General features: G+C 39.6%; 1 long non-coding RNA gene across 1 annotated transcript; it reads right to left on the bottom strand.

The window, feature by feature from the left end:
• Positions 1 to 36,983: 36,983 nt before the first annotated feature.
• LOC308059368 lies at positions 36,984 to 62,578 on the bottom strand. The gene is made up of 2 exons (XR_013926222.1): positions 56,473 to 62,578; positions 36,984 to 55,511 (listed from the first exon to the last, which is right to left on the bottom strand). It is a non-coding gene; the product is annotated as an uncharacterized lncRNA (long non-coding RNA).
• Positions 62,579 to 72,089: the final 9,511 nt, after the last annotated feature.

Genomic DNA, 72,089 nt, shown 5'->3' with positions numbered 1-72,089 from the left:
CAAACCTGAAAAATAATTTCCTGCATAGAGCAAAGAGGAAATAAAAATCCCCCAAATCATACCAGCCCAAAAAGGGAATAATGCAGTCTCATAGGCTGTAGAATCCAAATAATAATATTTAAATACAACGCTATCATCCTATTTCTAGGAAAGCACAGTTTCTGTAATTCATTCCAACTACAAACTTTAATTCTCAATACAAAGATAAAACCTAAAGAGGAAAAGCAAATCTTACAGAATCCTCCCAGAATTAATACTGGATTTCTCCAAGTTCAAATTACAATAATACCATCATCAAGAGGGTCCTCAATTAACCTCATCTGGGTTTCCAAGCAGAATATTTTAATGGTTGTGAAGCATGCAAATAGAAACTTCAATTAAAGGCTGACTTCATCCATCGGGCAGCCTGCGAGAATAATGTGAAAAATTATGTAACCAGCACAGTACTTCAGTAAACACCCACAGATGATGGAGAGGAGACTGACAAAATTGAGGATCAGCATCCTAATTCCTTTCTCAGGTAGAGCCTAGAAAGATTAAGAACTTGTTTACACAGAGGAGCAGGGGCTCCCTGCACATTCACTCGGCGCTCAGTTTCTGCACGTTCGGATGACCTGCATCCACACAGCGCAAATCTTACCGCGCGTTAGCTGCTGAGATAAATTTTTTTCTGTGTTCCTTCTGAAACCGCAGAAGATTTGGAGTGCATTCACTGCGAGTGTGCTCATATGTATCGGGAGCTCATATGTAGCTGGAGCACAGGTTCTCCCGGAGGGCTTCCAAGCCCCCCCTGCCTGGGCCAGCCCTGCCTGCCCCTCCTGCCCTTGCTTCCCTCCATCAGGTGCTGCTGCCTGGTTAGATGCTGGCAAGCAGCTGTGGCCAGCCCTTTGCTGGAGGCAAACACAGCCCCGAGGTTGCAGGTCGCACTGGTGATGCACCCTAATTCATATAACCATGCCCTGGTGTAAGGCATCACCTGCTGAGTGTGGGACAGGCAGCCTGCAAGAGGAAAGGTGACGATGGGGGCTGCTGGGCGATGAAATGTGGCAACAAGGATGCCTCTGCGGGTGACTGGTTTGCTGATGGGTCGGTGCTGGGGTTTTCTGCTCTTCTGGACTGAAGCAAGGGGCCAGCATGAATCTTTTTACACTGCTGGTGTAAACCTTTTCAGAACTTTGCATAGGCAGCTTGTTATTACCATGGAAAGTGATCTGGGCTCATGATTATCATTTTCCTTGACTTTTCTGGTTTTACCTTTTCTTTTGCTTCCATTAGTTGCTACCAATATTATATATTTTGATACACCTCCAGGACCTGTTTTTTCCACGTATCTGCTGGAGACTTGTAGCTGTTTGAATTTTTCATCTTTCCTCATGTGCTGAATGCTGCGACTATGGCAGAGAAAAAGCTCCATCGACCCACTGCTTGTTGAGTACATTTAAAATTCCCTGCTCCCGATCTGACTGTCAAACAGGTATTTGTATGTATTTGCACAAGACCCATTTTATTTCCATCATGCTGATAACCCTTTCCCCTAGATGTTCAGAAGGGTAACTGTCGCAGCACTCTCCAAACTATCAAGCTGCAACAAGGTCTTTTACCATCTCATACTAACATACTCATCATGCCAGTCCCTCTGCTGCCTTCTCCTTGTCTCTCCTCACCCAGGGCATGTATTCTCTCTCTCTCTTCTCTCTGCTTCTTCCTCCTCTCTCTTTCTCGGCTGCCCAACCCCTTAACAGAACCAGCCACAGCTGCACCTTGTCTACATCAGCCAACCCACCGCCCCTGAAGCCAGCCCACAGCTGTATGTTACCAATGTTAATTAACCTGCCTTCATTCCTCTACAGGTAACGATTTTCCCTGTTGAACCCCAGAAATACTGGTTTAAAAAAAGATGTCGTGAGAAGGTAGTAGTTCACTGCATCTCAGCGATCCATTCTTAACAGTTCCCCCTTTCACTTCTGCCATATATTTTTTTCTTCCACTCTTCTTTGGCTTCTCCTGGCAGCAAAGCTCCTCTTCCCATGGCACTCTCAGAATGGTGACTGCTGGCTCCTGCCTTTGGATGCAAAAAAAACAAACAAAAAAACCCCCCAAACCCCATATAAACACTGTCTCTCTCTATTCCCCCCCCCCCCCCCCCAAAGACTATTAATAGAATTGTACTTACTGTGAATAGTGCAAACCAAGAGTAGTGTTAACTACTATATCCTAATTAACAGGGTACAGTAATGCTCTCATTTTATTCAATGGGGTTTGAAGTTCCAGCTTTCATGGTACATAATGAAGCACGTTTCAAAGTGCTGTATCATAGAGCCCTATAGCGTATTTTATAGTTGTTTTCTCCCCCAATTACAGAATTCCTGTAGCAGAAACATATTTTTGAGGCTTTTTCCCAGGATAAAACTTAGCAGTGCAGCTGTAAATCAGCTCTGTATAAGAAATGCATAGACTTAGTGTGCAGTGAGGCAGGAGGCTGTGGACATCGTTAACCCCTGATGTTCTGGAGAGTTGTTTCAAAACACTGTTGCTGCCTCTGTGTACTTTGTGCCTGTCCTGAAGAGATGTGATGGGGAATTTACGGCATGGCAAATCCAAGGTGGGAAGCAGCAGGAAAAGAATTCATGGCAACATGAAGCTGAAGGGCTGCACGCTTTTCTTTCTTTTTGTGAACGAACAATGTCAAACCGTCCCACCCTTATGGCCCTTGCTGTTTCTTTCCTACCTTCAACTTGGCTGGTTTTCTGCAGAAATGAAGTTTATACAAGCAAGCCTTCTGTGTGCCTGTATGCCTGCCTTTCCTCCTTCCCTTGCAATAACTTGAACTGACAGGAGCGTTTCAGCTACGTTTGACCAAGAACATCAGGTTTTAAATACACGGTGCTCCAAGAAACTTTGGGAAAATGCAGGCTGGGTGGAAGACAGAAGTGCGCTAAAGGCCAGGGAGGGCTGGCACAGCCCACAGCCTGGCTGGGCAGGCTCCTCTTGCCTAGCTCCAAGCCGCTGGTGGCATGTGCTGCTGCTTGCGTACCGTGTGTGTGCAGAGGAGATGGCTGACTGCAGTCAGGAATACTGGGGGAACAGAGGGAAAGTTAGAATGCAGTGTGTGAGTATAGACGGGTATAGCTGTGATGTGCTATGTGCGGGAGGGGTAATTGTAGGAGGAGATACGGGGTTCTTGCATGTGCGGGGGCTGCAAGGGAAAGGGATGTAGGGCACAAATCTGTGGGAAACCTGGCTTCATTTCCACCCATGGATATGAAACAACATGTTGGCTGCAACATGTGTACTTTCGCACAGTTTCTTCAAGAAGTATTTAAATAGTTATATCTTCTTACTTGTATTTTGCAAAAATAAAGATTTGCTTTGTTCATCTGAGATATGTTTTTTTATGAAGCTTATAATACTAGCTACATAAAAGAAAAGCACATTTCTCATGCTTAAGATTATTTCATGGTTCAATGGACTAAGTTTAAAATAAAATGGGATAACAGTAGGAATATAACCACACCACATACACAATGAAAGCAGTGTTTCCCCACTTTAAAAGGTTTTTGTTCAATACCACTGCAACATTCACAACATAGTCTGTGAGCTCCCTAAGAAATAATGTACTAAATGTTCTTGAAATACACAAGAAAATGATGCACACCAAAAAAAGGGGGAAAATTATATAGCCCCTAAACTCTGAATTTTAAACCATCACTGTTTACCCTCCATATAGAACACAAAAGCCCTCTCTGATAAAGTGTCCAGGGCAAATGTGATTTTGGGGAGGGAGTTTCTCTTCATTTGGCTGCTCTCTTAGCTGCACAAATTGTCGCATGCCATTATGTGAGAGGAGTAGGTACTGCCCAGCAGCTGGTAGCCTGCTTACAGTGTAATGTCATCTGCCCTCCGTGCCCAAAACCTTCTATCATCTTCTAGTAGCCTAAGTGATAGTCAAACTGCTCTTTCTTGTAATTTTTATTATTTAGAAAAAGGCAGGAGAGAGTTAGCGGAGTCTCCTAGGATAAATGTTCTGTCATCTCTATTAATGTGATCAAGGTGGCGGGAACAGCGCTATCTGTTTCACTAAAGAAAATAGGTATGGCTTACCAGCGAGCAGTGCATCTTGTGCTTTTGCTAATCATGCTACAGTGATATTGATAAAGTTGCCATAATAATGTATAAGGCCAAAAGTGTTACAGAAACCGGTCTGACTCAGAGCAGTGAATTGCAGAGCTGAGCCCCACAGACAACAAGAGGTTGAATACATCCCACCTCCCAACCTGATACATGCTGGTAAAGACCAGCAATGCAACACCGAGCGCTTTTTATTCAAAGCAGTTTGCAAAGGTTCCAGCCTGTCAAAAGTGGCCAGATCTAGGAATGGGTATGTGTGAAATTGGTCCCAGAATTGCAGTTGCAGAGAGGTAAGGTCCACAGCACACCAAAAGAAAAATAAATAAATAAATTCACAATGCTTATTGCCTACACACACAAAAAATAGAGCAGAGTGGGTAGGGGAGAGGAAGCAAGCTCACTGGGAGAGATATAGTGCCGTACTGAATAAGCAACTGCTAAAGGAGTCATGCTTTTGTGCAAACCGAACAGGTCACATATGCAGGTCTGGGAGAAGCTATTTCTGCTGATGTTCAAAGCCAGCTGTCCCTTTCAGAGCACCTTTCTCTTGCTCTTCCTTACAGCCATTTGTAGAGTGACTCTTCTCCCCATAATCTGTACTTGCAAATGTTTGTTGTTTGATATCATCACCTACTCACTAGAAATAATGATAAATAGAACACAGAGATTAAAAAAAAAAAAAAGTCAGACTCTTAAGCCTGCCAATGTAAATTAGTTTAAGAAAAAATGTTCAGGATAAGCTAAAAGCAAATTAGATGAAAGCCAAGCTCTGCCCAAGAGATTGCCTCTACATGCTAGAGAAAGGAGAGCCAATTCGCCTCCTCAAATGAGAAATCAGACCTTATGCAGTGGCCAATACCACAAAACTTCTTTTTTTCTGTCTGCTTGTTAGGAAGATCCTCACCACATCCCACCAGGCACAGATATAATCAGAGAAGTTTTAATCTCTTCTCATAAGCCAGTCCCTTCAGCAAACACTAGCATTGCAGTTCTTTGAATTCCCTTCCAGCTGCTCTGCAACATTATGGTAAGGGGTTGTCCAGCCCCGAGCGCTGCCTTCCGAGGGCCAGCTCCCTTCTGCGCCAGAGGCACCCAAGGGTATTCGGTAGGAAACATTAAGCACCTTGTGGGATCAACCAAGATTTTACATCTCACTATTTCCAAGCAGAATGGGATTATTGTTCCTTCCTGAATAAGGGTATGATGGTTCTTCATCCTCAGACTGAAAAACGAAAAAGAAAATACAATTTTAAAATGGCTCTTTTGCTGTGATACTGCATTGCAGATTCGCATCTAGTTTTCTGCCAATATTATCCACTCAGTCTCTTTCAACATTGCTGTTTTCCAAATTTTTCCTCCCACTGAATCTGTATGTTTGATTAATGTTTTCCCAGATGTCTGAACTTGGGGGAAAAAAAGCATTTTCAGTCTCATTTTGTTAAGTGCTAGGAATCTCTTTGATGATCCATAACTAATTTTACTGTACTTGTCACAAAGCAGATGTGTGGCAACAGCCCCCTAAGCAGGCTGCATTCAATCATTGCAAACTCCAGAGTTCTCTCTCCTCTCTTCACCCCCTAACAGCCTCCGTTTTTGTGTTTATTTTTCATCAGTAATTAACCTTCACAGTTTATCATATTCTCTTCCGCTGGTCACATTTGACACATGAGTTACACAGTTGGTCCAACCACATTTTATCCCTCTCTTTTTAGTTTCATCCCTTTGTAGAATATCCGCTTAGGATGCAGTTTCAGGAATACAGCAAGTCTTCATTTGTCTCAATCACTTAGTGCATTAACTCTCCTTATTTCTAATTTACCTGAAAGATTTTTGCATTCAAAGAATGGGGAGTCTTTGAACATTAAAAAGAGGAACTATTAAAATTAAAGACTGTAAATAATTCCGACTTAAATGAGGTGTACTCTGTTATCTCTAACTCAGCATCCATAATTTGCAATAGCTTTAAAGCTCACCTTTGTTTCAGCACTCTCTTTGGGAAAGGTAGAAATCGCCTCGGAATTGTCCCTCATTTCTGATAAACTTCAGCTATTACAAAAACAGAGAGATGACTGATGCTATTGAATCTGACAACGGGAAGAATTCATGGAACTATCTAAAAAGAAACAACCCCTTTGTGACTGTACAGAAAGCACAACTATTTAGAATCACAGAGCAGCTGAAGCTGGAAGGCATCTCTGGAAGTGGTGTAGTCCAACCCTTCTGTTTCAAAGCAGTGTAACCTACAGCGGGTTGCTCAGGGCCATGCGCAGTCGGGGTCCGAATAGCTCAGGGACTTTACAGCCTCTCTGGGCAACCTGTGCCAGTGTTTAATCACCTTCACAGTAAAAACAGATTTCCCATTTTTTCCTTCTGTTTAAAAAGAATTTTTTATATTTCATTTCTGCCCATTTACTACTTTTGAAAGTCACATCTCATTACACTGACAAAACAGGTTCCTTGGCAAGGTATTTTCTGCAGAAAAAATAAATCAGCTACAAATGTGCATCTATTTTTCTGCAGAAGTTGTCAAAGTGCAATTGTAATATCAACCTAGATATTTGTGCTACTAGATATATGGAAGTCTTTATGAAACAAAAGTAATGTCTTATTCACTGTAATGCATATGACAAATATGCTGGCACTATACAAAAGTAAAGATTTTTTTCCCAGTGGATGTTGGAATAGAAGTCATAGAATAATTCTTGTTATAATAATATCAGTAGGTATGAAGACAGAAATTATAATTTTGTTCTTGTCCCCTCTTTAAAACTATAGGAGAATTAGCTTGTTTGGTTTTTACTATTAGGTTCTGTTTTGGTGTATGTGAGAGGTGTGCACGTACATGTGTGTGGGTGCACGCACATTAGGTCTCTGAAGAAAACATGAAGTGCAAACTTAGATGTATTTTGTGTTTGAATCTCAAAACTGGATGTTGGATAATCCATTAGGAGTCTTTGGTATAGAGTTTCAGCAGAAGCACCATGGTGACTATCAAAAATATTATCTGGATGACTCTTGAGCAATTTCAAAATCAAAAATTCATAAACTTCAGTGCTATAATAGCCATTTCTTCTGGTTCCCTCCTCAGAAAGTCATTAGTGCCCAGCTTGCCACTTACAGAACTTGTATTCAAACTGATTTATGTAGGGGGGGTATCTCCTTCCTTTAAGGGAGATGAAACACAGAACACTGACCATCTGTCTGATGAAGTGAATTAAACCTGAATTTTTGTCAAGGATCATTCTGCTGAACTTCTGCCGGTGGGTTGCACTGGGCAGAACTTTTGCAACAAATGCCCACAGATCCTCCCTGGTCAGTACCAAGTAACGTTTTTCTGTTTCAAGTCCACATGAGCTAATAACTCACTGGCCTCCCTGGGACCGAATACTAATTATATTCACTTTTATTGTCTACAAAATTTTCCTTACTATGGAAACTTGTAAAGCTATGTCTAACTTGGGGAGCACTGCAGTGTTCCAGCCCTTGGATGTGACTAGCCGTAGCCCCATGTCTGGGTAGCCCAGCAGCCTCATCCTCTACACAACAATACTTTGTAGGAAGGGAGTAAAGGAGTACGGACTGTGTTCCTCCATCTGGATAACAGGGCAGGAGCTGGACTTCAAAATATACTATCATGTATACATGTTACTCAGCCCAGACATGGCAAATAGCTGGAGATGAGCAATTGGTATAATGGGCGATTAAATTTTGGCAAATAAAGTTGGTGCTCTGAAAGGGACCCAGGTATCATCTTCAGTTTTGAGGCTTGTCAGGTGCAGGGTGAAATTTCTCTTCCCAACAGGAAAGGCAAGCCCAGGAAGAGGCAAGGGGCTGGCTAGAAGATGCCACCTTTTGCTAGAGAGAGGCTTGAGTTTTAGGTTTCTCAAACCACAAATCAGTTCCTTGACTCGGCTGTTCGTAGCCATGTTTATCCTTATTTCTGCCCCGGTTAATACCCTTTAACCTCCTGAGAGAAAATGGAATTCTTCATGGTATTTCATAAACTATGGTCCTGACGTGCGGAATTAGACTCTATAACTCGAAAGTTATAAAGTAGGTATGTTTATTGCGCGCAGATGCACAGGGGATCGCTCCTCCACAAGCGTGCATACCCAAAGTGATGAACCATCCCACATTTATACAATGAAACAAATGAATATTCAATTAAGGCCTATACATATTTGTTACCTAAACCCCGCTTCGTATGTTAATTAGCTTATCAGTCCGTTTCCTGGAATGTGGTGGTCTTGCAGGTTTGTAGGTGATTCATGTCCTTGTGACCATCCGATCTTCTCCAGCAAGGAGACTTAGCACTCCCTCCCTCTAGATAGCATTTGAATGTCTCTCATCTTCTCTCATTCTCTTTTAAATAGCCCCTTTTGTTAGAGGAAGAAGGGCAGGCGTCTCCTCAAAAACTGTAGTTGTCTCCTCAGAGCTGTGTGGCTGTGACCAGACACCGCACCCATGACCAGTCACCATACCCACATTCCTTGAGCAGACATATACAATCACAGTCGGTGTTCCATCGTCCCCATTTCACACTATTTCTCCATATCAGTCCAGGGTGCAAAACAACTGTTTCCTGCACAGTTATGCTCTGAACCTTTTTGACAAAAAGCTTGAGAGGCCATGATACAAAAGGAAAGCATTACCACTTTTGGCTGGGTTTTTTTGTTTGTTTGTTTTGTTTTGTTTTTTTTAAACATTGGGTTTGACAGTGGGTGGAAAGTGGTGGCTTAGACATTGTCACAATGTTGAAACTCATAAAGCTGGATGGGTGTTCTGCCGAGTGCTGTGGGAGAAGGGAATGGCATGAGGGAGGGAAAAGGAGAGAACAAGGTGCCATTTCTTGGATTAGAGCTTTTGTAAGCTTCCAGGAGAGAGGAAATTCAGATGTTTAGCTGGCAGCAGTTGGTGGTGAGGAAAGAGCCCTGGCTCAGTTCCCTGTCAGGCGCAGGGAGCAGTTTCCCTCCATCTGTTAGGAGCTTCTGATTAGATGAGGTAGGTTAAATCTTTTTTCCCTCTGCTCCCCCTTCCCAACGGTTGTAAAATCACTTATTTGTGTTGCTGGGAGCAAAGCGAAGAGAAATGAAACCACAAAGCCAGTGCAGGGCTTTTTATGCTCTTTGCAGGCTGCAGAGGCTGGAAGGAGATGATTAGAGTGATTGAAGATTGATGGAAGTGATAAGATGGGTGAAAGGGTACTGAAGGGAGCAAGGAATGATGCATTTACTTAATAGGATATCTTACATTTCTCTGTCAGGCTGCCTTGTTTGCGATCTGTTTAATACTTGCTCTTACCTTATAAAGAATAACCGTGGCTTATTGTACGTTTTCTAAAATTGTTTTCAGAAAGGACAAATTCATATCTGCAAGATATGTACCAGGTTGGTACAGGGGAGGAGGAGTTACTGGCTTGTCTCAAGGCCATGCCGAAGTAAAATCAACTGCACCATGTTATAGTGATGTTTTCCACCTATAAGCACTTCTTAGCTGACTGCCATAGTGATTAAACTGAGATTGTACAGGATTGGAAATAGACGTCAGTACAAGCTCTTCAGGCAGCAACTCACCGACATCAAGCTCTGGCAGGTTTTAGGGCAACAAAACAGACATAATTGCAAAAATAATAATAATAAAAAAAGTAATTAAAAAAAAAACAAAACAGAAATAGGCCCTAGGAAAAGTCTTCCAGCAAACCCCAAATACATATAGGAACACATACCAAATCTGAAAGAAAAAAAAAAAAAAAAAAAAAAAGAATATTAATTTATTAATTCTGGAAGAGAGGAAGAAACTTTCTTCTTCTTGTAGCCTCCTCTCTCTCTTCAGTCTTCACTTTCTGTGACTAATCTCCTTGGATTCCTTAGCTCTCCTGCTGTGATATTGATCCAGCTCCTCTTAGGGCATTTAATTGCATAACACACCAACGTAACAGGCTGCTCTCTTTGTGCAGCAGCCCCCTGTTAATTCTCAATAGCTGGCTGGCCTGGCACAACCTAGTACAAAAAAGCAGCCACAAGCATTCCACAGCCTAGGGCAGCATCATTTCGCTGGTTGTTGCCTAACTGCTTCCCTCTGCTTTGCCAGCCCAGCAGTTCGTGTTGCTGGGTCTGCCTGCTTTACCCAGGCGTTATCGCAGGAGTGGAAATGACAGCAGTCTCTTTTCAGTAAGAGGGAAAATGAATTTTGTGAAGTGGATTTTACATCAACTACTAAAGCAGCAGCTTTCCCTTCAGGGTTTGACCAGAGGATTAGGCTGAGATTATACAAGGCCCAGTTAAAGGTGGTTGCTTTTGCTAAATTCAGATTTGGAAGGTTATTACAGAAAGTCACAAGTTTGCTTAACCAGAAATCAAAAGGCACATATTTTTTTCCCTGTCTTGATGAGTGGAAAGAGGCACTTCTGCAAAGCCAGACACTGTTTTCATACAATCAGAGAATCACAGAATGGTTTGGGTTGGAAGGGACCTTAAAGAACATCTCATTCCAGCCCCCTGCCAGGGGCAGGGACACCTCCCACCAGCCCAGGTTGCTCCAAGCCCCATCCAACCTGACCTTGAACCCTTCCAGGGATGGGGCAGCCACAGCTGCTCTGGGCAACCTGTGCCAGTGCCTTGCCAACCTCACACTAAAGAAATTCTTCCTAATATCTAATCTAAATCTATCTTCTTTCAGTTTAAAATGGTTACCCTTCATGCTATCACTACACTCCCGCATAAAACATCCCTCCCCATCTTTTCTCTAGTTCCCTTTTAAGTACTGGAAGGCCACTGTAAAGTCTCATAAGGTTTTCATAGTTAAACACGCTTCTCCCCCCAGGACTGGAAGAGCAAGATGGCCAAAAAAGCTCCCATGAAGCATTTTTCAAACATGCTCATTTATAACCCAAACTAGCTAATTTACATCTCAATTTACATATATCCCACAGTACTTTATTCCATTGATTAGACACCAGTGCATTTCCATTTCCATCACTTCCACATTAACAGCAGCGGTAGGTCACAGTGACCTTACAAACATCTTGTCACAGCCTTTTGTGTCAAAACAGCCCAACCTCAGAAAAGCACCATCAAAACATCCCCATCATCCAATGTCAAAACAGCTTCATCACAGAGTCTAAGCACATTCAGATCCAACAAATTAACATATCAAGGCTTTATTGCTTTAATATCCAAGTAAAAAACAAAAACCTAATACCTTCCCTGTGAAAAGAAAATTGTTCTTACTCCCATTTCCCATTGCTAATTAACAACGTTCCTATCTACTAGGGTGTCTCAGGAGTGATTTTTTTTTTTTTCTGACAGTGTCACTACAGTGACCGACATTTTAATTTAGTCAAAGTTGCAAAAGTGGCTGGAAGATGCTTCTGGGGACTTCGCTTCGGTGACGGTCAAGTCAGTAAAATTTCCAGCTAGATACAAGACTATTCCAGAAAGTGAACAGCACAACTGAAGAAAAATGTAAACAAAACCAATACAAGGTTTTGGACCATCCCCCATTGCATTTTAATGATCTCGTCGTTCGATTTTCAGGCCAAACCTAGCTTAGTGCTTGTCTTCACTGCAAGTGACTAAATGAATGGGGAAGGGGAAAGCACACACTACACTTTCTTTTTTAATTTTTCTTATTTTTTTTTCCCAGTTTAAAGGAAGTAAGGGAAATAATCCCCAAAGATGAAATCTAACTGTTTATAAATCACAGTCTCAGTGGTTCCCTTGCCCTCCTGCCCATCTGCATACCAGGCATGAAAAGTACCCAACTCATACACATAATTGCACAGTTTCACACCACTGCAACTGAATCCACATGAATCCCACAATCTGAACTGTAATGCCTCTCATTTCTGCCTTGTGAATGGGGTGTTTGTAAGGGAGGTTTTCCGGGACAGACCCCATCACCAGACAGCCTACTTGATTGTAAGTGTATGGACATCCAAAGGCAGTCAGGACAGCAATCCTTGAATTAGGACATAAGCAATAAACCATCACCTGAAACCACAAAAATCTAGTAAACTATTCTGGAACATCAGCACTGCAAATATTCACGTTCAGGTAACACTCACAATTTCAGGCAATGACTTTCTTAATAGGTAAATATTAAATTATTAAATAATAACTTTCAAATATAGAATACATAAATATAAATCAGCTTGTTACTTTATTTCCTTTTCTTTTTTTTTTCCCAGGATATTAGCTAACAACCAAAGCAATTAAATTTACAAGCAAGAAGAAGGTCATAGGCAGCCTGCTTTTAACTGACCTTGTAGTAATGACATTGTGTCACACCTGTTTGTACTAGGGCAGGATCCCTTTCATTTTGCTCTGTTTCCCACGAGTCATTTCTGTGGCAGCACAGGGTGATACCATGAATTCAGATTGATTGCATCAAGGTGGAACAAATCAGAAGCAGCAGTTGCAAATTTGTAGAAACAGACCTGACTAGTTCATTACTGTTATCCCCAGGAAAAGCAAGTGGGGACATGACCACATACCTTGATCCTGTGTAAACGCTTTCTACTTAATTTTTCAGATTCAGTTCACTCTGAAACTCATTCTTTTAAAATTCCTTATTTTTTTTCTAAAAGACATATAGCGGCTTCCATGTAAACTTTCTTCTTAAAATGGTGTCTTAATATAGAGGATATTCCTTCTATTTTAAATGAAGTCTATTGCAGAATTAATTAACTTCTTAAGTATGACTGATGTTAAGAGATAGAAAAACAATTCACTTTGCTATAATTGTAGCCTTTAGTTTATACTTAGCTATGCTTTAATGGGTTGTTACATTTACTCGTACTTTTCTTTCATTTTCTAAAAAATAAAACACTGTTTTCCATTCTGCAGTCTGAGAACTAATCTCAAGATTTCAATGACCATCTTTGCAGTAGTGAAGTCTCTTAATGTTAGAGCTTCTTATTTTCATCTGCTTCTTCAAGTTCTTCACTGAAAACAAGATGAACAAACCCAGTTTAAAGTCAAGGGGGGAAGTACTTTAGATCCCTCTGGTAGAAACCGCTGCTGCCTGAGAGCTGGAAAGAGGAGATGTTCTCATATGCTGATTAGGGGATTTAGATGAAGTTATACACACATGAAACAAAAATGCATGGAGAGAGAAGAGCACCGTGGGGCTACGATTATAGAAGGGAATAGAAAAAAAAAAAAAAAAAAAAAGAAAAAAAAAAAAAAGGGGTAAGGTAACGAGTCAGAAGAGAGACATATTATGAAGGAATAAAAAGACCTCATGAAATGGACAGTGGGGCAAATTTGTTCCTGCATGTATTTGATTCCACCTGATTTCTGCTATCCAAAGCAAAAGGATGGCTGAGGGACCTGAGCAGGCTTGACATGAAGGACAAGAGGAGGGGCTGCTGCTGCTGTAGGGCTCCATCTGTAGAGGGACTCCCAGTGAAGGCAGCTGAAATGGTGGTTGATGGAGAAATGGTAAAAAGCTGCTGATCCTGTGGGATGTCCCAGAGGAGTACTGAGAGAAAGGCTGCTTCAACTGGACAAAAGCTTAATTATTAACAGGGCCAAGGGAGCAAGAACATTAGGGATGGCAGAGGAAGAAACCTGCTTAAAATTTACTCGAGCACCTAATTTCTTGGAACATTTACAGTAGGAGTGCCAGTTCTCCTCTATGGCTGCAGCCCTCGGGCCGAAGGTTTCAGCACTGGAGGAGTCATTCTGAAATAGCCTGGAGGCACCTGTAGAAACTCCAGCCTCACCTGATGTGCCAGAGTGGAGAACCAGCCCTTGACATAAGAAACCTCCTTGGCAGCAAGGAGCCTGGCTAGTTGAAGAGACTTTTCCAACATTCTTGTAATTTGTGGTACAAATGACTTCTACCAGAATTTATTCCAAGTGGTTGAGGGGACCTATATGCAGGGCACCTGCGTGTCACCCGGTGCTTGTATTAACGCTGGCACAAAACACCTTAAGATTCACTTTGCAACCAGAGACCAGCTGCCTCTGGAGCCCAGTAATCATTATGGCCAAGAAAGTGGGAAATGACTCTCAGAATAAATGAGCTTTCAAGATCCAGTTTAGGTATGTCACTGCAAATTACAATTGCTTCTTGATTTGATTATTAAACTGATAACTGAACAACTTAGTGTCATCTTTCTGACTAGTTCCTCTGGATTGCCAATGAAGTGAAGCAGCAGCCAAAACCTTCTCAGTAATATAATCCTGTACCAAAGACTTCTCTGTCACGGGAAATAATTCCAGGGTTTTTTGGAAAAAAAAAACCACAGGCAGTGTTTCAGACGATCAGCCTTATGGTAGGAAAATACAGTCCTCTTGCTTAAAGGTGTGGAGGGTCACACTTTATGTAGCTGTTTGCTACTGCTGCTAGTGAAACTCAGTTTGAAGCAGCAGGGGTATGACGTTATTTCCACACAGCAGTCCCAAGCAGAGGGAGCCATGCCCCTGCATGCCACTCTGACAGCCAGCCACGCTGCCACCTCTTCACGGAGCCAGGTTATCCCTCAGCGCTGGCAGTGACAGTGAGGCACAGGGATAAACGGTTCGGACTGAAGTAGCAAGAAGCAAAGAACTCCACAAAAACTTAAATACAGAATATGTTTCAGTAACATTCAGCCATCATAGCTTTTGCAGGCAATTTCTCTTTTTTAGTTCGACATTTTAGCTCAACCTGCTGAAGTCTTCAGAGGCTGCACTGACAAGCAAAAAGTCTAATTACCATGTTTAGTTTGCTCTTTTTAGCGTGCTCTGCAGGCCTTGTCATCATTTCACTGAGAAAAGAAGTCCTTTTTTTTTTTTTTTTCCTTTTAGCAAATTCTTCACCAGTATTCTTGTTAAAGTAGTACTGCAGCAGAGATTCCTTTGATTGTTTGGTTGTGTTAAAATTGCCATTAATGCTGTTCTCCTTTGAAACTTCTTCCTATGGGTTCACTTTTATACATCTGGTGAAGAACTTTATTTGCTCTTTGGTTTGTTTACTATCACAAACAGGAAAACATACATAAATCAAAATCTTTGTCCCTCCGGCTTCATTTGTCTTTATGCTGTATCAAAAATTTCAATAAAACTTGTTAAGTAATAATCCTATAAAGACATGAAAGCAGAATGTGGCACACCGACAAATTGCTGGGGGTTGGATATACAAATAATCTCTCTGAAAAAGAGATGAATTCTCATTATAGTTAATTTCTTCCTTCTTTATTTTTCTAACTTGAAGTTTAAATAGTTTTTATTTACAGAATCATATACTCGTGGAGCAAAATCTCTCAAACCACAGTAAAGATGAATAAAATCTGTGAGGAATATAAAAGCATCAGTTGTACTAACACACCCTTGGTTTTAATCTGATTTCAGTAATAATTTCTTCTTGTTACAAAAAACGTATCTTGGCAAACACTGACACTTGCACTGGCAGCAGACAAAGATCATCACAAGACAGATGCCTTACTATAAAACATCACTTAATTGTATATTATTGCAGGTTGCACATCAGCGGGGTACAGAACTGCAGTATGCAAAAATATTGCTCATGGAGAAAGGTATGTTAAAGAGCATTGTGAAGGGAGGGAAGAAAAAAAAATAATCCTAAACTTTTAAAGATATGGAGTGAGAGAGGTGGGAAATAAGAAGCATTGAAATAACTTTGCATTTTCTTCTGTGAAATCAAAAGACCAAAAGTCTAATCATGTTGTCAGGCATTAACCAGCCTAGTGCAACAAGGGAAAAGCTGAGATGAGAATGGAAATTGCAAACGTGGCACAATGTCTTATAATTTCATGGGTCCTTTCAATCCACCCAGCCTTCACCTGACTCTTTTCTTTTCAGACTCTACTTTTTTTGGGTGTTTTGTGTGTGTATGTGTGGCTTTTTCTCATCCTGAGCCTGTTTGCCTGAAATGCAACATCACTTTTCTGCTCCTGTTGCCTCCTCCATCCACTGCGTGTTCCCTGGCTGTACGGTCCCCAATTAATTCAGTATCAACATTCTTGCCGTGCTGAGGCGGTGGCAGCAAATGACCCTCAAATCGCAGGGCAGATATGGCAATAGTGACTCTACTGTTGCCATTTGGGATAACAGTAACAAACCTTGCAGAGTTGCTACAGCTAAAATAGGCTGTTTTCTGTAATATTAAACCCACACATGGTTGATCACCTAGTTTCTCTGTGCCTCCACGGCCGAAGATTAAGAACCGGTGCAATTGCATTAAACCCTATACTGGAAATTATGGGACCAATTGCTTCTTTTCAGTTGAGCCATGCCTTTGATCAAAACACTTACATTTGCCCCATTGTAAAAGCTGATTACAGGCCACCACATCTCTTGCTTCACTGCCATGCTATACACTTTGTGAAAAGGGCTGGGATATCCAACCAAAAAACAGAAGTTTTGCATGAAAATATGTTGCTATGAATACATAAACAAGTCAAACGCAACGAGAAGCTTCTAATGGAAGTCAAAGCACTGAGTAAGCAGCATCCATAGCCAAAAAATTCTTGCAAAGTTTCACTCAGATATTCACAATGAGTTTTCACTGCTTCGTGTGTGCTTCTTTTTTCTTCTTAATAACAGGCAGACGATGTCTTGTTTGTTTGTTTGTTTGTTTTTAAACTAGTGGGGATGCCTGCAGGTAAGAGAAGTCCCAGTTCGTCTCTGCACTGTTTGGCACAGTTATTTATTGATATGCTGATACGGATGTTTGCGCTTGGGGCACTTGATTGGTCATCCAGTTGTCACCATCAGCACAGTATGAATAAGAACTGTCAAATTCTCAGAACGACTCATGCACATGTGTATTTATTTTTAAATGGCTGAAATCTTATTTGAAAACACTCAGCTTCAAAGATTCACTTACCATTCAATGGTTGCATTCATGTGAGCACAGTTTTAAGCAAAAGAGCTCATTCCTTATTTTGATGTAGGATCAGTCCTGCCGTTTCCTCTAAACCTTATCCCTTGTCATGTAGTAAAGCTGACAGGATGACAAAAAAGACTTTAGTGCTAACAAATTTTGTCTGTTCCCCCTTTTGAATTCCCAGAAAACATCTGGCAAGTGTCAGTGGTATTTATTGAAATGTGGAAGGAACCAAGCACATATAGGACATTTAAAAATAACAAGCACTTAGAAAAAAAAAAAAAAAAAAAAAAAGAACAGAAAAACCACAAAACCCCAAAAGTAGTATTTACAGCACTGTTAAAGGACAGGGATTCAGTTGCAGTGACCCTGTGCTGTTTGCAAACACTTTTACTCCATGAGCTGTACAAGACATAGCCTCAAAGGGAGCAGGAAATCATATTTTTGTAAACCATTTCACTCTCTGCCTTTGAGAAATGGAAAATTAAATGTTAAAGAAGCCAACAAAGAAAAGCAATATGGAGAATGCTTCCCAGATCTTGTCCTTTTCTCCCTTCCCTTTCTGCTAGCTTGGACCCAGCAGAAGTAGCACTTGTGCACGGTGTACTGCTGTGGCTGCAGCCCTGGCTTTGGCTGCGGTGATCCCACCCGCTCAGCCAGAGAGCAGCCCCCAGCAGCCCCGGGGGTCCTTTGAAAAGCTCTTTCCCTTGGAAAGGAGACACAAAAGTCAGGAGGCAGAGCGGCGTGGTCTGCCATAGAGAGCAGTGCAGACTCGCTGAGCCGAATGCCTGATCCTTGCTCTCAGGAGACTGGAGCTCAGAGGATGGTTGTGGAAAATTTAAAGGTGTTTTACACTGTCCACGTAGACCAAGATAGTGAAATGGGAAAGTCATAATACTGATCACATCAATTGTGTATTACATCTGCTGGATAGCTGTAAGCTCAGTGAAATGCAGTGCATCCCTCTAAAGCCGTGATGGCAAGTGTCCCCTGTATTTATTCACCAAGGAAAACAGGGAAAAAAGCTTCAAAATGTGACTGATAAAGTGCAAGGAGAAATTTCCTTCCCAGCACAAAGTATGGTGATGGTGACATATATGAAAAGAATTAATCCCTATTTCGCCTCATCACTGGAAACTGGTGGGTGACTTTGGGAGCATTCGCTTTACTCCATTGTAGGTTGTTTCTAGCTGCGCAGGCAGAGAGTACCAAGGCAGATGGTTTTAACAGAAGTACAGCATCGTTTGTAATGTCACCTGAGATCCTAGGTGCTGCTTTCAAAGAGGAAGGTTGAAGTCGGGAGCTAACGGACCCAAGCAACTGCCCTCTATACAGGAATGGGGGATATCCCAGCTGCTGGCTTGCTGTGTCTGGCTGGTGGAGCAGTTTCTCAGGCTCCATTTTTCTACACACAACACTATTTGAAAATAGAATAGAAATACTGGCTTCTCCAAAGTTAGCAGAAGTTTTGCTGCTGTTGACTTCAAGAGGGCCAAGATTTTCCTAAATATATTTTAGTTTGGTGTTTTGTGGGTTTTTGTGATTTTTTTTTTCTTTTGACTGAAGTGTTAGTATTGCTTTCAACACGGCACCTTAAGGTTGATGCCTGCACCCCATAAGATTAAATGGATCTTTGCACCGCACGGAGTGTAACTTCTCTTTGCTTGCCATATCTGCTAGCCACTTCTGCTCTTTCTCATGTAGAGTAATCAGAGGAGTAAGTCCTGCTGTAGCAAGTTATTTTGCCCAGAATACAAATGCATTCAACACGGCAGGATCTTACGGGAGAGGGAACATGTTTTACTGGGCACACTGCCATGGGTGAAAAGTGACCAGCTTTTGAAGCATGCAAGCTCTTCTTGAAGCAGACACTTCTCATGTTCTTAGACTAACATCACAGGTGTGTATGAAATCATACCATGTAAGACCACGCTCAGGAAGGAGATGTTCCTATTAAAAAGTAACAAAATCAAATCAATGTAAATCTGTTGGAAGAACAGAGTGCAAAATAAGCTTAAGATTGCGCAATAGCTTTGCAGCCAAAGAAGTTTGAGACTTCGATCTGGGAGCTGAAATTTGGTGATCAACTGAGAGTGGCAACAGATGAGGGAGATTAACCATTAAATTATTGCTTTGTGGGAGGAGCAGCCTGCAAATCAAAGACTTCAAGTCATTGGAAAAGAACTTTCTTTTACGAACAGTCAGAGAATGAGACAGAGGTGAGCTGCTACTGGCCCTAGTTAGCTCCAATCCCCCAAGAAAATTGCCCGGAGTCCTAAGGACTGAGAGGCACTTGGCAGCAGCAATCAATATGATGCAGTGGTTCTTTGATTGCTAGACAAAAGTTCACCGATTAAACTTTAATGTGGAATCTCAGAGCAAATGTTTTAGAAATTTTGATCGCATTAAAAAGGATTAACTAGAAATACTGTGTTACATTTAAAAAGCACATGGATATAGAAGTGGGCTGGAATGCTAAGTCAATTTTATTAAAACTGCACTTACAGGGAACCCATTTACTTGCAAAGACTTTTGTGGGGGGACTGTTTTAAGAACCACAATTTAATTACTAAGCCACAATATGAGTTAAGTGTTCACTTTACTATATTACTCACATTGGATGCAGAACATGAATCCATTTGGCATCAGTATCAATTCCTGGAAAGGCTCAGATTCCCAAAAGCATTCAAATTTGTTTAGTGGACAATTTATTTAAACATTAATACTGTATTTGTACATTTCTGTCTAGGAAAGGATGTCTTTCATTCCTTGTACTTCACTGGAGTCTCAATTATTTTAATGTACATTCTTAACTTTTAATAAATCAAAAAGAATTGTCTACAACCAATAAACCCAGAACAAAGTAATTTAACTTGGCAGATTCATCACCTATACTGCACATTTCAGTTCCATTTACTTCACATTTGTTTCCCTGGAACTCTCCCCTAAGAAGAATGAAAATTTCAAGGAAGCAATAAAGTAATAATCTTATCAATAGTAAAAATTAAAATTTCCATCTGTAACACTGTGCATGTCATAGATGCATTATAATCCCCAATAGTATGATTTGATTATATTGTAAAGTAATTATACTTAAAGTTTTTCCTCTTTTTTACCATGCTAACACGCTGCTGGTATCTGTTCTCTTCATGACAAGGCATATATAATGAGATAAACGATGGCAGTGGTAACTGATAATGATTCCAGTACAAAATCAAACACAATTCCCTGCAAACTCAGGCTGAAGTCCACAACTGGACCTGGGCAAGTGCTTTTGCTGGCAGTTGATAGGAACTTCTTAGAATATACATAACCAAGGGCAGAGTTTAGCCCTGCTATCAGTAGCCGTGTTGTTTTCACTATCTAGAACCTAATTACAAGTCCGGCTTTTATTTTCAGCCAATCTTAAAGCTGCACCACACTTCGCATTTTAGTATTTTGTTCTCATACTCATCTACTTTAAAGCTTCCAGGCTTTTGTCACTTAATGTGAAATTTTCCAAGCTGCTTGTCTCTCTTTTGGACTAATTTTTGAGGCATGTCAGGGTCTTTGGTATCAGATTAATGATTTTAGCTGTTTCTGGGGGCAGGATAAGGTTTTCTTACCATTACATTGAGAATCTCTAACGTTCACTTGCTCTGCAGAAAACATTTAGCAAAGTGGCAGTAGCAGCAGATGGTATGGAGTGGGACAAGGGAGTCACCCTCATGTCACAGACATTTCTATGCTGTTCCCATAAAAAAGACTTATAACCAGGCAAGTTTTAATATCTGGCAAAACTTAATTTTATATGCTCAAGGAGCATTTTTTAAGGGGATACAAGGAACAGAGGTGGGCAAGGAAAAGAAGACAGCAATAGGGTTAGAAAGCCCAAAAAACCTTCAGAGGGGACAGCAGCTGAAGAGAGTGGAAGAGGCTAGCAGCATGCTACCCTGACATAACAAAACACACAGAAGCATATTGGGGCAATCTAATAATTTCTGTTAAATTCTTAATTTCCTTTATTAGATTAGGTATATATATGTAATATTTAATATATAAATATATAAATAATAGTTTCCCTTAAAATCTCCTTCACAGATAATGAGAAAGAGGAAACCAGAAGGACAAGTCCTGAGAGGATCTGCTGGGTAAACTCTCTGATGGAGGGAGGCATGAGTGAGATCACGTTTTATGGTCAAAACCATTTTGTCCTTGACTGATAAACTAAGTGATGCGGAAGTTCCCAGCATGGCAAAAGTAATGATGCTAAACATTGCACAACATCTTATAAAAAAGCAATCTGACTGGTCTGAGTGGAAGGGAGTGTGTGCCTGACGACTGGCCTTGGCACACTCGATGAATCCTTATGCCTCCTGAAGCATGAGCCCATCTTTACTGATGCACAGAGGGGCTGCGAGCTCCTGAAAAGGAGCTGGGGGCCAGCTCAGATGTCTCTTTCTGGGCTGTGACCTTCCATCCAGTGAGCTCTCATCAGGAGCCCACACATCTTACCTGGGTTGAACACTCTCAGGAAGCGATCACTGATACAGGGGTCAGTCACTCTGGCCCCTTGTGTCAAAAATATTGGAAACTAAAAAGGTTTTCCCAGTTTCCACAAGCAATGCAAGCTCTTGGTCATATGTTACCGAAAGCCATGGTGCAGGGACCTACCACGGCTGCCTGATAACGTGCTGTACAGCAGTGGAGTGTAGAGGAGTGAAGGCAGTGGGTTAACATTGATAATATGCCGCTGTGGCCTTGCTGAGAAGGCAGTGGGTTGATTGATGGGGATGATGTGCAACTGTAGCTCGTTCCTGCAAAGTGGTTAAATACCCCTGAGGAGTATGGGAAGAGAGGCTGGATGGATGAGGAGCAGTGTTGTCTGGCCTCTGGAGGAAGGAGAAACAGCACAGACAGTAGAATCTGAGTCTCAGTAAAAGCCTTGTTGGAGCTTGCTAGCTTGCTTGTGCTGCAACAATTGGTGCCCCGTGTGAGGAAAACTGTTCTGGACCCCAACTACAACAGTGGAGAACTAACTATTGCCTGGGAAAATGGAACAACTCCTGCCAACATCTCATCAGCTTCTCTCTAAGCTGTCTGTGGCACTGGAAACCAAGCCTCTGAAAGACAGGCAGCAATGGAATGCTTTTTCTACTTCTTTTTTTCTCACTACTTCAGAAGACACCCTAGGATGTTCTCATGTGCCCAGACGCCTGTGTCTCCCGAAGAAAGCTTGCTGAAGACACAGATGTAGCTACATGAGATCCAATGGCAGGGATGCTTGAAATCAGGTCCAAGGTTCTCCTGTAACTCTCCTTCTTGAAGGAAGAACTGTTAGTTCTGTTGGCAAGAGTACCTGGTGCACATTCATTATTGTATAGTCTTGAATGATATGATAACATTTGTTTTCCATCAGTTGTTGATGTGAGGGGTTTTTGGTTATGTAAATTACTAAGGTCAAGATAAAACTGGATATGTGACTAAAAATAATTTCTCTGTTGTCCCTTGAACTTGAGGTTTTCCAGTGTTAATTTTTGCTGTTTCTTTTCTCTGATTTGTTAATATCTCCAAAAGCCAGTTCCCTGTGAATTCTTTGAAAATGTAGTTCTTTGAAGTTATTGGAGTGGGACTCGCCATTAGCAATATTACAGTTACAGGCCTTACAATAACTTCCAATATTATGGTTGTCACACTGACTCAGGTAGACTGAAAAGGCTCCGAAAGAGCCTAATTGGCTATCAAAAGGAGTTTAAACTATGCTTTAAAAAAATTATTTGTCATTTTATTTGTAGAACATAGCAATAAAACCCTACAATAAAAAAAGACAAACATTAAAATGGCATCATTTAATTGTGATATATGTCTAAAACATACCTCTCTGCAATTCTTTAAATACACAAGAGGTCTGAGTCCCCATAGACTAGGATGGTCTACAATGAACTAAGGCAGTTTTTAAGATCATTGCACTAAATTTCTACCTTACTTTGAGCCCCAAACATGTCTCAGTGTCATAACTTTGATAACATATATCCATGATTTGACTGTCATTTTTTGATAAAATGTTAGCGCTGTATTGTCATTACTGCTCTGTGGCAAGCAATTACATATTGAAAGAAAGACTGAAATGGCATTATCAGGAGCCGCTATCTCAGAATCTGTTTCAAATTTGTATACAAAGCCATTTTGATACCCTGCTCTGACTGATGTGGTAACATTTTACAGTACAATTTCATCTACAGATGTTGCCAAAGGACAATATTCCACTACATTGACTAATGCATTTCTCTGGAAACAACCTCATTTTAGTGGGACTTGATGCTGCATAAGATGCTATTCAGCATGAATAAAGGTGTCAAAATATGGCCCGGAGTTATTTTCCGTGTAACCTAAACCTCAGTAAAGCAATGAGATACCCAGATTAATGGCTAATGCCTGGGATGACATTCCTAATCTTAACCCATGCTGTCTGACCGAGGTTAATAATAACATGTGCATAGTATGTCATCAGCCTCTGAAATACAGTCACAGTAGTATGAAATTTCAGAATAAATATCTGCCTTCATTCTCTTTTATTCCCCTTGTGGATTTAAGTCAGTTCCTTAAAATATTGTTTAATATGATTTTAGAGCTTTAATAACTATCTATTGACCAAGAGAGGACAAATGTCAGTCCTCTCCCCAGATTGTTCTCTGTGGCATGAGTTTGTTTGTGAATTTTTTTTTCTTTTTAATCCTACATTAAGAAACATATTCTCAATTATCTTTGAAGTCATCAAACAGCTTTTCCCAGTTAATGGGCGGTCTTTTATAATGCCTAACAACAACATGTTCTGTAAAGCATTTTGGGAAGCCTTGAATAAAAGCATTACGTCAAGCTGAATTCTATTTTTATGCTGTCTGGTATCATTTTGCACACTAGCTGAATCGCTAATAACAGTGCAGTCTCACTCACTTATGCAGAACCTGAAAAAAGTTACATAATAAATGATAATTATGTTATTATGTAACTTTGAATGCTATTTGGACATCAAATAAGACTGTGGTTTACTGATTCCATAAGGTACTCCAACACTATGTACTTTCACTTACAGCAGATTTATGAATATTTTAATGAAAAAGAGAATGAAATTAGTGATAATTCCTTTGGTAATTCCAAGTCTTTCACCATTGTCTCTATTGCAAATTTTCCATGCCTGCACCATTACTTAATACAATGCAAGGAAGTCTGATAGAAATGATGGTCATCTCCATAGTTCAGAAATCTGGACTTAGTATATTTCCAGTAAATGTGTACAAATAAAAGGCCAGAGCAACCTAGTGCTAAATTTTGTGTTAATAAATCCAGATTAGGTCCAAAATTTTCTCCTAAGTGGAGAGACACAACAAGATTTCCAGTTAAGAGTGAGCTTCATAACAACTCAAACAGCACAAATGTTCCCCAAAGAAATGCAAATTTGAAATGATGTCTTCGACTCAGGGCTATAATCTATATATGTCTGGGGTATATTTCCAGGAAATGTATTCCTGCATTTAGCACAAACTGAGTTTTTGAGGACCATAACTGGACTTTAGGAGAGTAGGACAAGAAGGGGGCATATCAACGTTATCCTACAGTTACACCAAGATAAATTACCTGAGATTAGAAGTACAATTTTTGACCTTCCTTAGCCAGAAGTAGTTTAAATCCATAGCTTTGACCTTCCTGTCTGATGTCCTAAGCATATGGCCATCCACTAGATTCAGGAAGAGAAACACTTCATTGCCACCATACTGAAAAAAACCCCAAAACCTAATAATCCAGGATTCAGAAGACCAAACAGATAATAGAGGGAAATGAACAAAATTTTAATTCTAATCATTAATGAGAATGCTCAGCTGGTAGGAAAGTAATATAGGTTTGAACCTTCTGATACTTAAGAAGGCAAGTCTTCCATTTCCCAGAGGGGAGCCCATGTTATTAACTTGTTCAAAAATTAGAGAATGGCATCATCCTCTCCAGCTGCAGTTTTGATGGAAGTGCCCATCACTGCTGTGACTGCAAAGGCAATACACTGAGTTTGCCCACCAGAACAGACTTCTCAAAGCATAGAAAATGGTCTTAAGGTGTGAAATTGTTGCCATTAGCTCAGGCATGGTGGCTGTGCTACTAGGAATATACATTAGCAGAACTTGAACAGCTTAGAAAGTAAAAGTTTAGGTGCCAAGGGGATCTCACAGACCAAAACAGACATTTGGGGATTTATGGTTCAGGCTGTAGCTTGCAAGTGTCATTCTTACATTGTAGATGAGGGTGTCCAGCTGGGTACATGTCACACAGCTAAATATATTTTAAAAAATTGTGAAGAACTTAAGAGAGAAAAAATAAAATTAATTCAGCTTTGAAGAAACAGACATTGACACGTTTTCTTCTGCCATAACTTTATCACAGGGGCGTAGATCCTGAAAATACACTGAGATGTTTCCTTTACAGTGGCTTCAACTCTGGGACAGTTGCACTCAAGAACCAAAGGTCATCCTCCTTTAAATGTGTCAAAATACGCACAGCAATGAACCAAGGTGTATCTTAATAAACACTTGGTTTTTATATATGTGCATGTATGCGCTTTACTATTCTTATACATACATTGTACGTGTACTGACACACAGTTAAAACCAAAATACAGTAAGCAAATCTGTATATCTAGTAAACAGATGTGTTGGCAGTAGTATTGCAAACCTCACAGATAAATAAATGTCCTCCATAATTACAACATATAAGCAACTCCATAAAAAGGAGTTTAATTCCTGCTAAGCTATCTTTGAAATGAGATGTGAGTGTAATTTGCTGAATGCTTTTGATGTTGACAACAAACAATTGAAATCGCTCTTCAATTGAACATTGCAGTAGAAAAGAAACAAATCTCTTACGTTGCAGATTTCAGCTGCATCAGATATGATCTATAAAGCCTGAGGTATATTGACAACTTAATACCCTTAATTTGGTGGGAAAGTAACTGAAGGCAGTCCTCATTGACTTTTGCTGTAGCACATTAGTCACAGTAGTCACAGAAGGGAGTATTTTGGATATCTGGGATCAAGCCTGATGACTAGTCCAACTACCTGGGATCACTGGTTTGTCAGGGTATATTTCAAGGTTTTGGCTTCTTTTTGTTTTGGATTTTTGATGTTCTTTTCAATTGACTGACTGATTGACAGGCTATTTCATACACTTGAGATACAGAATGAGCTTTTGATGTGCAGAACATGATCATGAAGCTCTAAGGTCTTGTTTTAAAAGTAATTATTTTGCTTTTCCTTGAATGGCACTCTGTGAGGGATTATGGAAGAAAATCATTATAAGGTTGCACATCAGCCAGGATAATTTTGCCCCTTCTCTTTGATTTAGACATACACTGCCAAACAAATCAAAGATAACACTTGGGAACTGTGTTGCTGTGATGGATCTCTGAAGAGGAAGAGAGAAAAATTAAATTTTTTTTAAAAAAAAGGAGTGAGAAACACAAGGAGCCAGAAAAAGTTTCAGCCAGTGTTTGCTCTGCTGTCAGTCAAATGAAAGAGAAGGGACAATCTGATCTATTGCAAGCTTATAGTCAAGGACGAAGAAATAGAAGTTCTCCCTGACAGAAACAAACACACACACATTAATTTTGATTCACTCAATTGTTTGGCTGTTATTGTTCTTTTATCAGCAACAGCTTTCTCCCTGTTCTGGTGATTTGCCAATGCACCAGCATAGCCTCTTGATCACACGTAATGCACACATTCCCTGACAACAAACTGTGTCCTGAAATTGATAAAGCTAAGAAATGAGAAGGAAATAAGGATGTTTTCCATTCATTTCAGAGCTATTAAAGGATATAATCTCTTAGTGCCTCAAAAGACCCGACTACTGAACTTTGACTACAACTACCACTAATTAGAGGTCTGCAATGCTTGATATGCCTTCAGAGAAAAAACTTTTCCACACACCACCTTATTACAACTGTGATGCTAGCTCACTGCAACAGCTGCCAGCACAGGCAATTTGGGAGTACATGTGGAATGAGAGGGGAAAAGTCGCTGTAAATGCAGTCAAAGGAATGGGATGCATCAAAGCCAAGCACACTGATTTATGAGAGGGTGAGTTTATGGCAGAGTTTCTGAAACTTCCATAGCTGGAAATGTTAGAAGTAGGTAAGACACCTTGTTTTAGGAGTCACCTCTGATAATTACATGACATTTTCCCCTTGTGTAAAGTTCTCTAGAGTGGCAGGACAAGCATTACTTCAAGCTGTGCTCTTGGAATTAGCTGACTTAATTGCATAACGCTATTTATACTTGTGACTGTACACAGCCTACTTTGTACAAGCTTCATCACAAAATGTTTGATCTGTCCCAGTATGTGGGACAGACACACGTACAAGTCATTACAATAGAGTGCAGATCGAAAGCAAGATACCAAAATAAACTTTACAAGATCAAAAAATTGTCATCCAATTGCCCTCCAAAACCAATGCAAAACTAGAAGCGATGCTAAAAAAAGATATCTCAAACTTTACTTTGCCCTAGTAGAGCTGTAATGTTCTAGCATGCTCAGATTGATGGTGGAAGCATCTGAAATTCATTTTTAACAGGCTGCCTTATGGAAATCTGTATTTAAGTGAGAGAACTCATTAAAAAGTGTAGCAGAGAAAAGTGTTGAATTACTCTATGAACTTTTATTCATGACTATATGGCCTTAGAAAATTATTTGACACTGTGTATGGATGTCAAATACTGGCAGACTGAACTCTATTGCATATAACTATCGCTCCCAGCTTGCAGCTATGACAGGCTTACACTTGAATACTTTCCTAACTATACATATAACTTAAGCGTACCCTTATATGTGTAGACCCTGCATGTCAAAGTAGCACGATGACACCTCTACAAAAGTGCATGTAAACTTTAATTGAGTACATTCTTTTCTGCATTTGAACATGTATCTCCTAAAAAGCAGAATATATGCTTTGAAGTTGAAAGTGGTGTTCTCCATGTGTCCAGTGATAGAATACATAAAATGCTAGCATTTTGTGTATGGGTGGAAGAAAGGAACCTAAGCTGATTTTTAGGTAAGATTATTAGAGCTGTCCTAATAAAATCCCAGATTTGTATTCAGTACAACAGTCCCTGGTAACTGCATAGTGCAAGTGCCTTTTTTTAAACCTATGAACCAAACGTGAGTATTAGATTCATCTCTCCTGACTGAAGCAAGATTAAAACTGATTGCACTGGTGTGGCCTGTTGAACTTTGAGGATTTTTTCATCTAATAATATTCATCTAATTTCCCTGAACAAGAATATATATATGCTCAAAACAATGTGTCTGCAAATCAAACCTTACCTGTAAGTGCTTTCCTTAACCTGGGAATTTCAGTCCTTTAAGTGAGACCAGGGATCCGTAGGATCCCTGTACATGCATCTGCAGGATTCTGTCCCTGTAAAACCGAGAAAGTAGAGAAGGATAAGCCCACCAGAGCTTATGAGACCTTCTGCACGGCTGCCTTCTTGTTCCTGCTCACTCAGGAAGTCTCCCACCACCTGTATGTAGTCCCTGACCAGTGGTGGGAACTCCTGCTGTTGTACCTCCTTGGAGATATGCATGAAGTGATGTTCTTACTAGTGTCATTATCACCCTAGAGCTGGATGCCTACTTAAATTTGACCAAACTTTATTTTCATGGACACAGAAATTTTATTTCTCCTTTTAAACTTAAAGTGAAATATTTTTTTTAAAGTTTCCCTTAACAAATATCAACTTGCAACAGTTTCCCATAAATTCTTTTTTTTTAGTTTAGAAAAGTTAAGATTTCAAGAAGAAATTAGGAACTTAGATGAATGTGCATTTTTGTCAGAAGAAAAAAAAAAGTAAAACAACATTTTCTTCGATCTAGTCTGTGTTTCTTGTCTCCTGAGAAGCACTATATAGCAAAAGCACAAATCCACATCCTTCTTACATTATAATGATTTACAAAACTGAAACAAGGCTCTTAGGAGGCTTCTAGGAATTTGTCTGGGATTTTCAAAGGTGGTTTTTTTTTTAATGGTTGGTGTTTTATTTACATTTTTGAAAAGTAGGGGGGGGGGGATGCAACTCAAGGATTTTTCCTGCATCTAAAACATCGAGCTTTTTGGTACACGTGGACTTAACATTCTATTTGTTCCAACTATATGTTAGTAATGTACAACCTGGGAATAACGTTTATTTATACATATGTAGTCTTATCTCTTAGAATATGTCTTTGTGTGAATGATCAGTCTTTTTTTTTAAATCTAACTTGCATGAAATAAAAAAGGGCATAAGCTAACGATAAATAGAGATTCAATTCACATAAAGACTTCCTCTAAAAAAGCAGACATCTGGGAGCATTTTATTTACCTAACATCCCTATATGGCTTCACCAACAAAAGAAAACATATTTTTCTAAAGATATCGACATTGATTTTAATTATATGAGATCACCATAAACCAGCGCATTTTCAATAGAAACTGACATTCCAATATTCCACAACCTATTGATTCTAAATTGCTGTTTGAGCAGTTATAAAGAGAAAAGAAAATGCAACAGAGGCATGCAATACAGTCTGCTCTACGGAACCAGGTAAATCACAGTTTGCAAAATCATTTTCCCCTCTAACAGAGTCAAAAAATGGTTATTATGCTTTAAGGTTGCTGCTCTTTATCTAATTTATTCTTCCATTCCTTAACTGCCTAAGCAGTTTTTTCAAACGTAGCACAGTCCATCATAAGTTGCATCTGTTTTCTGTATGAGAGAAATTGTCTTGATTTCCATAACAAAATATTAACACTTTGTGCTATTGTGATAATAATACTGCAACAATCAGATCTCCACCAGCATTTCCATCTCTGCCTTTGTGCCCCATAAACTGAGATTTCATCAGCACCACGCTAATCCAGTAAACGAGGGCCGAAAAACTGGTCAAACAGTATTTTACATATTTAAAATGCTATTCATATGCTAATAACTCCTCTGTGTAGAAGGACCTCTTCTCGCATCAATATTTTAGATCAGAAAGATCTGACAATTGATCTTGTAGAATGTGGCTACTGGTCTCCTAGCCATGAATTTGTTCAGATAGAAAGTTCAGGTGTCTTTCTCAGTATTGCAAAGAGGTCAGTACTGAGAGGAGTTAGTGGGCTAGCAAAGTATATTTCTAGTTTTAGTATTGCATTAAAGCTTGAGCTTTTTGTTGGGAGCTGTATCGCCTAAAATGGCCATCTCTGTCTGTCTGCCCACCCAGACCTTTCCTTTGTACGCTGCCTGCCAACCAGACTTTTTCCCTCTTCTACTTTTATTTCTTTCTACTAAAACTTCCAGCCTCCAAAACTTCAGTACCTTCTTAGGAACATCAAGTCACTCGGCAGGCTAATTGCTTTTCTGCTAGAAGAAGTTATCAAGTGAATACACTATTTTCTATAGTAATTACAGTATGACCCTGGGGCAGAATGTGTACAATAAACCTCAGTAAGAAGGCAGATCCCTGCTATTGTAAATGGATAAAACGCCTCCAATGTCAATGGGGTCGTATCTATTTCTATGGGCAGATAATTTGGCTGGTATTAGTAGGCTGTTTGCGGATACTTCCCTTGTCTTTTTAGGAAGTATTCCTATATGAACTCCACCTGTCATTGCAGGAAGGCAATTACACCTTTCCTACCTCCAAGGTTACAATGACCAATACTCTCTTAGAACTAACAGTAGCAAATTTATTTCAAATCGTTCTCTTCTTTTCCAACACATGGATCAGTCTGCTCACTTTCATTCTGAGAATATTTCAAACTGATGCTCGATAAAATCCCCAGATGGCAGAGCATTTAGCTTTCCTCCCTCAGTCAATAACAAATGCATGCTCCTTTTATTATCTCTATTAAAAAGCTCAGGTGCAATTACATTACAGAAAATTTTGTTCTCTTTTTTTCACATATTCATTTAAAGATGAAATTTCTCTGTGCCCATTGCTACTAGGACAAGGAAGGACTTTAATGCTACGGGGGATGTATCAGTTTGCCAGTTGTTGAGACTTGACTGCTTGTGCCAGTGTGAAGCAGTAGCCATTACTGGTCATGAACACAGAAGGATAAAAAAAAAAAACAACCAACCACCAACCTGTTACCCTAATACAGTCCATAATTTATATATTACATAGTGATCAAAAAGTAACTGTTGCAATTTTTTTGAGATTACAACAGCCTTAAGAGCTTCTAAACATACCCTTCTGCTTTCTTTCCATTCTCCTTCTACAGTCAAACTGCAAATAACAATTTTTTTTTTTTTTTTTTTGAGGAAGAGGCTAGGGGAAAAGGTTTTAAACAATTGTCCATCAGCTCAGGGCAGGACACATATCTGAAGACAAAGCAGAAATGTGTTTTTATCAAACAAGGTTTCAATTCTTTCCTACCTATTGCCTAGTATGTAGCATGCCTTGTTTAAAGACGTTTGTTTAATCATTTAGTTCATAGCTGCATTTTTTTCTTGCAGATAATTTGTCTACAGGGAAAAAAATGCTGCTTTTTATGAAGGCTGCCATTAACTCTGTCAGTGCCCTGAGAGACAACAGCAACTGCAAATAATAAACTGAAGTCAGAGTTCTTAAGCTGATTATGGCAAGGGGCTTAATCCATAAACCCAGCTTCACAGCATGGGATGAAGGCTGAAGGGCTACAAAGGTGATGGCTGGTGGTCAGATGCCTGCTGAGATGCCTTGAAAGAAGCACTGCAGGCTGTCAAAGGTAGAGTTAACCCTGAAAGTGCAAAAAACTTTTCTTTTCTGAACTGGTCCTATTTTAAAAAATCCTAGGCAAAACATCACCTGGCCAGATAAATGATGATAGAGCCGGGTCTCAAAGTCTGTGTCATAGTAAATAATCAAATTAACCTACATGTATCTGTCTAGTGTATCTCCAGAGAAATGGGGAGCGTTCAAAAATCCCATAAGCAGAAACAGAGGAAGATCTGTTGTGTGAGCTTCTAGACAATCAAATCAACTCTTTGAAGAAATAGTAACCAATGTCCATAAAGGGAATCTGTGTTGACTGAGATATGTGACCTGGAGATACTATCACATCTTTTTGTCAAGCATTTTTACAAAGATTTTAACACTGTCAAGGTACGTCCCGGTGTTCACCTTCAGAACCTTGACATATTTTGAAGCTTTTTAATTTTATTTTTTTTTAAGTAATAAAGGTACAAAATACTTCCAAGGAAGACTGATGGCAATACACTAAGGTTAAACCAAGAGGAAAACGAATCTTGGCTACAAGTATTAAAAGAAATATTGAAACTAAACCTGCACACATATGTTCAAAGCCACGTTCTTCCAAATTCTTGATTCAATAGTATAACTTCCACTGTTTAAATAAAAGTTTAAAGAAAATGAAATATTACTCCAGGGTGCTTCTTACTCCATCTCAATACTGGGAAAAAGTTGCAGTTGCTTCCAGATATCAATATTAATATTGTTAGCCAGTGTTTCTGAATACATTCGTTGCAGTCAGTGGTCTACATTTCTGCTTCCCTAACAACAGTCCAACAAAAACTCCCCACCAGATTCATTCCTTTATGTTCAAACAGCTTTTTTCTGTTCTTAAGTCACATGATGCTTGATTTTATCTGCATTATGTGATCCAATTGGAAAAATAACTTCAAGTATACCATGTCTTTATTTTAGTTTTGAATCTGGATTTTTGGTTTTAAGTGACAAAATTACTGTGTGCTTTATTGTGTTTTGCCTTGTTATTTTAAAGGTTTTCATGTCATTTCAGATACTGCAATAGCCATTTCCCTCAAAGAAAGATGGCATTTACTTGGAAAGGATTAAGTCACTGTCAGCTGCCTGGAAGACAACTACAAATCTGCCATGACTCTGACCAGACCTGTTTGTTTATTTGTTTACACTTCAATTTCTGTCAGTAGTTCTTGATAAATTTGCAAGTGAAAACACTACCATGGTCACCAGAAAGGAAAGGGTGTTGATGAACACACCTAGCATTAGTGAATGCCAACAGCAGACATGGCCACAACTTGGGGAAGAAAAAAAAAATTAAAAACAAACAAACAAAATTGGCAGGTTACCCAGAGAGTTAAATCCATATAGGAAGAAAATTAGGACTAGAAGCCCTTGAGATCTCCGGAAGAATGACTGATTTCTTCCCTTGAAAAGATAAGTACATTCACCTTGAGGTCCCAGCTGCCAGTAGGTGTGAAGTTGAAACTTGGGGAATTATTTGGTTGCCAACAGAAAAGTTTAAGGCAGAAGAATGAAGCCTGAAGAGGTGCTTACCAGGAATCCTGGCAAACCATCTTTAGGAAGTGTCTTTCCATCACTTCTACATTTCCAGAAGAGTAGTGTTTATAACATCTCAATCAAATTAATCTATTCAGCATATACTTAGGTTCATTGGTTGTAATACTGAGATCACCTGTCAGCCTCCAAGTACTTCACAGCCCTGACTAGTCTGCAACCACAGTATGTTTTGAAAGACAGCAGAGTACTCACTATCTTCATTTTGATTTGTTAAGTGAATTAACTGATAAATAATAACCCTTTTCTCTATGGTATAAATATCTGACTATTAAAACATATGTTGAAGCAAGGAAACATTTCAGTCTTGCTAATAATCTTTGAAGTTTTCAAGCAGGCTAAGCAGCAGTTTTCTTAGATATTTCACCCCATAGTGTGTATCTGAATTTCTAAGCAGATTTTTTTCCCCTCCCAGGGCACTGAAGTTTCATTTTAAACAGCAATAAGTCCTTTAATCTTCATTAAAAAAATTTTAAAATATCTAAATGGTTGCTTGCTATTTACATTAGACTTTTTAAAAGGTCTTCTATTTTATTCAAGACAATTTTTACTCTGACCCTCTATCTGAAAAATTCAGATTGATACAAAAAGCTGCATATTTCCAAAATGGTATTATGCCTCATACATTACCCTTTCCCACCAAAACAGCTGTGTTGAGATAACTGAAATTACGGGAACCTTGCACTTACAGAAAAAAAAAAAAAAAACAGGAAAAAAAAAAAACCATCAAAAGTGAAAATTAAATTGAGACATTATGGTTACCAGTATGTATATATCATCCCATTATAAATGACTTTTTGTCTGAACATCTGCATTTAAATTCAGAAGTTCCTAGCAGAAATCACCTTGGGCATCAACTGCTTTTAGACTTGTGGGTTTTAAAAGTGGCTGAGAGCAGATATTCTGGGAGATGGGTGTAAATTTCAGTTCAGTATAGTGAACCTGGGAATAAATGCTTTTGAAAATTTTATCTATATGTTTTTGTTTCCATGCTTTTGTGTCCATGCTTTTTTGTTAGATTCTTGTTTCATAGATTTCTTTCTCCTCATTTATATTTTTTCCTTTTATATATGCTTCCTGTTTTGTGTGGTTAGATTCAGTTTTCAGTAGAGGCTTTAGGAAGAGCTCCTTTGAATACCAGAAAAAAACAGAATGTGGCCTTTGACAGTTCTTATGTGTATGTAAGATGATGCCTCAGAACAAGCACATAAAGTAATTAACATTGCCTCATTATCGATTAGCTTAAATGCTTCTCAGAGTGGACTCCTGACATAACAAAAACTTGTAAAGAATCTAATCTGTATTCTAGGGGTTTCCCAAGATGTCTAGAAGCAATTTCTACTTTTCCCCCTTATACCAAGAAGGAATTTTGAGCCAGTGTTCAGAGGGTCCTGAGTGTTCAGAGCATGAGGCATTACAGCCAGCATCACTTTAGAAACATTATGCATGCAGTGAAAATGCAGCTTAGAGACAGAATGCACACTTTGAGCAATGATAGTTGAGAGATTTTTTTCGGATAGCATATTATTTGTGATGTCTCATTAAACTGACAACTTCTTAGAGAAGAGAGAACAATTTGGATTAATACATTATGTGTTTATATATATTGCCATTTGGTTACTGTAAGTTTTAATGAACAAAAATTAGAAGCATGGGCTATTTGTGGGTATAACCAAAAGTGAATATCCAGAGAAATGACTATGCAGTGAATTGATTAAATTAATGAGACATTGTGTGCACGTGTGTGCCAGAAAGAAAACATATGTTACTAGTAATAGGAATTTTTTTGGTACACTAGTAATTAAATATTTTCATAGACTTCCAAGTGTCTTATGTATAGATTCTTTTTGAAATTTCGTTAACTTGTGCCTGTACTAGAGACTGATCAACTGCTAAGGATGTGGACTGAAGTACTATAGCTCCACGATGACAGCAGAAGCATCTGCTCTAAAAAATTCAGATTTGCAGTGATTTAATTCATTGCTTCTGACTAGTGAAGTGGTAGGTGTGTCTACTTTACAAAATTCATCTTATTGCAGATTTCAAGTTAGTCATGAATGCGTGGTACATTACCAAAACCAATATATGCACAGAAGAGGACTTACTGCTTTGTCTGAAGAGCTATGTCACAATTACATTTTTTTTTCCTCTTCAAGAACCCAAGTTGCATCTGTGACCAGCACAAAGCTGAGATATTTGAACACATCTTTCAAAACATTATAACTTAATTTATTTCTTCTTGATTTCCCTGTAGGCTGGATCCACAAACTTCAGAACAATGTCATACTGTTGTGCTAATGTCTTGTCTGATATATGTTTATGCCCTCCTTTCTTTATTTACTTATTCTGAGCCTTTCCCATCTGTAATAAACTTTTGTGCAATGCAATAAATTCCTGGGAAAAATAGGAAGGTTAATTGTTACTTTAACTGCAATGTTAACTGTTTTCATAGTACATCTGCCTCTCAGAATTAAGATTACATAGTTTTTATCTAGAAAACAAACAGTAGTTTGTTTATATTATAGGCTAGAGGAGAAAGTTTATATCTGAACAGGATAGATTCACTGATTCTGTCAGAGTACTGGGAAGAAATAAGCTTTTTTTACTTATTTAAGTGGTTTATTTAAAGCAACTTCAGTTATCCAGAAATGAAAGTTTACAAAATGGCCCAGAGGGGACAAGGGCATCACAAAATGATGATGCTTCCAAAAACCTGCATGGAAGTTGTCTTTTAGTCTCAGATGGCTGAGGTTTAGGCAGACATGAGCACACATTCATAATCAAGCTCAGCTGTGTTATCCTTACATCCCTATACTCTCCTAACATGGAAATATTTTAAAATGTCTCATGAAAAGTCTAATATCCATTTGAGGGGGAAAAAGTTCATTGGTGGTTTTTCCTTTGTCAGTCGTGCTGGTTTTACCAGTGCTCTTTTTTACAAGACTGATTCCTCAGGAAAACATTGCAACTCACAGCTGAGTGGGCCCCACACATGAGGAATCCCCACAATTCGTATGGGAGGTCACAGAAATTTTTGAATAAGATCTTTCCCTTTTTCAAAGTACTGTTCTCTCCATCTGACCACTATTAAACTGTTTTCACTCTGGTCTTTCCTTGTCTCCTCAGTTCTTTTCTTTTGCACCTTTCCACCTCACTTTTCCGTGTTACGGCTCTGCTTTCTGCACTTCCCTCCCCGCGTTCTTTCTTTGCTGCTCCCTCTTCCCATTTATTCCAAACCAGGGCAGGTGCTAAGTAACCCCACAGAAGTACATTTCTCACCCTCCCTGAGTAGTCTATTAGCTGTTTCTACCAATACCTTATTTCTGTGCTGAACTTTCCCTGAGTCACCCGTTCTGCTGAGTTTCCTGCACCTACACACTCAAGTGAACTTACTGAAAAAAAATTTTGAAGCATTTGCTGGATAAGAACATACAACCAGATCTAGCATTTTGTAGAAATACTCAGCATGTATTCTACTCATCTCTTAAATACCAGGAGAGCCCCTCACAACAGGGTTTGTTGGACTGCAGCGATGCACGGACCCATCTCTGTCCCTCTCTTGACTAAGAAAAATGACAAGGAAGGGCTGAGCTCTGATCTGTGATCGACCTTGTTGGAGTGAAGCTGATAGTGAATCAAACATCCCCTGGGCAAAATTTGTGAAGGCTAATTTGGAAAATTGAACATTATTTATTAAAAAAATATGAAAAATACTGAAAATTATTGAAGTTACCTGGTATCTCTCCGTTCTATGCACTTCTGGCACATAGTATTTTAGCAGAAAAGTAAAATAGAGAGGAATATGTTTTGCCCTTGAGAGTAATAGTATGATTACAACAAGGCAGTTTCAGATCTATTGAATATTTTAAACCATTCACTTTAATGTGTGTTTCATTAATTTTGGGGTGGGAATGAGAAGAAGTCTCCTTCATGTTGTTTTTCATACTGTTCCACTTCATTATTAAGCAATGATGCCAAGCTGTTCACCAGGATTGCTGCTAGCAGGCTTGAACAGCTTCTGCCAAGTGTGATTAATGCAGATCAAACAGAGTTTATTCAGTGGAATAGATTGGCAGATAACATTTATCATCTCTTAAGAAAGCTGGGATTTCCAGCCTGATGTCAGGCTCATGATAAACTTAAGAGGCTGAAGGATGCTTGACCAGGTAGTTTGCATATTCTTTAGATGAAAGTTGCATCCATTTTTATTAGATTTGAAACCCGAAGACAATCTCATTGACATGCAAAGCCTCTTCCAGTGGTTAACTTTGTTTTTAAAAGGACAAGTCATATGGAGACTCTTTTCAGGTGTAATTTTTTTCGTAAGTGTCAGAACTATGTGTTAGCCAATGTATCACTTGCTAGTACAGAGTAGCCTGTTCATTGGCCAAAAGAGCATCCTCAGGATATGGGCAGGGTGGGGGAATAAGGCAGCCTGGATTTAATTCCTGGATTTGCTTTGCCATCTTGGGCAATTGGGTCCTACCGGTTTTTACTCTTTCTGTCTGCTTGACAGTATAAAGTTTTCAGAGGCCCAGGCTCAGAGGACAGCTGAAATACAAACCAGCAACTTGCCGTCCTAGGTGAACATCTTTTTAAATAACGAGAAGATTTTAATGAGGAAACCGAAAGATGTTTAGTCTCTACCTTTCTCAAAAGTCATTATGTTCAGGTCAGTTTCCCGGGTGCTGAGCAACACAAAACCTGTGTTGAGAAACTCATCAAGTTTCTAAGATCTATTGCTTGGCCTTGAACCTCTAACACAAACCTCTGCACAAAGATCTTCTTAGAATAATAGTTTTCCACTTCCTCCTCTTTCCTCAGCCAGGCACAGCCCTAATAGCAGTCAGCAGAATAAAAAATCTCCAATACATAAAAACAACTTGCTAACTGTAGTCAGCTAATCTCTGAGACACCCTGTGTTGTCTCACCTACTCTGAGGTAGCAAAAAGCTCATTAGTACCAGATGAATCATGTCTCCAGGTTCAGCCGGCTCATCCCGGGGTGGTTATTGCCCATCTAAAGCTGTCTTGGGCAGAAGGACCTTTGCTTCCCTCCCATTTTGGCAGCTCACTGATGTAACCCGTTCTGCCAGAGCACGTGTTTCCCTGCAATGACAAAAGTCCTTTTTGATATCCCTGTGACCGGCGACCTCTGCCTCTCACTGCTGATTTCCATAGACTTACTCTCTCAAAAGTGTCACAGTTCCCAAGGCTCCGAATGACAAAGTTTGTTTGGTTTGTCGTTTTACAGAAAGGATACTTCAGAAATACAACAATAATAGTTTAGAACAAGCACGGTTTCTTTTCTATATAGGAAAAGTAAACAGAAAGAAGCCTATTATCTCACTGTATAGGTGTTATTAGCTGTTGCAGGTATTTTTGGAATAGTAGTTTCCTCAGCATGGCTAGGCCTATGGCTTAGGTTTTCCATTCCTAAATGAATTCCTTTTAAAGGTGCCCTTTTATCTGCTTGTTTATTTTCTGAAGCATTCTGAACATCTCGGTATAATAAGAAACACTTATCTGCTATTGATAACTCACTTTCATACTGATAATATGCAGATAACAGCTTTAGAAATACGGTCTCTCAGATACCTCGTGCTAGTCCTCATTGCTTTCTTTGGAGTCTCACCCTCAGCAGCAGCTTTGGCAAAGAGGCATCGTTTTATCTGAGACCAAACAATAATTTTAAAAGAAAATAACAACAAAACCCAACAGCCTAACACATATAATCTAACACTGGAATTTCTGCCATGGCTTATCTGGCAGATGTTCTGAAGCACGCGCCTCTATCAGAGCTCTGGTTTCAATTCTGTTCGCGAATGATCCTTTCTGCTCGTGGTGGTGGTTGGATGCCAGAACCCTCTGGGCAATGGCAGTACATTCCACTCAGTTTCAGCCTTCGGTAGCCCAATATATTTTTGAAGGAATAGCGATTTAGAGTTATGACCGGAGTGGTAATATGGCTGTATCCTATCTACCCTTGGGGTTGTTTGCAGACAGCTTAGTCCTGTGCTTAGCGCTGGAGAACCTCGGCTCTGAGGCCTCCTTAACATCTTCCCCTGTGCCATACTGGAGGATTTGTAATCCCTGTCCTTTCCCTGGCTGTGTACAGCAGCAAAGTGGGGTTTCTGGCTCAGGCAGCACTAGCTGCACCAGTTCCAGTGCAGAGTTCCACACTCTGTTTTACTTCCTCGGATATCCTCCAGAGCCAGGAGGTGTGAAGCTGCTCTGCTTCAGGAGCTCAGAAGAGACTAACGCCAGCCAAGTGCAATACAACCCCTATTTCTGCTTCTCTCTTGCAAGGACCTGTAAAGCTTCCAGATTAAATTTTCTCCTCTTCAGCTCCCTGCAGAGTCACTCTGAGAACTGCTGCAACCCACCTCTCCCCTGGCAACTGTCGGCTGTTCCCCTGTATCACAGTCAGCTGCAATAAAGCACCTCTAGCATCTTCCAATGTACATTTCCAGATACAACTGGAATCAAAGCAGTTCAAGGCTTTCCAGCAGGACAGGCAGAGTCACTCCTGGCACGCAAGGAGTCAGGGGCATGAGCCACATCAAGTGGTCCCTGGTTTTGGTAAGGACAGCTCAGAAGCAATCATGAGGCTTGGACGGTGAGGTAGAGCTTTTGTCCCTATCATCTCCAGAAGTGAGAGCGTGTCTGTGCCCCAGTCACCACCCACACCCTGCCCACCACCCCACTGCAGCAGCTATGCTGGGAGCTACTGGAGCCCCCCCATCCTCCAAGGTGGCAGCTGAGACCACAGCCAACCATGTGCCCCTTCCCTGCACACACATACACACCCTTAGGGACCTGCCTGGTTTGCCTGTGACAACTAAGCCAAAGAATGAGTCCCTGAGGTTCATCACTAAGCCTGCCTTTAGCGAGGAACGGCTGCAGCCCCTCCTAATGATAAACCAGCACTGAAACACAATTCAAATGTTCATAATCTCCTCTATCGCGTTCTCATACCATTAATGCTACCAGTGCTGTGACCTTTTAGCAAGATATCAGGTACTAGCAGCAGGCTCAGAATTGCAAACTTTAATTAAAAACTGTATTTTAAAATAAAACTCAGATGCACTGATAAGCGATTTTCACCATGTGAAATTTCAGAGTGCTTTACTGAGAAAAAAAATAATCATTGCAAGCTTCCTATTAATTCCTGGTCTAGCTGGGTTTCAAGGACAATTTTAATAAAAATGAGAAGAGCTTATATAATAAACCCTTTGCAGTTGTTATGACCACCTGTACTACCTCCCACCCTGATCCACCACATGACACAGCACAGCTAATTTTCCCACTTCCTAGCAAGGAAATTGAGCTGCTAAAAGTTTAGACTATGGGGCTTACAAACACATATTTTAGACTTTATTATTTTTCTGTATGTATAATATTTTCTGTATTTCTGGAGCTGGCAGAGGTTTTATCTAAACAGCTTTAAGAGCTCTTTCTTTGTGCAGAACAGTATAAAAGTTCAGTATAATAACTGAAGTTTCTGAATGGGTGTGAAAGCAAGAAACAACAAGAGGAAAATAAAACTGGGTTCCTAGCTGAAGTGCAAAACATTGACTGTACAGAAAAGGTCTCAAAGGAGACAATCTTAATGGATTACTGTTAATAAACGTTACAGTTTATTAAACAGTTTATAAAACAAACAACAGGATGGCACTCATCTGAACTGAAACACAAACAGGGAAATTATGACTCCTGAGGCTTACCACAGATAAATTGCTTCCTGCTCTCTCCTCAGCCCTAGGTCTAAGTTTTATGAAAACACTAATTGCTCCCCACTGTTCTTAACCACCAATGACTCAGTGAAAAAGAAAGAAAAAAAAAATCAAACAAGCATACACCAGCTTGATTGCGTCCCCGTGGATCAGCCTTTTTGAGTTGTGTCCATCTCCTTTTAATTCCATGGGGAAAACCCCTTAATCTTAGCCATCACCAAACACCAGATGACTGCTCCTTTTCCATAAAGGAAGACCAGGACAATTCATTTAGGGGAGAAACTTGGCAAGCTGAAAAATGGAAGGTGGGGAAGGAGATTATAATTAATGCATACGGGTAGTTTACATGCTGTCTCCTCTCCATGGTGAGAATGTAGCAAGCTGTCTAATTGGAGCCTGGGTTTTGGCTCCTCTTAAATTCCTCAGAAAGCATTGCACTTCACAATCTGCATAGTTAGATTTTGTAGGTTTTGGCCACAGGAGAAGCCTAAAAATACTGGGATGAAGAAGGCAAGCTGTTTCAGGCATAACATTCTGGAGCAATGCAAAGAGGTCACAACTGGTGAGGATCTGCTTGAAATTGCATTAGACACAGATGAAGTGTCCGGTCATCCTTCTGCCCAAACTCATAAATATATTAGCACACACAACCGTCACAGTCACATCCTATTTTTATACCCAGCAACTGCCCTCTTCACTGGTCTCTGACAATTCTGATCGATTGCTGCTGCCCTTCAAAAAAAATTTTTATTTCACATGCTACCTTGGGTGTTGCCCGTGGATTTGTGTCTAAGAAGGTGGGGTGGCACTCTGGCAGGAGAGTGGATGGAGATCTTTCTTTCATTTGCTCAGAACCTGTGTGAGACCTACAAGTGAAAGCCTGGTTACCTAAATATTTGCAGTTCAATTTAGGTTTGAAAATATGGTTTGGGAAAAAAAAAAAAAAAAAAGAACCAACCTTAAAATTTAATTCCTTATATGCAAAAACTAATGTTAAACCAGCAAAAAAGGCCACTCAATTTCCAAAATAAAGTAGATGCCTATACAGTAAATTATGCAGCAAATTGCAAGATTTCTGAGGCAGATCTTAGAGGTGAAAGACTGGAAGCCCTTGAAGTTTCATAGTTGATATTCAGGGGAGTGAATTGATTAAGCGAGAACAACACAGTCACCTGGCAGAGAAATGGAATGACTAGTCAGGGGTGTTAATGTGAGTTGTCTCGCTGTGGGCATCAGTGCCAGCTTCATGACTCTGTGCCTAGGTGCTCCTGTGACCTATAGACAATGAATAGAAGAATTTAAGCAAAATATAGACTAGAAGAAACCTGCATCTTTTAGAAAAATGCAGTTACGTATATGACATTTCAGTTTCAACCTGGTATTTTAGCAAAGTGATGCGAGTGACTGCTTTTGAGTGAAGTTAGAAAGTGTAACGACTAATGAGGTTTAAGGAAAGACCACTCAAAGAAAATGATGCACACAGAAGGGCAAAGCTACAGCTTCAAACACTTATATGGAAGTATCCACTCTCTGAAACTGTTTACAGAAGTCACAACCTTTATTAACTGCATTCCTTTCCTCCTAAAAGACAGAATTCAACTATAAATTATCTGGAAAGGCCAGAATCTCCACATTAATTTACTCAGGCTTTCATCCTTCTGCACAGCAGTGTATTTTTTAATACTGCTCAAAAGATATCAAGTACCTTCTTTCCAGCCTATGCACCAGCTCTAAATGGGATTTGACATTACGAGGTCAGCTTTGCTTTGCCTCATAGATGACTAACAAATTTGCAGAGACACAGGTTCACTGTTCTCATATGGATCACTGCTCAACAGACCACCCGTTTTTGACGGCAAACATTTAACTTTCAGCCATTAAGCAGAAGAGGAAATTCAGGTTGTAGTAAATTACCTGGCACCTAAACAATGTTAAAGTTGCCCATCAGGAGTGCCTTTAGACAGTGGAACAGCACATCAGTTTTAAATTGCAAAATTCGGTCAGTGGAGTGATAGAGTTCAGATCTGAAACGTTTTACCGAGCTATTGAAAGGCCTGCACAGTGAAATGTATTTGCAGTGAACAAGAGTAGAATGGAAATCCATTTCTATAGTCAGAATAATATTGCAACCCCCATGTTCTCTCCCCCTGCCTCCTACAAAAGCAGACAAAAAACCTGAAATGCACTGTAAAGTATAAAAGTAGTTATAACTGATTTGTCTACGAAGTCATCATATGAAAATTATTTCACTGTGCTTTAAACTGTGGGCAACCTGAACAGAGCATATCTTTACCATGATGATACTACAGTGTATTTATTATTCCTATCTGATATTAATTACTCTTTTCTCCTTCATAATCATGTCACCTATATGGCTGTTCACATCAGCTTCCTAGTAGGAGCGGTTTCCACTTTGAATAAGACTGGAAACCTGTATAAAGGAAAGGAACACAAAGAAGGAACATATAAAGAGGGAATCCAGATAGTGGTACTGTTTGGGACAGGGATGTAGAGACGAGATCATTTAACACTTCGCACTTCAAAAAAAAAAACCAACCTCCATTGAAAACTTTTTTTAGAATATTTGGCAAATTTAATTTACCTGTTGCTTTTTACTACATCATGGGTGAGGCAGTACAAAATGTGTGTATCTCATGAAAAGTTGGTGCAGAGAAGGTTAGAGGTGTTGGGGAGCTTCCAGAGCAGATGGGAGGTGTGGGTTTGTTACTGAACTGTCTGGAAATGCAGTTTCGGGCATGATGTAGGCAGCTCTCAAACAGACCATTCACGAGTTTGTGGCCAACTCCTGGTGTTTTCCTCCTCAGCCTTACCCCCTGCTTTGTATTTCTCTCCTCCACACTTTCTTGGCTCTCAACAGAAATCTCTTGTATTCACCTCCACGTCTAACCTGTATTACAGTTCCTTGAATAATCACGTTCTTCTGCTGAGGATCATAAAAGGAAGAGACTTGAATGGAGAAGAATCTGAGCTTTTTAAAAAATAAATGTCAAGGTGAAAAAAGATTTTGTATTGCCTGCAGCAATAATGAGAGTAAATTATGCTTTTCTGTTTCCTAAAGCATGTGTTGAGAGTGTGTGCCTTGAAAGGAGGATGGCTAAACACAGGGAGGCTGTCTTTGGAAGAAACCTGTGAGATGCAAAGGAGAAGAGAGACTAATGGAGAAGGGGACAAATAAATTTAAGGAAAAAGAACAGCAGGAATGATGTGGAAAGAACCTCAAGGAACTGGAAGGAGAGCATCAGCAGGAAGGGAAAAGAGATTAAGGAAATCTATGCAATTTATTATTTATACAGTTTATTTGGTCAGCCCATCTAAGCTCTCTTTTAAATAATTCCACTTTGTTCACAGTGATAGCTGGAAATTCACCAGTTTCACTGCAAAATATTTGGCATAATAAAGTTCATTACAGAGTTGTTTATAAAGATATCAGAGGTGTTGGTTGTAAACGTATCAGAGACCTATGCATTTTTACTACTCAAGAAAATTGCATAATTTAGAAGTATTGCATTCAGCCATCAGTGAATGGGTGAACAAATACCAGGCAGAATACTCTGCCAACTTGGAAGTCTTGCCAACTTGGGTGAACTCCACATACATGACCACTGCTGCTTGCTAAGACTGTTACTTCTCCAGAATGCAGGAAGACATTGCCACTTGGAACTCAGTGAAGAAACTGCCTCAGCTTCACAAGTCTAAAAGCCAAGGGAAATGAGTACCATGAATACCATGTCTCGCTCTCCTAATTCGGTAAGGACGAGATAATTTATATACCACCTGATTGTTTTCTGCAAGGATTGTGGCAATCAATCCACTAACACTTTAGATATCCAGTATAAATGTTTATCTTTCCCGAAGTCACTTACAATAAAATTGCATTAAAAAAAAATCTTAAAAAAAACCCCTGATGAGCAAAAACTACACTTGTAATAAAAATTCCAAATATTAAAATTCAGCACTGTATAACAATTTTTGAAATGAGCCAAAATAATTCCAAGAATTTTTAAAAAGTGCGGCTACTACTCGCCGTGGTCATTTCACCTATCATCTTGGAGTGTGAAACATTTCCCAGCTGAAGGCCATAACGATGTTCTCAAAAGGATGTACTTCCAGGAAGAGTTCTGGCTCCTCGCTGTTGTTTGTGTGGGAATGATTGCCACAGACAGTTCTGCTCTTTCCTTGTAACCACTGTGGCAGCCAATGCTGCTGAATTAGTGCTTTTGCTTTTATGAAAAGAAAAATATTGTTTCAACATTTCTTCAGGATGGAGGACACAATTTCAAAAGTATGAGGTAGAAAATTGGCAGTTTAAACTTTGACCCCCAACTAACACTGAGTTAGAAGGAGAATATACACCCTAAAGAACACAGAATTTCATTGATATACATGCAGTCATTATTATTTTACTTCATTTTTGTTAAATTAAAAGAAGTTTAAGTCATCTTTATTAACATTCTGTGCATTTGGGAACAAACCCATCTACCTTGAATGAGGCATTTCAAAGACTTTAGAATTGTTATTACAATAATGACTAAGTACAATGTAATCATAACATGGATCAAATCAATGATCTCTCTGTTTTTCTTTTCTATATACCAAATATTTTAAGTAAAGGCATATTTTTTTTTCCTCTCTTGAAGCATGAAGCCAAAAAGTTTTCATATATATTTCTTTTACTATAAGTAGAAAGCAACAACATGCTATCTCAATGGAGAACTGCCTATTTCTTTTTATACTTGCTTCTACATCAATATCTCTCTGTTTATTCATCCTGTGGCAATGAAAGCCAAGGTCAGTTTAGCACTATGATAAAAAAACTAAACAAAACCACACCAAAAAAACAACCCTGTATAAATTTAGGATCTTGTACTTTACTGTGTGTGACACTTGTTTACTCCCCAATTAACCTGTTTTTTTCCACACCCATTTTTTAACACGTACCATGAAAACTACACTGTTTGAGGTGAATAGTCAGTATGAATTCAGAGCATTAAATACTTTTTTCTGTGTTACCAGTTCTGTTTTGCTTTCCATACTGCTGAAGTCTTGTCACTGACTGAGCTGTTCAAAACAGCACTGAGCCTTTTTTTCTCAGTAGCTACAGGGGCACAAGAAGGCTTTAAAAAGTTCTTGACAATATTAAGATGTTCAGCAGAAAAAAGCAGCTTGGCAAGATCTCTAGGAGTTCTTCCTCAACTGTTTCACCCTTGTCAAAGTCAAATCTTCAGTTTCCTAGTTTTCAATGTCTTCTTATTTTTTTAAGTCTTCAGGTTATACTTCTGCCTTCACAATCATGTCATGTTAGATAATTAAACCATTCTCTTAAAAAATACTCCAGCAAGGAATGGGAAAGCACCCAGTCTCATTACTTTGAGGTTTCTCTCCCTACTCTGCAAAGAGAATTTTCATTTGTTCTGTGCAGAGAGTGAGCAATGAAGTTCTGTGCTGTTTTCTTAAGTGATATCAGCGATGAAGAAGAATGATGGTAACAGATGTGGCAGAGTGATATTCTTCCTATGCTGTTTTCCAGTAAACCTTACAATGGTTGCATAAATTAAAGTCATTTGACAGTGTGTTGTGTTGGGGCTGGATAGCTGAGAGTCTGGGTACTGGATCAGCTTTCATCCGGGGTTGTAATTCTAAACCCAGCCTACTGGAAAATGTTGCCCTAGTAGTAGATAAAGCACGGTTGATATAGGCATTGGAAAAAAAAAAAAAAAAAAAAGCAGCAATTCCTGTATACATAAAATGATGAGGGGGAAAAAAAAGGCATCTAATAGTCAACCAACACCCAGGGTGAGTTAAAGAAATAGTATATTCTCAATATTACCTTGAGGGAATCTTATTTTTGGCACAGGCCAGGATGTCTCACCTAAGAACCCATCCCATTTAAAAAGTGTTGCCAATTAGGCTCAGAAGAAATAAGTGCTAAACTCACCTTTGGTGACCTTCATATTTACATTTTAAGATGAAAATTTGTGTCAAATAAGAAACTCATTTTCTTCCTTTTTTTTTTTAAACTTTATTTCTCAGTGACAGCATTTCAACAAAATCCATTTTGACCAAAATTTTCCACAAATTGAAGATATTTCAGCAAAATATCAAACACCAAAATATTTTGGTGACAAGTGGCAAGGCATCAGTTTGCAAAAGCCAAGGCACAAGCAACTTTTTGAATAACAATGGTAAAACACAGATCTCTCCATGGCCCCAGAAAAAATGCCCCTACTCCAATTTCTTTGTGAGATTTCTGGTTTAAGCCAGTTCTTCATTTATTTCATCAGAGTTGCAGCGGTTTTTGTACAGTGCTAACTTTTACACATAACATGAAGCCATATGTCAACTGCTACAGCAGCCCAGTGGGAAATGCAACTTTTAAGAAACCTTCGTTATAATACATGCATTTTCCATGGATTTAGAGTCGACTGACTAATATAAAGCACTGGAGAATGTAATTTACTGCATAGGTCTTTAGAGGTCAAAACTGACAACATTATTAATTGAACTACCAAAGAACCCAACTGTATAAGCAATATAAACATCACCAAGCACTAAGTAAGGAAGAAGAAGGTTTACAGCCAATATATTTCATCATGTGCCATCTTGATAGGACAGGTGATGCTTCCAGAAAAGCCTGCCAGGCTGTCACCTGTGTTTATAACACTCTTGGTTTCTTCACATATGCATTTTAGCACAGTGCATGGAAGTTTTGCTGTTCAGCTTTAGAGAAACTCATCTACTACACAGTGGTGCTGTCTCATCTGAGTTAAAGCCATATGGTGTTTTCTTACAGATAATAAGTTGTACTGTCAGGAAGGTAATCGTATGTAGAGTGGCGATATACATCCATTTTGTGAAATCTTTTAAAACTTACTTGGATATCAATTTAAACCCACTGGGTTAAAACATCTGTGAGAAATTACAGTTGTAATTGACTGTCTTGGATAACGTGCTGTTGTCATGAAATCCTAATGCTACTTTCCAGTAGAGCACCACTTCCCAAAGAGAAGCAGAATGTTGACATGAAGGATGTGACAAAACTGTCAATGTTAAAAAAAACACATCCAAAAAATAATATTTTTTAAATTCCTCAAGTAGAAATGTGGTAAGTTAAACCTAGGTAATAGCAATATACTCAGAGAATATGTACAAAAGTAACATTTGACACGAATATCTAGTATTTAAACAGCATGCATTTTTGTCCTTTTGAAAAATGTCCGTGCTCAGAGCTACACAGTAGTTTTATTTGTACCTAACGTTAATCCAATCAAAAATGTCAGGAAAAAATATAGCTTGCCTCCCACTCTTTAAACCAGGGACCTATACCTCACTGCGAAGTGAGCTGTAGTTTTAAATCCAATTCATAGAATAATGCATCTCCAAGTTTGAAATTTTTTAAGCTTCTGAATAAGTGTTTGAATAAATTACTCCTTAAACTGATTAAGTCCCTTGCCTAAGAAACATACATGCAGCTATTTTTATGTCAACTACTGTGCATGTTTGTATACCAATATATTTGCCTACCTTGAAATGTAATAGTGTAAAAATAACCTTTAAGAAACACTTAGATGAAATGTCCTATTTCAACCTGTAACAAAATAAATACTTTTCCACAATGTCTCACAGGTTTGTAAGAAAACTAGGCCAGGTATCGTATCTTTCCTTGGCTGCAGAAGGAGATGCCTAAAGAATGTGAAATGATACCGGTAAATGGTCTCCATAACCTTCGCAGGTTGTCAGATCTGAGGTTGCACAAGACTAACGGCTCTTTTGTAAAGTATCTCTCTTAGCAACACTCCTGCAGCCCAAAGGCTCAGAACACCAACTTTTAAGGGAAAAGTGATAAAGGTTCACTGACATTGGTAAGATGCATTTTGATCCAGAAGCAAGTCACAGAACTCATTAGTAGGCAGAACTATAAAGATAATGGTGGAGGACAAACTACAGTTTGGTCATGTGGAAGCTTAAAGCATTTCAGTTCATTTTGCTTTATTACAGGGTTCATGGTAATTTGCAGTCATTGTCTTTCCCATTGCAGATTTCTTCCCAATGCTGTTTCTCTGAAAAAAAAAAAAAAACCCCAACCAAAAAAAAAACCATTAAAAAAAACCCAAAGGGAGGTACAAAGAGCCACAGAATTTATTTTAGTTCTCTAAGTCTAAAGCAGGACTGACCACTCGGTGACTCACGCACCACGAGGGATGCTGTACACTCTCAACTGTGACAGAACTCATACCTCAAAGAGAGAAAGAATTATAAACTAGTGTGGCACTCCCCAAAAACAAACCTGTAAAGCAACAACATTCAAGTAGCAAATAACCAAAGTGAACAATTTGCAGTCAGGAAGACACCCAGTGATGAAAAGTTCTGCATGTAGTCACAGCAGCGCAAATTCTTAACAGCTGCCTGCGGGTCTGGCATTGCACGGTACAAGCTTTGCCTCGTCTGTGACTGATGATGCTTCAGAAAAAGAAAATGATAAAGGGCCAAAAGCCCTTAGAGAACGCAGCCAGTGTCTCACCTGCCTCGTTTTATGAAATAACTTCAAAAGTTACTCCAGATTTTCTTATAAGTGGGTATATTGTTATCAGGAACAGGCAGACCAAAACATCACCCAAAAAAAGGAAAACTGGATGATGACACAGCAAGAAGAAGAATTAATAATTATATGGGAAAGAGACATCTTATTTACGGACTGATTTTCAGCCTGTTTGGCTTGTAAGAATACACCCACATGTTCAATACAGTGTAGCATTTTACAGAAACCACAAAAAATTATTCCACAGTATCCTGGCAAATGTTTTATGTGACCGTTTCTCATACTAGGAAGAACAACAACAACCCAGTCAAACATTCATTTGAAGCTCATTCATTCTGTACACACACACACACACAGACATGTATTTATCTATCTATGCACTTTAACACACACAAATTTATATGGATGTAGATATGCAATGGTATAGGATAAATGTACACAGACATACCTATAGATATAATATATAATAAAATCAAATATAATCTATGATGATGACATGAAATAACCCCAATTCCAATTTACAGGAAGCAGTAAAGAAGTGAAAGAATCAGCCAGCACTGATGTGCATAGCAGTGACCCAGAAAAAGCAGATACCATTTGATGGGATTGTAGTTTCATGTAATATAATGATGAAAAAGATTTGAAGAGGTCCCCAATGATATATCAACCCAAATTACTTTTTAAAAAGCTGTATATAAATAATTTTCACTTGCTAGACATGAGACTTGTGATTCTGTCACTATACAGCTGAGTGGTTTTGCTCGGTGTACGCCTGGAAACTTTGCTATAATTGAAGAACCGTCTTTGTTCACCTTCCTCTGCCAGCACTGCACAAAGTTTATTTGAAGAGTCGAAAAAATGTCCTAGAAGTGTTACTTCTATTGGAAATGGTAGGCTTGATTAGACATGGCATGCTCAAATGGGTACATACCTTGGCTGGTGAGGAGAATGGTTATGCTGTCTTGCTAGAACATGCAACAAGGAAGGTTTGTGCTGTCGGTGTAAATTTTTCAGATACTGTAACGCTATTCACCTAAAAACTCCACCTGAGTCAAGGATTTGACATCATTTGTTCATGGTAAAAATTCTGCTCTTTGCTGCACCAACGAGGTATCTGCTCATTAAATCAACAAAGCACTCATAACTTGTTCAATGAAGAAGCAAGAGACAATATTCTGTTGAAGTGCTTATTGGCTGCCAAAAGGTAAAGCCTTTCAGAGCTTTGGAAACTGTCAGGCTAAAGTTTGTAAGAGATGTGTGATGACTTGTTCATTAAGACTGCAACCCATTCAAAGACAAGACAAGGACTGGTTAAGTGGTCTAGCTTTTCTTACAAACTCTTATTTAATCTCAACAGCTTCACACAGTTACTGCAGTTTAGATGTCACCAGAAACACTTATGAAAATCCTGTACTCCATTGCTTTGTACTGCAAAGTACTTACCTGAAGAATCCCTGAATACTTTTTACTTTCCTTTCTGTCTAATTTGGTAATTTATCTTCCATGGTGTTACTATGTCTTTGGAAAAATCATTGCTTTTCTTTCCATCACTGCCCTGGATTTTTGGACAAAATTACTTTCATAGTTTGGTCTTTTCTTCATAGTATTAAAGAAAAGGAAAACCCTCAAATCACTGCATCTTTCCTTCCCTAAGGTGAGGGATGCTCGGACTTTGTAAAACAAAAAAGAGGGAAGACAATGAGAGTATTTTGGAAGGAATTCCAGACCTGTGTCATGGATTACTTCTCACCAATACACAGAAGTTAGGCTGTGTGATTCTGACATGAAACAAGATTGCTGAAAGATGAGGTTATCCAAACTCCTATCCAGGCTCCAAATGACTTTGAGTGTCTTACACAAAACACCTCTAGGACAACATTTCATTTCAGACCAGCAGTTAAATTTTGGTTGTCCCTATTCACCGTGCCTTGATCTGCATCACAAACCAGTCTCAGAGCCCACAAACTGTTTCCTTTCAGATGGAGCAAAACCAAAGGATGCACTTGATGAGCACTTGATGAACTGGGTATTCAGCCCCTGGGAACAGCCTAGAGCCAGTCCAAAGGAAAACGCAGGAATGCCTACAGCGTCTGAAGGATCCTCAGCACCACCTGCTTTTCTGCCCTGAGCCTCTCCATTGTCTAGCATACCCTGCTATGATATACACAACTTTAGGAAGGCCAGTAATTTTCCTCTGTGCCTAAATATATCTGGAGAGAAATACAACCAGCTCACAGTTGTATCTTGAATACAATCCAGACTATAACTACAAGTAAGTTAGACTGCACTGGTTAGAATGGTTCAGCAACACCAAGGAAAAGATGAAATTAAAGATTTAATGTTGAAATAATATTTAATTCTGAAATAGTTGGTGGATTAAATAAGGGCAGCACAATAGAAATCAGTGGAGTTAAAGTTGACTGTGCCATCTGTGAACCTGGCGTGGATTCGCAGTGCTATTTGATGTTGGAAATAAAATTGCAATGTGCTAATTACTTCCTTCTTAGGATCCCTCTAAATTCACAGAATATAGCAACAATATGCTTAAGCACTTACTTAGTCCTTAGGTACTCTTAAGATAAACTGTTTTCTGTTAGCTCTGGCCCCTTATGTGTGTAAAATAATGGTCAACCCTGACAACCACACTACATTTAAAACTCCTGCCAAGCAGCATGTATTTTAACAATGTACAAAATTTCTTAATGTGACCTACTTCGGATTATTACTATTATCCAGAACCTTTTCAGAAGACCTAATAAAACCATTTAATCATTAAAGTTTGGGATTATCAAACTACTTCTTAATTTTTCCAGTGGATATTTTAATTTGTAAAATTTGTAATTTTAACTTGTAATCATGTAAGTTATAGAAAACAGCATATTTTTTTGCCAAAAAGTTCCAAGACTGTTCGCTGTAGAGTTTAAAAAGAATAATATCCTGCTTCTTATTGTTGATAAATTGATAGTACAAAAGTATACTACAATTCTCATGACAATGCTTTCAAGGCCACTGAAAAATAATTAGTGCTACTTCAGCATTCATGGAATTCCAGGCTCCTGAAGTTACATTTGTTGCTTGCATTGGAAAATGAAGAGCTTTGTGCAACCAAAGGGTCTTACATTATCTTGTGAACCCATCTAGCTCTTTCCTCCCTTCCTCATGGATTTCAAGCCAGAATGCTCACGGTCTTTTCCATATTCGATCTCCAATCCTTTAAAGTGCCTGTGATGTTTCAAATGCATAGTTGCCATTCCATGGGGCCTGATTGCCCTGCCAGCCTGAAGGGCCAGGGTAAACACATTTCCAATTTCAAAGCTGTTTGTTTTGGTAATTCTAGATAGACAGGTTCTGAAATGGGTATGCACTCATTTTTGTGTTTACCAAAAGGCTGTTTCAGATCAGAATTATTCCCATAGCTCCCAACTTGCTGGAGTCCACATGTGTTGCATAATGTCTAACAAAGAACCAGAATGAGAGACTCCAAATAGTTACTAAAAAAAAAAAAAAAAAAAAAAGGCATCCCAAACTCAACATCTTTAAAACACCATAGACTTCATTCCACTTAAGAAACAACTCTTCTATATCATCGTTTATTGAGGGGGAGGGGAAAGTGTTGTCCCAAAGGTAATTTTAACAAGAAAATTGAGAGGAAAATGAGCTTTTAAACTATGTAGAATGGTGATATCTTTGACTCTAATTATGTTCTACATGAAGAGAACCCTCAAACTGAAGGACATTTGAGAAACACAGTGGTTTCACATTACTGTGCTAAACTAAACTGCAATCGAGAAGATGCTTTGGATTAAATACTTTGGTTCCAAATTTGCAGTGCCTTGTTACAAGTTCTCTAAGGCTATTAACATCATTATCTTATCTGTATGAGCAGTGCCTAGCAGACTCAGATGAGATCAAATCTCTGTCACTGTAGGAATGTTACAAGTGGTCCTGGACTCACATTCACATAAATGCCAATGAAATATAATGAATGCAAAAAAAAATGGAAAATGGTTAATAATTGGAAAACCAGTTGCTCTGAGTCAAATAGGGCACGTCTATCCTGCCGTGCGTTGGTCTAAGAGGGGACTTGGGCATACTGTACCCCCCCATACCCCACACCCCCCACTGTCAGGAAGACCATGCTGCTAATTCAGTGCTTGCCCATCTTCAACAACACAACGGCACACCATGGCTGTGCAGAGCAACTCAGTAGGAGATTTATTGAGTCTCCCAGCTGGTGGCAAACTTGCAGAGTTCACACCATTAGCATTCCAGTGGGTTTTACTTTGTGATAACTAATATAGCCCTGTGGGCTGAGTTCTTGATAACATGCTGGAGGTCGCCTTCCTGCTTAATTTCATGTCAGGGGAATCCAGTTTTGCTCTGAGGCTGCTTCATGGTACAAACCCAAGCTCAATCACATGAGAAAGTGAGGATAACTGATTCAAAAGCATTCTCCTGACCCAGACTGCAGTACTAACATACACACATACATTGTGTTGTGCCACTCCTTGCTGGCTGTGTCGGTCAACCCCATGGCACTACAGGATGAGGAGAGGACACGGCCCACCCGTACTGCAAGAGGTGACACGCTTTGGGCAACCAATCAAGGTTCCCCATCACCAAGCTCTCGGATGCCAACAGGGTCTGCAGCTTAAAATGGGCTTGGATCCAAACACTCTGGATTTGAGTGTGCTCTGGGTCCACCATCTATTTCTGGGAGAATAGCCAAAATGAATAAACCCAGATCTCCTCTCAGCCCAATGGCTTACCATCCAGCACACATTTTTTCCCTCGGTCAATATATACTCCACAGAAATGGTTGCCATAGCTCAATAACTTTACTGTAATAAAGGAGTGCATTCACTTTCCTTCCAACATTTCTGTGTTGTCATAAGTTCATGTAAGTGGCTGTATTTTAGAGCTAGCAATATGAAATCTTCAGTGGGACCACTGTCTTTATAAAAGTTATTATACAATAGAAGGAAATTTCATTCTCCAGGTAATTCATGTGTGACTTACAATTTCTATTTTCTCTTGGTAATTTTTTCTCTCATCAGGAAAATATGTTTCATGGGTATATCATGTATCGTATTTTAAATAACAAATATTAGTGCATGATACCCAATACCACATTCATTATATTAAATAAGACTAGGGAATCTAAAGCTATAGAAAAAAAAAAAGTGTCATATATGTCTACTTCATAAAAAGAAAGTTTATTAAGCACATAAATATTTTAAAATAAGTGCTATTTTTCAGTTTTGGGAAATGCTTGTTTCTTAAGGTGGTTCTTTAAAAGGAACAGCATTGCTCCTAAATATATTAATAGCCAACCATCTGAAATATTGCTAAGTGTTCCAGGGGAAACTTAACATTATTTTTCAAATACTACAAATACTTCTATTTGTATGAGTGTTTATATATATGTGTACATGCATATTTATGTATACACATACATACATACCTGAAGTTACTTATTATGCATATACTGAACGTTACATATATGCATAAATGTGCAACACTGGGGCCAAAATGACAAACTGTTATTCAAATATTTTGTTTCAAAATGCATTATTTTAGGCTGTATTCTCTCTGCTGATTTGAGAAAGTCACGTCATCTTTAATTCATATGGGCCAAAGCAGCAGGAGATAAATGCTTTTTACTTTACCGAAAACTTTGTGACTTTTGTCATTTCTGCCCTAACTTTGACAACACTTATGAAGCACTTATAATACTATTTGAAACATTTCATAAATTCACAAATATGACAACTCCTCAGACATGTGAAAAAGCAATCAGGGAAAACAGAATGGAAATTAGAATATTTACCTGCTTTAACCCAAGCAAGTTCAGCGAGCAGTCAGAGGTGGCAAAATGGCACATACTGGGGTTCATCAACCTTGAGTTGCAGAGTAGGGTGGGGACATGGTTTCTAGAACATAGCAATGGTTAGAGTAGTGAAAACCAGAAAACTAGAAAAAAAGTGTTTACGCGTAAAGATACTATGTCACAGTGCATAAAATTGCCAAAACAATTTCTAATTTGCTCTTCAAAAATATAAATGGAACTCTTTCAAATTTGTAATAATAAGTATGCATTCAGACAAATGTTAATGAATTTTAAAAATGCATAACAGTTTAAAATGACTAATGAGAATACCTGGTCTTGTTTCCATCTGACCTCAGCACAACTCTGTTAAGATGGAAACAGCACCATTTGGTATGCAGAAATCAAGGGCACATATAAGAGCACACACATTTGCATGTTGTACATGACTGCATGCAATGTTGTCTAGAAATATTCACTTTTCTGAGGCTATCCAGTTCAGCCAGTACATACCTTTGCCATCATTGAGCTCTCCAACTGTGATGAACACATAGTACAAAACTGGAGGCTGCTGCACTCCAGAATCCTAACACACTGTCTCATCTGAAATATTTTATCTAGTTTAGATAATCCCAGTAAATTTGTCTACAATAGTTATATTATCTCCATTACTGGAACACCTGTGCCCCTTACTGTCTTTTAGTGTGGGCATCCATTAAGAAGTCATTTTATCTTGCAGTTTATAGGCTGTGAACCTCAGCAGCGCTGCACACTTGGTGAGCTGCTCTGAAAGTCATCTCCTACCGAAAGAGGAAAGGCAGAGCACAACTTCCAAAAGCATCTGACGGGTACCAAAGTTGTGTATGAAGCTGAAAAAAGTGAATTTGCTTCCTTTTGAATGAAGGTCACAAGATCAGCCCAGCCATCCACAAAACCAAAGTTTCCAACCCCATGCTGCCGTTCTCAACCTTTAGAGTGTTTACTACCTACTACCATCCTCCCTTCCTCAGGGTGAGGTGTGCGGCGTGTTAGAAAAAATCGGTACCTATGTACGAGTTTCCACCAACCTCAGCTTCCTGAAGGAGTCACCTAAGTAACCCAAGACGCAGAGTTACCCTTCTCCAAGATGTGCAGGTGCCTTACGATGAGCTGCAGAGAGGTACCCCTCTTTTATCTCCATTTGGGATTAAGACTCTCTCCATCATCTTGGGATTTAGGTGTCTAGGTCTGCTGTTTGTCAGAGGATAGTAGCTGTGGCAATGGCTGCCCTGTACTTAATGACTGTGTGGTTAACTGCCAAAGTCCATCACACAGGCTTTCAGAGTCTTCTGCATACTTAACCCCTTGCATGGGCAAAGTCAGGCTTTTGGCATGCCCAAATACCTTTCCTTTTAAGCCAAACTACCCAGGTTTTCTTCAGAGAAATTATTTTTCCAGCCGACAGAACCTGAGGATTTTGACCATCTGAGCAGGAAGTCTGGATGCCCCAATGTGCCAGACAAATGCCACTGTAGATTCAGGATCAGCTTACAGCAAATGCGCTCCGAGTTCAGCATGTCTTGGATGCGCTGGATACCGCACAGATTAAATCTGACACATTCTGGGATTGCTGGGCTCAGCAGATGCACAGCCTGGTAGGTCTGCAGACATTTTAAAGTTTATAGGCAGAAATAGGGAGAATGTCATTTAAGATTATGTGAACTCGTATTCTTGATCTTCTGGGGAAGGTGTTCTAGCCATGAGTGACAGGTGTTCAGGGGTGATCAGAGGCTCTCACTTTCAATGCTGGAAATAGTTTGGTTCGTGTTAGATAATGAAGTCATAACTGTATAAGAAAGAGGGAGGGGGGAACCTGGAGGGGATGTTACTTTTTAGCATGGTAGTAACGGAAAATAAAAAGGGTACAGTATGTCTGCCATGACCTGCCATTTTTTCTGTAAGAAAGCGTCGAGTAGTTTTGCTTTGACATGAAGTGGCCACATGGATGAGACAGGGGGGAAAATCTTTCTTTGTGGGTTGCAACACAGCTGATCAGAGCTAAGTCCTTCTCAGGATTAGATACCACAAGGCACACTCACAGCCAGATCTAATTTGAGCAGTTTTACACGTAATAGTATAGATCTCCAATGAGCTAAGCAATGTGTTTTGAGGAGCTGCCTAGGCATCTTGCTCTTACAAAACCAAATGTGAACATGGGATGCACACATCGTGGTGACTCTAGCCACTCACCTGAAAGCACAGATTTCTACAGCTGGGACAGACCACTGAGCTTGACTGTCTTGAATATCACAGTGGCTTTTAACCAACAAAACTGAATTATGGACTGCCTTTATCTTTGTAGAAAGAGAAATAGAACCCCAGCAATAAACAAGGAACATTCAGGTTATGTGTAAGAGAAATATAATATATAATATAATAAAATGACATAATTTATGTCAAGTGGCTGCTGTCTTATTAAATTACATATTAATGGAATTGGATAACTGTCTGGATTCCCTGCAGATATACTTTGAGCATTTAAAATCAAAATAAATTTGAATTAGGTGCTTATTATAATCTTAGTCTGTGATCCATGCAAATGGTGAAGCACCTGCTCCAATGCATATTTATTTTACCATAAACATAAGTATTTGTCTAAATATGATACTAAATTAAGATATTTTCTTAGAATGAGGCACTGGCTTCCCAGGGACACTGAAGCTGGCCTTCCAACTGTATTTGCTTGTTCATCACTTTTAGATCTTTTCAGTTGAATTCTATATTGAAAACAAATTACTGTTTAAGGAATATTAAAGACACCAACGGAAAAAAGGCAAGTGAAAGAGAAATAGGTTAGGTGAATTACCCTTCCAGTTTTCCACTGTCATGTGAAAGCTGAGATGCATACAGCTGCCCACCACACTCTGTGTGTGTAGCAAAACCAGAGCCTCCCAAGTCCTAAATCCAAGGAGGAAAATCATAATAAGGATAAAGGGTGGTTTTAGTCCCTTTTATCTGTCACACTGCTTCTCTGTGAACTGACCATAAATTTCTGCCACCATAAAAACAGTTTGGGGAGTAGGTTCCAGAGCATATTTCAGCCACCTGATGAGACATCTCTGTAATTGGAACAGGTAAGTAGTTGTCAGCAAGGGGATTTAACGTGTCACGCCTTATTCTTTTGGCTTAAAGCAGTTAGCTGAGATCTCCAAGTTCTATGCCATTGCCCATTTAAGACATTTCTGTGAAACTCATTTTACATATGAATCACTAAATGCTGGATTTAAATTGGACTCTTCCCCCACCTTCTTTTATAGAAGAGAAGGCTCAAAACTTCTCAGCTACAAATTCGGTTTTGTCCTTCCTTTGATCCTTCAAGCAAGTTCAACCAAGCAGCATAAGCGACAGACCAGATTTGAGAGTGGCCCGCCAGTATGCGCGCCGCATGGTACTGGGGGTGGCTGAAGGGTCGGGAGGGGCACAGGGAGCTGCAAGCTGGTATTTGTGCGGCAGCAGGAAGGTAGTAAGGTTCTGAGGCTCTCCATGTGGCAGAAAGGACTACAGGGGGATGAGATAGAGTTGCACTGTTATTGGGTAAATGGAAGGGATTTGGGGTCCACAGGAGAGGTAGAGCTGGGGTTCTTCGTGGAGGAAAGGGAGCAGAGTGGGAAAGGGATAGAGGGTCATTGGTGGAATAACCAGGTAAGTGAGGGGAGAAGAAAGCCCAGCTTGGGAATTTCACCTTCATTTTGTGCTGCTCTTCCTTCTGTTCTTTTGCACTTCTTTGCCCATGACACAAACAGACCTACCCCAGTCCCTTGCTTACTGCTTCTGTCACCCCTGGGCCAGGGAGGATGTGCAGAGCAGAGGCCCCAGGGTAATAAAGCAATAGCTGTCCTCATGCCTCATGCATGACAATGCCACCAGAGACTGGGACTGTAGGAGTACATCCATGCTGACCTACATGTCCTCCAACAGAGGCCAAACAGCCTTTCCCTGCTGCAGCCTGCCTCCCTAAACTGGTGCCTATGTTTCCTATGCTGTTTGCTGGCTCTGCTCCCAGGCATAAGCTCCAGCTTCCACAAATAGATCCACTGCAATCAGTGTGACTACTCATGTGAGTAATGGCTCACAGCTGGATGCAAACCGAGTCATGAGCTCCCTACATTTTTAGTTTTTGAATTTTGGTATTTTTCTTGTGCCATTTTTTTTCCCTGAGAAATTGGATAAGTAAATTGCTTTTCCTAAGCTCCTCTATGTTTAGGATCACAATGATCAACGCAGTAAGACAAATAAAAAGGAATCTTATTAAGTGAAGTTATCCCAATGCTGCTGCAACTCATAGCATTTTTTCTTGTTCTATCAAGCTCTTTTGCTGATATGGTCTTAAAGAGCACTGAATGACTCCCCTGTGATCTCAAAGCATCCACAATTCTACTAAATCCAATTGAGGTATTCAGAGTTTATCAGTTCAGATGTCTTTTGTGAGATGACACTGAATTAATTTTTCACCAGCTATCCCGTTGATGGTAGTATGTGGATTTGGATATGCAGTATTAGCCCGTAATGAGAGTGCCCTTGTCAAAATTGACAAGAAGAAATTGATGATATATTATTAGATTCTTTTATTGGATAAAACTTCGCAGAAAAGGCAAAAAAAAATTACAGAAGTCTCTGGAGAAAAGAAGATTTTTCGTTGAGGAGCTGATTTTTAAACGCTCGTGACTACAGTAGGACACACTTTCAAAAAATGTTCAGTGTCCAGCAATTACGTCTTCAAAAATGATGTCTGGATTTTTGGAGAATTCAGGCAGCATGCCACTGGCTACTTTACTGATGTCTTAAAATGCTTCGGGTTTTCTTGGAAGCTTAACTGTAAACAGGCAATACTATTTTCTGAAAATCCTTGCACTTCCTAGCAAATGCCACAAATGGTCCTTCCTCAGAAGGATGTTGCAAAGAACTTCCTCACCAATCCTTAAAAGAGCTAATATCTAAATTAAATCTATTTTAGCTGAAATCTAGCTGAAAGTGTATTAAAAAAAATCTTATTCTTTACTGAATTTCTTCTTAAATCCTTTATACAGACATATTGCTTTGTGATTTACTTCTATGCAACTACCTCTCCATCGTTCTTTCCCTGTAGCTACCCCTGTACAGCCTCCTTTCCCTAACAGCTGTCTCTGGGTTTTAGAGCTGATCATTCCTCATTATTCCTACTGCTAAACCTATTCTTTCCTTTGCAACGACTAGAATTCCTCCTCCCAATTTCCCTGCTCCTCTCCCTGCCTCCAGCACAAGTTTATCTGCCTTTCTTACTGCAGCTACAGCAAGGTCATACTCTTTTTTTTTTTTTTTTTTTTTCCCCATGCTCTCCTTCTCACCCCACTCAGTTCATATACTCTGCCCTCACATCTCTATAAAACTCTTCCTCTGACCAGAACTGACCTCTTCTTTCCTTATAGTCTCTTTCTACACTTGAAGTTCAGTGAAGGCAAATCTCTCCCCAAAAGAAGATGAGATAAGAAAGCCAAAAGGGTTGCACAGGTAGTCCCACTCCAATTTTCAACATTATTGAGCATTTTTGCTAGTGTTTCCTACTTCAGTGATTCCCTAATTCTGCTCAAAATCTGTTTGCGACATCAGAACCTCTTATCTATAAAATCTTTAACACTGAAGCCTACATGAAGAATTTAATGTGAAATTTTGTTTAAGCCAATAAAACTACAAAACCTGAGAAGCATAGACACATTTTGTTCAGCTGTATTCTCTTGCCCTAGATGTCTAAGCAAATGGACTTTCTGGCAAAACATTTAAAATGGTGACTTTAAGGCTAATAAGGCAGAAAGATGACCATTTGAAAGTCACGTGCCTACCTGAAAAGGAAACAACTTCGAAGAGAATTATGCCCATCTGGCTGGAGGCAAAGTCATACCATGTGTTTTAAATCCACCTTTACCACACATAGCAGTCTTGCAACATAACAAATAGGTAAGGGTAGGTGCATTGGCAAGATAATATCTTCCTTCTTTCAGAGTTTGTCTGCATATATCAGGACTGTACTTCTGACAAAGTGATAAGGAAGTACAAGCTGCAAAGATCTGCCCACTGCCTCAGATGAAAATAACTTCATTTACCACTGTTGGGAGCACCTCAAAAAAACACACTGAGAATATTAACACACACATGCAAACATCAATTGTACTTGTAAACTTCAGTCATTTTCTCTAAGCTGTTGGGTTTTTCTTCATTTTATTCAGACACGGCAAATAGATGTGTCAGCTTTTTGTTGGTTCAGTAACAGAGAAAAATCTCTAGAATCCGATTATCCCAATTCGTATATAGTTTGCAGTTATTTAAAAATAAGTAGTTCAGAGATTTAGCTTTGCTTCAGAAACCAAAGTAATCTTATTGTCCCCCAATAAGTATGGCATGAGTCACTCCACTGCAATAGTCTCTGCATTCCAGTCTTAATTGTCTCCAAATTAAGAAAAGCGTTAGATGCATCTTACTGTGAGAAAATGAGTATTTCTGATCCCTGCTGCTAAATAACATAGCAGAGAATTCCTCTGAACGTACACCAGATCAGTTTGCTAATATGAAAACTGTCCCTTGAATGCATTATTCAATCATTTTTCATTTCAGCAATTATTTATAATTTGTTAAACCCGTGGACTAATTTCACAAACAAAAAGTGAATGTTACTTCTTTATCAAGAGGGGTCCCTGTGAGCTCCCAGCCTTTCTTGGCTCTTGACAGAAACTTGATTGCAATAACGAAGCATTACAGCTACAGCTCTGCTAAAAAACACTGGGTTTGGTTTTGAACTAAGTTGTGACAATTGCCTCCCATTTGAATCTATTTGACGTTAGCCTTGCAACGATTTTTTTACTCTGTGATTATTTATTACACATTATTACCTGAGTGCTCAGAGGTTCCCATCATTGCAGAGGACTCATCCTGCTGAGAGCGATACACAAATGGATGGGCAAACAGCCTTCACTTCCAAGCGTTTGTGGGCAAGGGGATAGAACATGCCATGCGTGGTGATGAGAGGAGCTTCACCACCCACCTACCCAGCACCCAAGGGGGACATCAAGGGTGATGTCACAACCCTGCCAGTGGCACGTGCTCTGGTTTTGAGCCAGAAGAGTGCAGAGATGCAAGTGTTTACATTGAGTACCAAAGCAGCCCATTTACAGCAGCAGCTGATAGGTACGTGGCTAGGTTGGGCAGGCAAGCCTAGCAGCTACAACTCACCTCACTGGGAGCTGGATCTCAACCTCCACACGTGCCAGATCAGACTGGGATGCATAAAGGTTTTCACTTGTTTTAATGGTTGCAGGAGGGAGACCTAGATCTTTATACAAATACTTCCCCCTTCAAAGAACCCTATTTTTGACAGGTTTTAAGGCAAATTCATGGTTGCCCTACATTAATGCATTTTCCACCCCAGTAAATCAAGGTAGTTTAGGAAACTTCTTATTAAATACATAATATTTTATGGTTTTGAATATCTAAGAAACCCTGACAAACAAACTTGAGCTGTATATGATTTCTTGGGGTTTTTAGCTTATTCTGCGTTATCTAACCTACAAAACATTTCAGAAAGAATATTTTTGTGTAAAACCTGCCAACAAAAATCAATGCATAAGTGGTATAAAAATAATTTGACTACTGCCTGTATTATCTCTAATACATGAAATTTAACCAGCAGAGCTGGAATTCAATGAAAAAAAATACATATTAAAAATTAAAAATAGCAAGTGCAGAAAATTCTATTGAATCAGGATTCTCCTACCACCTGGGAAAGCATGTGGAAAATGCTTTATTGCACAGGAGAGTCCAGATGATATTGACCAAGCCCCTCTTGACTTTCTCTAAAACATTTGTTGCATTAAAAACAACCCTTAGGAGCAGTGATTTATTTCTGAATTCCCTGGGTGTCCAGAGAGACACAAAGGTCCTAAATCTGCTGACTAAGATAAATTGCAGGTTGGAATGTATTTAACAAATGATAATGCAAAATGCAGGAAAATATACAGAGAAACAGCAGATAGCAGTGGAATGGAGTACATGACCTGCCTGAGAAGTTACTACACACAGCCAAAGAGCAGATATAACTGCAGACAAATTCCTTCAGCTTTCAATCCCTACAGAAATAAACTACTACTAAGGGAACACATATTTCTCCCTGTGAGTGAATCCTTCAACTGCTTAGCAAAGATGATGGGGAAATTGCCATTGCAGTAGAAGTAATGAACTGGTTTTTTTAAGTAGAGGAAAGGTTAGGAGAAAGGAATGTGCTGAAATTCTTTTAACGATTCAAGAAAACCCAAGCAGGCAATAAAAAAATATAAGCAAATGATTATTAATAGATACACCTCCTGCTACTTATGGCTGCCTGCTGCACAGTGTCTTGTTTCACACTTTGAAGCATCTGGCGTTGGCCAGAATTTGAGTTAGGACACGAGACTCAATGGACCAGTGATCTAATAGGGCATGGCAATTCCTGCAGTCTTGTTTTGTAGACAGGTGCAGTCAACCCTGGGTTTGGGTTGTTTGTTTTTTTAAATCCCATCCCCTGTTTCTCTCTGCACACAATGACTGAAGAAGCATCTCATCAAGCTGTCACTGCAAGACTCTGGCAGACCAGGTCTTACCTTGAGCCAGGGCTCGGCAGCTGAATAGCAAGTACAGAGCTACAAGAGCAGTTCATGGAGCAATGCTGGCAAGAGAAAAGAGAACCTGCCACTGTCCTGCACTCACCTGCCTTCAATCTTCTGACTTTCCCTGCTTCCAGTCACTCAAGAGAGGAGTGAGATGCACCTAAGCATTTCTCTGTCCGCTTAAGAAAGCAGCTAAGCAAAGACCTTGGAGCTAAAATCAGAGAACTCCAAGCTGAAAATTGACATAGAGAATTAAGAAGGGATATTGGAAGGGGATCTTGTCATTGATAGCTAGGAAATAAGACAGTTTAAGTAAAAGAAAAAAAGAAAAAAAATCATGCTTATAAATAAATCATCTTCTACTGAGACTCCTTCACATGCTTATTATCGCATTGTTTGTACAGCACTACCACTGTGTGGTGCACAAACACTAGACATGGAAATCATTCCATGGAGGATTTAAGGAATTGTTCTGGAATGCAGAGCTCAATTCAGCTCCACAGAATCCATGGTAAAGGTAGGGATAACACTATTTAAAAAATAATAATAAAAAAAAAAAGGCTGAAGAAGAAAAAAAGACATGAATATAATTTTACCTCCAGGTGAGAACTCACTTCACCAGCTGGTCTGAAAGGAAAAGGGAGAACACAACTAATTCCATCATAAGCAAATTTTTCAGAGACAGGTTATGGTATCCCTCTCTGTTACCAGAACACTCCTAATTCTGCATATGACTTAAACCCTTATTCCCTGTGCCAACAGGGTTTTACCACTTTCCTTCTTCAGAAAGCCAGCCGTAGCACTCCTCCCAAGTTCTGGATCTATTTAGACTACAGGCCAGTGGGGCAATCAACTGTTGACCTGATGCTGTGAATTTTTCTTCATAGAAGCAAGGATTCCAGTTTTTCTCCTGGATGAGTTCTCATGAAATAGGACTTTCATCTTTGAGATCTCCTAATCCAAGTCTTGGCTGAACTGGGGAACAAGTTCAGAAGTCAGTGGAAGCAGGACTGAGACACGACAGGTTCATATACTCTTGCTTGCCTGGAAAATCGGGCCTAAGTCATGAAACTTCAAGCAAAATAAGTATTCTGAAATAGAATTATTTATCCAAATACAAATTTATCAGTTTCTTCATTCGTTATTGTATTTTTATAACTTTAACAAAATATATAATCTGTTTTCTCACCCGGGGAAAGCCTACTTCTGAAATTGCAGATGAGGCGGGGCTTCCAGAGAGCTCATCAAGAAAAAAAACAGTAAAAAACCAAAAACCCCACCCTCTCTAACTAGCTGGATATTGTCACTGACTCATAGGAACGTTTTCCAATAGCCCTCCTCTTTTATCTTTCACCAGCCCATGTACTGTTTTATTGTGCTAAAAGAACGATTAATTTTAGCTAATTAAAGTTCAGCGAGGTCCCCGTTTAGACGTGTCTATCGTCAGATGGGAAGAGTCACTCCCACCACATGAAACGTATTTGCAAAGCTACCCACCCACCCACCCACCCAGGACACCGCTATCCGCCGGCCAGGTAGCCTGCTGCAAAAACATGCGTCACAACTCCTTACGCATTCTGTGCCGTGATGACCTACTGTGCTTCAGGAACAACCACCACAGGAACTCTCCTGGTACCCATCTCAGGACAACACTACCCCTGTGATATATAAGTATACAGAAACATGAAAAGGCAAACTTTATATATGCCTTGGTTCTGGCATGCAGCTGCGTTTAGCAGAGCGTTTAGTTATTTAGTCATGCTTATCTTTAAGCACTAAATGTTTTGTGGTATAGACCCCTCACATTACTCTGCTTGAGCTAGGTGTCATATCGGCAGTCACACCTTGGAAGTCAGAAGGGTATCCTGCCAGTGACATTAAGCTTTGCTTTTCAGGAGCTCGACTAACAGAAATGCCTACCAACTCTTGGCTGTGCAACGCGCAGCGATGACTCTGTAGCCCACCTGCAGCCTCCAAACAGATTTTTCAGGGTGCCTGACAAATACAGCAGAGACAAACCGAGGTGTGTATGGGGAAAGTGAGGAAACTTGCAAAGATGCAGGGTCTGCTCTCAATCTACAGTAATTTTTTTCCAGAGCTGCCACTTGATGAGCCCTTTTTTTTTTTTTTTTTTGGGGGGGGGGGAGGGGGGTGTTAAAAATCCTGTATTTCAAATCATGTCTTGATTTTGGAAGAGGCAGAGAACCGGCCACTCGCTGTTACTAGGGACAACCACAGAAGCACTATATGTTCAGATGTAATCTACAGAAAAGCAGCTGACCTGCTAAAGATGTGATACCTGAAAGTAACAAGTCAAAAAAAAAGCAACTGCAACACTCCCGAAAATTCTGAGTAACAAGAAAAATGAGAGATCTGCAGTGAGATTACTCCTGATTATATACATTTTTTTTAATTGAGCTGTACAACCAACCAGATTTCTTCGTTACCCATATCTTGTTTACAGATGAGTCATCTTTGTGCTGCCTCTGGTCTCAGCAACTTCCTTCCCTGTCTGTGACATTTCTTTCATCCTTGCCAATATCTGCTATAAGGTCTGGCCAGTCCCAACAACTGATCAAATAACAGATTGTGAAAAATAATCTACAGCCAAAAGAAGATGCTAAAAACTTTTCCTGGTTTACTTTTTCCTCCTCTTTTCTTCAAGCATGTTAACTCAGCACCTACACCAAGGCGCCTTGTGCTTTATGCAAAAGACCAGATCCTAGCTACCTTTAGCAACACGCTAAAGAAATGCTCATTATTTATTGGATATGACATAGCATTTCCTACATTCCTGCTTCATTCTTTGATCTCTCCTGACAATTTATTTTAAAGGATTTTGCTCCTAAAGGGTTATAATTGGTACATGCTTTCCTTTCAAAAAAGATTTTTTTTTTAAAAAAGAAAATAAATACCTGAAGCATCATTTATGTTCTTTCTACTTTTAAAAAGTTCAGCCAAGTTCACGTTTACCAGGCAGTTAAGAAATATTTATATTTGTTTTGTTTCTCTTTAGCAGGGAAGTACTAATGTCTTGCAACACCTTTATTATAACAGCCTCCTGTGAACTGCTCCTTTCAGTTCTTTGATCGTGAGCCAGCCATGGGCCTCAGTGTCACCTTGGTGTCACTACAAGTTGTGATTGCAGGGCGGGCTGGCGTTCTTTTGCTCTTAAGCACATTTAGTAACTTCTCCTCACTGAAAAAAAATATTTAAAAGCCTTGCCATCAGTTGGGTGGGTATTTAGATCTAAATCTCTGCCAAGATCAGCCAAATTTACTTCTGGAAGAAACTTACAGAAGCTTTATTAGTCAACAGTACTGCATTTTTAATTGTGCCTGTGAACTCTGGGTGCTCACACTAGCAGTCCTGTGTCATTACTGCCAGCTGATAAGCATGGCAGTCAGTGCCCCCTGGCCAGCATCCCTGTGCTCCCCATCTCTTGGGTGGCTCTGTGTGCCAGGCTGCACAGAGATGCAGCTGCAGTGTAAAATGAGATGGCGGCTGAATGTCAGATGCTTAACTAAATTTCTTCTATCCTACGAGGTTTTCTGAATAGTCCTAAAATACCCTTTTGAAAACATCCTAGCATTCCTTCCTACTTTTAGTCTTTCTTCCACCTGCATGGACACTGAACAGATCTGCAGCTTTCTGATGTCTAATGCATATACATCCTAGGCAATTCTGCATATGCACAAATTCAACAAGTATAACTAAAAGAGCATTTGAAGAGATCAGGAAGAGGACGTAGGGTTTACTGAACTGAACAAGCAAATAATGCTGGCTAGTGCAGGCATCTATCAGTTACACAAGGAAGAATGATACTTCCGGGACTAAGAAACAAATGCTAACTGAGAGGACTACTCTTTCATGAAAATCTGGACCTACTGGGAATGGCTGCCGAACTTCTGGCCAGGAAGTGTTCAATCTAGACCACAACTCAACAGCTCAGAAGCAGAAATCAAGTTAACTTTGGCACTGGAAAAAGGAATGGTGAACTTCATCAGGTTACAAGTCTAGCCTGTGCCAGGCAGATGTCAGTCACTGGGGAATCAGTTTTAGGTCAGAAGATACACAGAGAAAAGGGCTGTCAATCAAGTGTGCAAAGCCACTACTTGCATTTTTCTGTACACAGTCAGAAAGAAATAGCTTCCTGAAGAACAGTGTAGTCAGAGATAGGACCTATATCCTAATGAGATATTTTTCCTATGACTACATAAACAGGAAAGCTGTTCATTTTCTTCAGCTATATAAGCACCTGTCTCAAGTGGGAGCATTTCACTGAATATCTGTGTTGGCTGGTCAAAGACAGTGTGTAGCATAACATTTACATTGTTAGGAATGTGTATCATGTTCAGAAGATGCAAGCAGGGACCTTTTTTCTTGACTAAGCCCTCCACATTTCCAGAATTACAATATCAGGGTAATTCTATCCTTTGCTTCCCTGATTTTTGGTGCCATAAAAGAGACATCTGACCAGTACTACAAAGATTCAACTAACCATTAAGAATATGCACAGTTTAAATTTAATATACTTTTCGTTTCCTGAAAGAATTTGAAAATTTATCATGAATCAGCTTGATATTAACAAAGTTAGTTTCCATTATTATTGCTATGTACAATGTACCGAACCACCTTTGTAAACTAAGGTGACTATTAGCAGCAGAGGTTAAAGGCACATTAAAACTATAAAATGTGCTTGCTAACTTTCAACATCCAGATGCAAAGGCAGTTATGAAAATCTACCAAGACTCTGCTTGGATCAGAGAGGTCCTGCAAGATCTTAACAGTATGCCTGAGTACTGAATTGCCTGCCTTTTTTGCTGTGTGTCGGCAAGAATATTGCAATTAAGTGCCATACGAAGAAATTATAGAAACTTTTTGGAGAGAAGAGTACTGTTTGGTCATCTGTGTTCTAATGAATTTTATAATAAAGACATGCATTTCACTGAATGCAAGCATCAGAGAAGGAAGCACTGTAAACACTTCACAACAAATAAGAAAAGAGCAATACATTCTGCAGATGCTCGTTCATAACATCATTGGGGAGAACACAGTGCTTGTATAGCATGATTTAGGGATATAGGGAATGTCACAGGTCTTCCTGGTTTATCACTGGCATCCATTTGAAATAGAGAAGGATGCTGGCCATGTGTCTGTCATAGTAGGGGTAGTAGATGGTCTCAAAAAATGGTGAGAGAATGTGTTTTGCTGATTCTAGTCCATAATAACCTATGGTACTACTGTCCAGTGCTTAAGAGTTAGTGTTCTGGTACCTTGCCATCCTTCCCTCTCAGGCCTGCAAAACACTTTTTCATAAGCAACTCCTAGGCGGTACAGGACCTCTGACTCTTGGTGAGTCTTCCAGTAAATAGGGAGGTTACCCCACTGCCAGCCAAATCTACCAGAGGAAACACAAATTTTTAGATAGCTGTGGAAAGAAGAAAAGTCAATCCTAAATTTCCTGAAGTCTTTTCTAAGAAACTATTTGAAGAATAGAGAATGCGTTTCAAGGAACGTACCTCGGGAGCCCTGACACATCACAGTGAGCCCACAGGAAGGCCAAATCTGCAGAGAAAAAGCAACCTTCTCAAGGGGTCCCAGGGTATCAGGGTGGCAGTGCAAGAGTGGATGCCACTAAATTTCTCCAGATGCTGGTTATGGCTAACATGCTGCTCTGGAGGTTGCAAAGGGCTTGGGGAAGGCAGAAGCTACAAGCCGCTAATGGCATGAGGGCCTTCGTGCTGCTCAGTTATTTGCATGAAGGCCCACAAGAGCTAAGGGAAGGATACAGCAAGGTATTCGATCAGGATGGAAGAAATAAAACCTTTATGCCTAGAGACCTCAGGAAAAGGTTTTTGAGCTGTTCCTGGAAAATGCTGTTGTTTAACATGAAGCAGAAAAAGGCCATCTCTGCGCAGAGCAACACAGCTGCCTCACGAGGGAAGCTGGGTTGTACTTGTTGCACAGCACTGTGAGATGAAAGAAAGCAGAAGTCACAGATCAAGCCCATTCCTATTGTAATTGCTCCTTTACCCTTGTACGATGCACGTCTGAGACACTTGGAAATTGGCAAAATTGGATTTTTGAGTGTGACTACAGCCTTCCATGATTTTTACATTTCCAGTGTGCTAGAGTTCTGTAAGAATTTATTCTTAAAAGCTCGGACCTTGGGCTGAATCACCACTGCTGTTTGTGAAGCGTGTCTTCATGCAGTCTGTTCTATTTTCGTTACACACCTGGACCTGTAGATCTTTCTTTGTTGCCACGATGTGCATTTTCTGACGTTGCTTTATGACAGCTGAAATTCTACCACTGATACCAAGGCCCTAATATTCTCTTGGTTTATTGCTAGGTCTTTAAATAAAGAAGTTATTTTCAAAATGTGTTCTTATGTCTTTTGGCCATGAAATGAACATTATTTTTTGAAAAGTATTTCCAATCTCTTTTGATTGGAAAGAATAATCATATGTATTATCTCTACCTTGACATCCTTCTTTACTGGGCTTTTTCTGGCTTCCCTATGTCTGATCCTGCTAAATTTCAGAGTACTACAAATACCTAACAGAGCCTGGATTGCATCCCATGTACCCCTTCTTCCTGGCCTCTGGTGGAGCTAGCTTTTTGTGGCACATTATTGTATTTACAGCTACATCCCAGTGAAAGCATGCTCCTCCTTTTGCATGTGCAAATATAGGTACAGTTGTATGTAACTTGCTCTACGTACACAGACACCCTTGTTCACCTCTTCCTTCATATAAATGTATATATACTTTGGTAGGAGGGGACCGGTGGGGGAGTTAGCAGATGTTGTCCCGGTGTCCCCTACCCTTGGTAGCCTGCCAGGGATCTTTAACTTGCTGCTACATCTCATGTCTTTTTTGGCTCTTGACTAATGTCTCTGCAATGCCATTGACCTGAATACCCCTGTTTTCATTTCTGTCCCATGGAAACATTTGCTCAGCCCTTAAACCATGCAGGGAGTAGGGTTTTATTCAGGTTTCAGAAAGGCAGTAGGATTAAACTGCTTGAATGAGTGCATGTAAGCACCGACAACTTTTTGTAGAATAGAGGAGGGAATAGGAATTAGTTCTTGGATCATAATGCTTTCAGTGCAGGCAACTATAGACCTCACTACCATAAGAAAAGTATTTGATATTGGGCACCAACTGTGCATTCAAAATAGAAAAGGCAGCAGGCCTTCTCTTGATGAGTTTAAGCATTCAGGGCTACGTTCTGTCTCCTTTTGTGCTCACCCTGATTAGCCTTTTACTCCCTTTATATTCCTGCTGTAACTGGGAGGGCAGAATGTGTGCTATACAGCAGTGACATGGATGGCAGAATGCACTCTGCAATAAACCACAAAAAATATAAAACCCAGAAAAGAAAACAAAATTACTAGTATGGCAGTGAAGAAAACTGACACTGCATAATCAAATGGCAGGATATAGGTAAAAAACCAAAACAACAAAAACCCCCCACGACACACACAACAAAAATCCCCAATGAGATTAGGTTATTATATTTATCATTTACTTGAACTCCATGCTGCACCTCCCTGGTATATGAGTTATTTCTTAGGATCTGTGGCAAAAAGATTGGATAACTAATGTGGATTTTATCATTAAATGATAGAGTCCTGAATACCTCTTTCCTGGCTGCCGTGGTACAAACGGTTTCCAAAGCTCCTCTCCTCTACTCTTCCCAGTGCATTTTCAAAGCTAAATGTTTGTTTTAAGCATGCAGAGCTACATTGTCTGGCTCCTACACTAAGGGCTTTAATGTGCTTTAGCTTTTATGAGGAAAGAATTCTCCAGAATTACTTAAGCTGAAAAGCCACTTGCCTGAGCCTTCCCCAAATCTGTTATGATGTCATTAGATCCAAACGGATGGGCGTGACAAGAATGTGAATATTCAGGTTATGGGGTGAGTTCAAATAGTTTTTAAAGCTCACTCCAAAGTTGTAAGAGCAATCCTATTTAAAAGTGCGTGGAAAACTAGGTTACTCTTACAGTGACTAAAGCGATGAAATAATG

The sequence above is a fragment of the Falco punctatus genome (assembly GCF_963210335.1).
Source record: "Falco punctatus genome assembly, chromosome: 2".
Classification (NCBI taxonomy): Eukaryota; Metazoa; Chordata; class Aves; order Falconiformes; family Falconidae; genus Falco; species Falco punctatus.
The sequence above is the reverse complement of the archived record's forward strand: the minus strand, read 5'-3'. Positions and strand labels throughout refer to the sequence as shown.